Consider the following 72,089-nt stretch of genomic DNA (forward strand, 5'->3'; position numbering starts at 1 on the left):
ACATATGATTTTTATGTTTCGTTTTCTTTCTACAGCGCCAATGATTAATAGATATTGGATACAAGAGGACACACGGAGCTAACTACAGACAAGCACCCATTCCCCATGCGGCAAAAAGTCATCAACGCCGCCATGCACCCCTTGTTCAACATACGTAGGGGACTAGGCATTTAATGTCACATGAATAGGCTGGAAGGCCGCGAGCTGCTGAACGCCACTGTCGAACATGCAGATGTATCCAGGTCCCAAAAGGAAACATCTCGCAACGCTTCGCTCCTTCGATCTCCCCTTATATAAATTCTCACTCAAGATCACTCAGAATCACTCAAGACGTACAACGGAGTCCGAGTGGTCCAAGGAACCTTCACTTTTAGAGCGCAGGGCGTGCCGGGAGTCCAGCTCCTTCTCTGTGACATGCGCCGGTACGTCTGATCAGCCGCAGTGAGCATCAGCGATGCAGTCTGCTAGGACAAATGACTGCGACGGCGTTAAATTAGTCGCTTGATAAACGTCTTCAGCAGGGGCTGTGAATAAGTGACCACCGGTTTGAGCACAGCCCGAAAAGTGTCGTTATCGACACCCAATAAAGTAATCCAGAGCGTTCATGCCACTTCCTCCTTACTGGTGCCAATGAAACCAAGACAGCATGTTAAGCAGGACAGTTGTAGAACGTGCTGACATAGCGTTTCGCTGTAGTATGCCGTCTTTATCCATCTGCGTAGATGTTTATGAATTCGTTTATTTGGAGTACCTTTCCGGAAGCGCTTGCTCATTTATTTAGCTCACTGTTTCCCTGGGCGTAAATAATGCATACATTTGTGTTGCTACATTTGCATACTGTTGTGCTATTTTTAATTTCTTCCCATAAAGTCGTGAGCATTTTTCTATTCTTTGAAACTAAATAGGGGCTTCAGGCTCTGGCCCAGGACAACACTTTTCGGGGGTTATTTTTCAATTATCACCTGACCCGAGCCAATCGCAACTTGTTCTACCCAGCAGGGGCGAAGGGAAAGGAGCAAGGTTTCAAATGCGTTGAGACACGAGACGGAAAGATTTCCACATAGGAGTGAAAGTGTGGCCCATTTTTAAAACTTCATATAGTCATGGCCAATTCGGCTCAATCAATCCTTGCCGACTTTTCACAACTTCAATGTATTTTACAGCCAAAAAAAGTACTAACCTCATCCTACAAGTCAGTATCCACAACATTCGTAAACAGTTGAATCACTTCTGTGCAATATTATTTCCTTTGCAGTCGTCTTTAGAAACCTTAGTACTAAGAGAAATTAATATTTGGTCGCATAGTATTTTGTACTGTTGTATACCTAGTTTTCAGATAATTTCATGCACGCGCGCAACAGCCAAATTGGAGTGTGTGGCTGCATTCGGGGAAAAAAAGAATATCAGGTCAGTAGAATGAAATCTACAATTCTGTCATCGTCGCCATGTAACAATGGGTGGCTCATTCTTGAGCAGCTCTATTTCGCTGTCTCATCTTTGTCATTGGAAGAGAATTTGTGTTTGGTCTAAGATGTCAACACTTGTACTCACCGTACCACTGCATGTTTGAAATATGACTATCTAGATGTGTTATCGAAATGGAGTACTCACAGTACTGTTCATTTACTGCGAATAATTAAAAAGAAATTTCCGCCACCGAGCCTAAAATATTAACCAGTTATTAGCATTTAACGACTGAAAGAATTTCTCAAGACTGTCCCTCTTGGTGAAATGTTTGAACAACTGTTTTAAGTAGGCTGCCATACGGACTTTTGACATTAAGCAGAGCGTTATTTACAAAAAATCGATGTTTGCTGAAATACGGAGAGCAAATAAAGGAAAACAATTGCTCTCGCAAGTAGGCGTCCGCATTCTTGCGGGGAGTTGCGACCGAAGTTTAAGATATGCAGAAACAAAGTTATGCAATGACTAGGCTCCACGAACGCGTACACTCTCGCAAAAAACCTTCCTCTCAAGCTATGATAGCAGACAAACTTGGAGGCTAGTGAATGACCTACGAGGTGAGAGCACTGCCACAATGAAGGATAGATCTATTCTGCGAATTTTTTTCCAGCGATGAAGAGACTATTGTCAAAGAAAAACTGCTTGACAGAACATGACATACAATCTCTTCTTGACTGTTTTAAACCTAGTAAATCTCTTTGAATCGATGAAATCTTAATTGCTACTTCAGGCACAAATTTTCATGTCCTTAAATACTTGTTACTGATGGTTCTTAATTATATTTTGACGAAGAAGACGACGAACTGTGCAGTGGCGCGGGCAGGAGCGCTCGCGCTTGTCCAGCAGCCATTAAATTATCTCATTGCCATCGATCATCGTGTTTCTTTCTTCGGCTGGCCGCCACGTTACATTTGGTGGAGATTCGGGGTATCATCGATATCCTGGTCCGGGGTGCTTCGGCGTCCTGCGTCAGACGTGGTTGTCGGCCGTGAGTTCTTGGCCTGCGTCGCTCGGCCGTGCCCCAGCCTTTCAGACCCGAACCGCCATCGCCGTTGTCCCACCCCGTCCCCTGCCCAGACCACTCAACACGACGAACTGAACCCGAAGCAAGGACCTGACTTATCCTATCGACCCCACCGACCCGAGACGCGGCTTACATCTGAAGACACCCTTCCCCTGCTCAGGTCGTTCGGCACGTCCTGGGGCCTCGATCGTCGGCTCTTGGCGACCTGCGGCCCGGAAGATTCAAGACCAGGAGTCATTCAGCCGTCTCATTCATCGTGGCTGCCAGCACCTCACCCTTTTCTCGTTCCTGTCCAACCATCCTCTTAAGCCCGTAACCACTTCGCGCGACTCTTTGTCACCGATCGGGACGATCGCTTGGTGGCGCCGGGTAGCGTTACGAAGAAGACGACGAACTGTGCAGTGGCACGGGCAGGAGCGCTCGCGCTTGGCCAGCAGCCATTAAATCATCTCATTGCCATCGATCATCGCGTCTTTCTTCGGCTGGCCGCCACGTTACAATATTATTGCAACTACCGGAATACCAGTCCTAATGAAGACTGTCATTTTCATTCCATATTTTGAAAGCGGGGCACGTAATAAGAGTGAAAACTGCGGACCACTCTGAATTTTGCCGGCGGCGTCCAAAATGCTCGAAAAACATTTAATTTAAAGCATGCACGGGTTTCTAGATTAACATGATGAGATTTCTGCTGCCTAGTGCGAAATCGTGCAGGGCAGAGCATCGTTTAAAAGTGTTTTCAATCGCCTACTATCCAATCGCCTACTTCATACCACATCATCTACGAATGCTCTCGTGTGTCAAGCACACCCTCCAACTCAGCACATAACACAGAGGTACGGAAGACTGCTCAGAGCGGCGGGCGTGAGGGGAGTGCAGCTCCTTTTCTGTGAGAGACGCTGGTACGTCGCATGAGCCGGAGTCAGTAGCAGAGCTTCAGCTTGCTAGGTGAAAGAAATTCGACGGCCTTAAGAAAGTGGCATTTAAAATGTCGTCAGCTGGAGCTGTAAATAAAAGTAACCAACACGCAATGTAACAGCAAGAAAACTGTCGTTTACATCCAAACATGTGATCCCTAGCTTTGACACCGCTTTCACTCAAGCAGTGGACTAAGCACGTTAAACAGGGAGACGTGTACAGCATGCCGAGAATGCTGCAGCAAATAGCGTTTTGATTCCTGGAGCGATCCTGCTCATCCATCAGCGCAGCTGTTTGTGAATTCTTTTTTTAGATCACTTTTCGAAAGTATTTCCTCATCTAGGAGCACGCTCTTCCCCTAGGCGTAATTAGTGATTAGAATTTTATTACTACATTTACTAACTGTTCTATAATTTGTATTTTCTTTGGCACAAAATATGGTGCATCTTTCTGTCTTTTTCATTTTATATCTTGATACATTAATTCATCAATACCCTGCATACAATGTAGTGTAATGTCCATAATATCTTTTGAAATAATTAAAAAAATTGTTCTGCGCACAGAGAAACTAATGATACACAAGAGGGTTTTGTGAAGTACCTTTTTATTTCCCAAATACGTGCGACCACCGTTAAATGGATCACCAAAACCCGTGTTGACAAGCCTGAACACGTTGCGTGGGTAATGCGTTGCTGAGGAGAAATATCAAGGAACAAATAACGTAGGCTTGAAGTTGAAAGCGGCAAGGTTTTCGAGGGCGGGCTTTTTGTTGTTTCCGAATTCCATGATGTCCGGCCCCATCTGGCTGTCGCCAAAGCACGAACACATATGTGTTTATACCAAACGGGGCTCCATCCAAAATTCTTGCAGCTCCTGTACGGAGAACGGTGCAAAACAAGAACACATGAGATGCAGCTCGCGTAATCGTGAAAAAAGGAATTGTTTTCAAAAAGCGATGGTTTTTCATTTCTCGCAATAAAAGATGGGAGCATATCCGCTAACTCAACACATGTCAGCTTCTCCGCTGCCAGCTACAATTGTAGGACATGCACTTCTCGACGATAGCTTGCAGCCTGCAGGGTCGACGCAAAGAATCTTCAAGAAAACGCGTCACTTAACACTTCGGTGCTTTTAGCTAGCGTTATACCGATAAGCTGTCGAAAATATCACTGCGATTGTTTTTCATCGTTATGCAATGCACTGCTGACATCTGAAAAATTCGCGCCATGACTGTTCCGTGACGGTTGAGCAGCTCGGCTTACTGAAGGCGGCCACGTTCCGTAACGCACCTCCCCGAGCTTTCGTTTAGAGCAACACCTATCAAGCGCCCGTTCATGTATTTCGGATCAGTACAGTAGCAGTTCCAGCCAGCGTGATCTGAGGGTGGTTGCATTGCAAGGAGTGCATGACAAGAGTAGAGGAATGAGTACCAGCCATGTTCACCGCAAGCCACAAGTTATAAGAATTAGACGGAGACCTCACGCCGATGTGCTTAGCAGCTTAGAATGTTGGTATGGAAGGCGCAAAGGCACCGTTCAAATTACGCCTTTCTAATTGCAGGTTTCGAACTCCGGACTATCAAGTATAGAGCATTCGAGATATCATCACAGTTAATCAATTGGTTTGTTAAGTAACATCTGTTTTTAGATTTCTAGTATCTGAAGACGATCAGCATTAAAGGCTGAAAAGTTTAACGCTATTAAAAAAATTATTCCCGATGACGCAGTTTACATTTCCTTGTGATTTTCTGGATGAGTTTACATGCAATACAGCACGAACAAGGTGCACAGTTTCATAATGCATTTCAGGGCGGCCCACATCATACTTTACGAGTAATGCTGTCGTGGCGAGCAATTTTTCCCGACACATTAAACTGTCAAGGGTGGCGAGTGCTCCTCATAGATGAGCGACAAATGTGGAGGCCCAATGCGGTACGCATCAAATTCGTCATAGCCATCGGGGTACACGAGCGGTTATGCCGTGCATCACTCATTTGAGGGATGACCGGCCCAACCCGCTTACAATAATAATTGGGCAGCTCGAGAAACAAAAAGAAAATAGTGAACGGATGATTACTGCTATACAACGCAGCTCAGGATTGTTTCATTGATTGTCCGTCTGAGCACAACTTTTTGTCATCGCATATATTTTCATAGCCGAGATTCAGCTCAGCGAAGCGATTAGGTGCCAGCTACCGCTTAAACTGTCTAGATATGTGTCTGCTGTCTTCTAAACTCCCACCGGCTGTGATTAAACTGACGATGACTGACATATGATGTAATGAATGCTTTCACAAAGAACGAAAGTTATTTTCGCACTCACAACCACAGCGCTTCTGGCATTCTTGGGGCGTTTCGAAGTTGTTCCTGTTGCCCTGGCAACCACCGTAGATGAACTGCTCGCAGGTCTTCGTGTCTTTGTTGAAGTAGTAACGAGGGAAGTAGCCCATGCAAGGACCAGGATCCTTTGGCTCCTGGCACCTAGTATCAGAGCTTGCTGCGACGGTTGATTACGGAAACGCTGATTAAGAAGGCCTCCGTTGCACGTAAAATTCACTCCATTCTCTATCTATTTTCCTGCACTTTTCAGCAGAGGGCTCTGTTTTGCATTATTTTGTGAGAAAGAAAGGATAAAAGCTTAAGTATCCGAAAGGCAAATTTGTATTTGGAAATCGTCATAAGAACTTCTTGTGTACAAATCGCTGTACTGAACAAAAACTTAATACTGCGATCGACAATGCCCGCCGCATTTGCTAAATTAGTTGCGGTGACGTCGAAGACAGTTTTCTGGACATGAATTCCTGAACATATGTCCCATCAACCTACATTTTCAAACAGCGCTCACAAAGTCCTTTTTGGCCACCGTGTAACTGGTTTCGGTCAATTAACGCGAGAAATCTTTCCTTCATATATACCAGTTTCTAAGCAAAAATGTGCTCTTTGCTGCATTGCCACAAGGACTCCCCCCCCCCCCCCCCTCCATAAAATCGATCTTACTACTAATAAAAATTGGGTTGTGTTGCAGTTGAAGTCCCTATATTAGGCGTAACCAATGGATGGAATTACAACCGCCCATTAGAGCGATTCACCAGATGCACATGTTTCTCCAATATTCCACTCACTGGAGTGCATTGTTGGCGTTGTCTTCACGATGCAATAGGCTAGTGTTAACGCATGTTGACACAATACTTTCTCATTATAGTGTCTGTTCAGCTGTTAGCGATGATGCTTCATGCGAGACGAAAGTAAAGGAAAGAGGTACAGGAGCAGCCAGCCAGCGAAAGAACGGCTACAAGTAATCGCCGAGCTGCGGCACAAAAAAGCTGTTATGGATTGTCGATCGCCTATCTGTCTATTCTGTGCGATGCTTTGGTCTTCACCTAGGTATGAAATTAAGGTACGCGCCACATTACGCTTCCTAATTCCTGGCCCCATGCAGTGGAGGTACCCGGGCAGGCAGCCAGAAGAAAAACCAACGGCACCCTGTATCTTTACCTGAAAAACGCTGCGTTCCCATTACCGATCTAAACCAATGATAACCTCTCCTGTTAATAACTTGGGTAACTTAGCAGATAGCAGGAAAGAAGGTTCTTGCACAGCATTCATGACTATGGTCTACTGAGAGGACATGCGCTCACAAATAATACTACACAAGCAATCTGTACACGAAAAATCGTTCGTTTGTGTTAACTTGTAGCACGGTGTTGTTTAAAATATTTTAGCGACTAGCCGTATTCACACTGCGTTCGCCCAAAATCCCCGACTCCAATCCGTTCATAAATCATCAGAGGTAGCTTTATCCCTCCTCAGGAAAGCTGAAATAAAATACGTTATGCTTACGTTAAGAAACAGTAAGCGTTCAAAGCGTGCAAGCGAATCGGAGACAGTCTCTAGAAACTGCATCAGGAAGTTTCGAAGAAGCAGCATCAACTTAGCAAGTTAAGCGACTGCTCTTCAATGCCGATTTCAGCCCGCCGCATGGAACGCAACTTCCACATCCACAAAAAAAATTTTAGGGACTACGCAACTCACCCAGTGCAGCACCAAGAATCGCAAACAGTACGAGGAACTTCATGGTACGTCCGTCCATAGTGGTAGACGCTAGCCCTGGAACAATCCAATTGACATTGAGGACATGCAATTCGTTCGAAGCTGTTCTTCATTGTTGAAAACAAAATCGGTCTCGTGCGCAGATGTTTTGAGAATTAAACAGCCCAGACCGGTGCTTCCAAAGAGAAGCTTGTGTGAGCACGGATTTCCTAGATCTAGAGATGTTTGTCGCTTCGCGTGCATGTGGTTGAAACTATGGCAGTATCTGGCAAATCGGCGCATGCCACTCTTATTCTCATAGCTATTTCGCGCACGTGCTCGGAATGATCGGATACGAAGTGGATTTATTCTTTTACAACTCTCAATTCATCCCCGACTATTGTAAACTATTGCTCATTTTCGAGACAGTACGACATTAGTTGTCTTCCCATGAAGGATAAATGCTTTTTCTAAGGCTGAAAACAGGACCACTTGGCGTGACATAGCTAACCGGCACAGCGAAGGATAGTGGTGATTTTGTCCTCTCTCTATCATTCTGTATCTTTTCGTTAAATATTTCTAGCGCTGCGTTCCCCCACATTACCTTTAAGCCCTGAGACGTATGCGTTTTCTTGATCTAGACCTGTCGTATTTTTCATATCCTTTCCCGGCAAGGCTTTTTCTACATCCTCGTTAATTACCGATGAGTTATCCCCAACTATGATGTTGCTGCCGCAATGATAGTTCAAATTGTTACAAAAAACATCTGTAGAATTTCTCACATGCCCTATCTTATTCATATTGATAATGACAATGCCCCCTTTGTCTCTTGGTGCGTGTATCTCATTTTTTTCGTAAGCGCAGCCTGCTCTTTACTACTTTAAGCGTCCCTCTGTTCTGCGGAGCATAATTGCTATTTTTTATATATTTCAAGTTACCTTCATTCATCACATTTTAGAATTCTACCAGTTCCAAAGTATCCGCAGGTCTTTGGGGTATAATTCTTGGCTGTTCTTTAACACCTTGTTGTTCTTTACAGAGATACCTTGTTCGCGTGGAAAACTGAAAATTGTCCAGACAAGCTACCCCACCCCGCACTTATATTGTGCACTCCGTTATTTCATTGGTAACATTATCATCTATTGCTTCCACTCCAAAGCCGTCGTAATGGGTTGAAGCATACTATATTATCTGTACATTCATCCGCTTTATTTCATTCGCGCCTTTCCGGCTCTTACACCTGCACATTTTTTCTTTAAGTATTTAATTGCTTGAATTTAAATATAGCTCTCATTTACAATTATTGTACCCTGGGCGATAATCTCCTGCTCCGTGGTCGCCTCCAGTTGCTTTCATTCAACTTTTCAAACATCTGCTCATCATATATAGAAGCAAGCGCTAAGGCTTGTGCCACCATCGACTTTTATCTTTTGATTGGCCTAATTACAATAGCTGAAACATTCTTGTTATTGCTCAAGATATCGTGTATGATACCAGCTCTAAGCTTACCGGTCAGTATTGTGTGTTGTGTTGGGTTTAATGGCGCATAGACAGCTAATGCCATCATGCGCCAAGCGCAACATATATAAAAGTTTTCCGCAGAATTGTATAAAAAATGTGAAAAGTGGTCAGTGGTGTAGATGACCTAAAATGTGGGTTTTACTGCCTAGTGATACCAAACACAAGACATTTTAAAAATGGGCATTAGTGAAAGCTGTACAGAAAGTCGGTAACCTCTTCAGCCATCCTTCCCTGCGCAAGGATGTCGAGACTCCCAACCAATCGATTAAAGACCGCAGCCGTCTCCTCAGGAATGAGAAATTGGATGAGGTGTGATGAAAAAGTCTCTCTTGTTATGAAATGACTATATATTATCTGGTCCACAATTTTTTTAGGAGGTCTGCTCTGTACAAAAACTTAAAAACCTGTGAAATCTGAACTAGTGCATCTTCACCGAAGAGTAATGTTGGGTGGAATGGTATGTGTTCATCGTAAAAACTTCAAAATGCTTTTTCCTCAGTGTTTCGTGTTCTCTGCATGAAAATAAAACATGGTTCATTGTTAGCTCATCTTCGCACAATTCACCTTGGGGCTTCTCTTGTTTTGTCAGAAGGAAACTATGTGTGAGGTGCGTGTGTCCTCTTCGAAGACGGCAGGTAATCACTTCCTTGAAACGTTCTTGGAGGGTGCAGGGCTTCCATTCCCCTAAAACTGATTTTACAATGTGTAGTTTGTTGTTTGCTTCATTGTCCCATGCCGGCTGCCATTTTTTCCTTATTTCACAATGTACAAATTTCAAGCAATCTTTAAAAAAGAAATTTACTTTTTTAATTTGCTTTGCATGAGCCTTCGCAGAGCAGAGGTCTTCGCTCTAGTTTGCCCTAATTTCGACATGACTCGGCACCCTGCAAAGTTTTATATTTTTTCCTTGAGCTATGACTTTTCTTATGTTGTGTATGATGTCACCGAGCATCGGAGTGACTAAATTTTCAGAGTGCAGAGCTGTAAGTAAACTGAGGGTGTCTGTGTAAATAATACGGTTTCTGAGGTTCTCATTTAACATTTTTTTTTACGGCTAGGCATACAGCGTAACACTCGGCTCTGAAAATAGACGCACACTTTAGAAGTCTCAATATTTCCGCTTCATGTCCCCGTGCTATACTGTGCTTCCTACGTAGGCATCCGTTTTTGAACTATCTGTATAAAATTCCGTGAAACCATTGTGTTTTGTCTCGAGTGCTAAAAATTCTTTCAGTATAAGTGGTTGCGGAGTATGCCTTTTGTGAAACTGTGTAAGGGTGAAATCGCATATCACAGGAAAATTGTACCATGGATGCAGTGGATCTCGTCTATGTGCAATGCTAGGTAATGTATCTAGTACGCCGAGATTGTGGCACATCTCTTCAAAGCGCAAGAGTAGTGGTCTGATAGTTTGTGGTTTGTTGTTAAAGAGTGTTCTAGATGGGTACCTTGCAACTATTTTGTTAGAGATATGTTTTGTTAGGGAACGAATTTTAGAATGTATGAGCACGTAAGCATGCTTCTTCTATCAGAAAGAGATGGCTCGTTTGTTTCAACATAAAGACTGCTTATGGGCGACGTCCTGTATGTGCCAGTGGAAACACGCAAACCTAAATTATGCTCTGGATCTAGTCGTTTAAAGTAGGACGGCCTTGCTGAACCATACACTTTGCAACCATAGTCTAAGCAGGAGCGTACCACAGAGCGCTGAATTTGTAGAAGGCACAACCGATCGGAACCGCAGTGTTTTCGTGAGAGGACATTCAGTATGTTCAAAGACTGCGATGCTGTCTTCTTTAGCGCGTTCATGTGAGGCAGGAAACTAAGTTTTTGTCGAACGCTATGCCTAGAAATTTCTGTTTATTTTTTACAGGTAGTTCAGTATTGTTTCTGTCTAATGAGAGATTTGTTTGTAGGCCCGTAGGCCCCGTTTTAGAGAGAGAACTAAGGCCACTGATTTCTGTGGAGAAAAACGGAAGCCATTTCTGTCTGCCCATGTTGCTAGTTTATTTATCGCAAACTGTATTTGTCTTTCGCATGTAGATATGTTGGAGGATGTGCATGCTATCTGCAGATCATCAACATAGACAGAATACATAATGAACCTCGGCATTATTTTCCAAATAGAATTCATTGTTACTACAAAAAGTGTTGTGCTTAAAATACATCCTTGAGGTACTCCATTCTCCTGAATAAAATTCTTTGAAAGGGTTGAGCCTAGGCGCACATGGAATGAACGGTTGCATAAGAAATCTTTTAAGAAATTCAACATTCTGCCTTTGATGCCAAGCTCGGCCAGATCTTGAAGAATTCCGAACCTCCAGATAATGTCATATGCCTTTTCTAAGTCAAAAAAGACAGCAAGACAGTGTTGTTTGTGTATAAAAGCATTCCTGACAGTATTTTCTAGACGAACTAAGTGACATATAGTGGAGCATCCTGTTTTAAGACCACACTGATTGATATCAAGAAGTTCACGAGATGGAAGGACAAAAGTTAACCTGATATTCACGACACTTTCAAAAGCCTTGGCGAGGCAACTGGCAAGAGATATGGGTATATAACTGCTGGGGGAGGTTGGTTCTTTCCCGGGTTTAAGAAATGGTGCAATATGAGCATTTTTCCAGGCTGCGGGTAGTTTCCCTGATACCCACATTTTGTTAAAGAATAGTAGAAGTGCCTCTACGGCAGACTGAGAAAGATAGGCCAGCATTTCATAGTCTAGTTGGTCGGGTCCTGGAGCAGTTTTTTTTTGCCAGCAGAAAGTACTTTATTGATTTCCTTTAAGGTAATTAGTGTATGGTATTTTTCATTAGCACATCCACTTGTTGGGAGTTTTTGTTTTTCGCCATGTTTTTGTATTTTAGGAATGACTGGATGTAATGTGACATGCTAGAAACTGCAGCGAAGTGCTCCCATAATATATCTGCCTGTTCCCTTATATTTGTTTGTGCAGCAGGTGTTGTTAAAAGCGGAACTGTGCACGGCGAGAGCTGCCATTTTATTTCTTATCTGTTCCCACAATTTTTAATGTGATTTGACTGTTTATGGATGACACATAGCTCTGCCATGATGCTTTCTCAGCACTACGATGGACGTACCGAGATTTAGCTCTTGCCTTTTTAAAATTTACTAGGTTCTCGTGTGTGGGGTGCCGGCGAAAAGTACCCCACGGTCTATATTGTCGTTTTTTTGCATCCTTGCAATCTCGTGTCCACCAAAGTTTGATTTTGCCGTACCATTCCCGAAGACATAGGAATAGCCAAGTGTGCGGCAGCTACGATACACTCAGTGAACTTTTGATTTATTTCATCAATTTCAATATCTTCTAAAACAATTTTTTCTAAACTGGAATCTGATCTGAAAAATTTCCAGCCAGCTAAAGGGAGCTTCCAGCGTCGCGGTTTTTTCGCCATGATTTCAGGTGCAGATGTCAGCCTAAATATTACCGGGAGGTGATCGCTACCATATTTGTTGTCTATGACACCCAATTTAAAATCGTTAAAAGCACATGGCGAGCTAAAAGACAAATTTAAACCCCTCATTTTCCCTGACGCTAGAGAGCAGTATGTATTTTTGCCAGAGTTCGTCAAATATTAGTGCTGAGAAAAACACTTTCTATACTTTGACATCTATAATCTCTTTATTCACTTCCCCAGAAATAGGAATGTCAGTTAAAATCCCCAACTAACAGATAAGGCTCTGAGAGTTGTGCTAAAATGTTATCTAACTCTATGTGGGTAACTTTCAGGTGCGGCTCTAGGTATACACTGTTAGTATTTTATATGTAAGCAGAGCGGTTGCTACAGCCTCTGATTTAGTTGTAAGTTTTACTTCACGGGCTGCTATACCGTTCTGCACGATGATAGCTAACCCTCCTGATAGCCTGCTGGCATGCTATCGGTCCTGGCGGATTACTGTATATTTTTTAGTACATTTGTATTGTGGGGACCTAGCTTGGTTTCTTGCAAGCACAGGGCCACAGGAGAGAATGAAGATATTCTTCATGTCGCTGGATTTTTTAAAAGTCCCCACCAATTAGAGTGTATTATGAATGTCATCTTGTGGGTTTAGAAACTCGGTTTAGGTTGGCCCCTTGATTCGGGGCTTTTCTTTTTTTTCGATACAGGGAGTTCTGCCGTACGTGTGACGTGGACGGCACGGAGCTACCCTGGCTCGTCTCCATCACCTCTGAGGAGGTGATGGCCGATCGTGCAGACTGCACGTGGGTATTTGTGGGAGACCTCACCTCGTGGGCAGAGGCCTTGAGGCCCGCTGCCTCGAGAGGCAGCATGACCTGCTTTGGAGGTAGTGGAGCAGTGTTACCTACTTCCACCTGGGTCGAGGATGGCCCTGCTGCAGCCTCACTACGTGAGGCTTGGGCCGGTGCCAGAGGCTGGTGTGATGGATCACCCCGCCGTACGACATCGGCAAAGCTTGTGTGCAGATTGAAAAAAAAATTATTTGCCATTTTAATGCGTGTTCTCGAATCTTTGAAGAAAATATTCTCTTTAGTTTTCAATGTGATGACTTCTTTTTCTGTCATCCACGATGGGCAAGACCTAGAGTAGGCTGGGTGCTCGCCTTCACAGTTACGCAGCGCAATACTTCTTCGCAGTATTCGGAGGTGTGTTCTTTCGAAGCGCATTTTGCGCAGGTTTTGCATCCTCGGCATCTCAAGGAACCATGGTCATATCTTTGGCAATTGAAACATCATCTGGAGTTGGGAATGTATAGACTCACTGCAATCTTTGTGTAGCCCACTTCAGTGGAGTCGGGAAATGTGCAACTAGTGCAATTAAGTATAAGGTGTTTCGTAGGCATCTCTCTGTCATCTTTTCTTATTTTGATTCTTTGTACCTTTGAGACCTGTTGATCGGCGAGGCCTTCCAGCATTTCCTCTTCCGTGAGATCCAGAAAATCAATTTCTGAGATTACACCGCGAACTGTGTTTAGTGACCTGTGGGGTGTGACAGATACATTAATGTCCCCAAATGTCATAATGTCGGAAAGTTTTGGAACTTGAGCTTTATATCGGATCTCAATGAACAAGTCTCTACAAGCTAGTTTGGTCACCTTGACACCGGGGCCCAACGCTTGTTTCAGGCATTTTGCAACGATGAATGGGGATATTTTCCTTGCTGGTTGTTCGGTATCATGACTGTGGACCACGTCGTCTTTCGGAAAGACATCATTTGTTTTTCAAAAAAAAATGTTTGGTTGCCTCGTTCCGCCCTCTCTTGAGAGGGCGATCATTTCGTGAAGGAGAAAGAGCCATGGAATAAGTGTGTTGTTCGGCCGTGGTGACCATGGAGCCCAAAAAGGGGACGGGACAGGAACTTACAAGCAAGTCCTGCCCACGCCAGCTGTACTCCTAAACTATAACGAAATATGACGAAATCCAGGGTAGTTCGTCACACAAGGTCAACCCTGCCGTCAGGAAAATAGGAAAAACCAAGAAGGTAGAAGGAGACAGGAGAGTTGCGAGAAAGAAGATAGGAAGGTGAAAGATTAAGTGGAGAATAGGAAGAGACGACTGCTGATTTCTTCCTTGTCGGATCAGGCCGGAGGTGCCGTCTACAGAAAGCCAAAGTTGTGTGTTGCCTCCGCCGAGGGGCCTTAAAGGTCCAAACTCTTGGCATCGGCTCAACCACCATGATCCCCTTTTCCCCGGACACGGCGATGCCACGCACGGCTAAGCGCAGTTGCTCGGGTCCGTGGTGATGCACTGTTCACTATCATCCCCCTGCGGATGCTCGGGAACCCTTGGTGTCGCCACTCACCAACACCTCAACGCTGCAGACGCTCCCCTGCGGGGTCTTACTGGTCAGTAATCCCAAACATAGTTCTCGTCGGTCCATTAAGCCACGATAGCATAGTACTTGCCCAGCATTTATCTCTGTATATGCTTCATCTGGCGTATTAACCTCACTATTGCCTCACTATTGTCATAATTAATACCCACGAATTCCTCAAACAGCACTTTTTCTAGCCTCTTTTTTGCTTAACGTTGTTAGACTCCGTTTGCGATCTCGAGCTATACGGTTGTGCTGATTCTCAGCACCTTCTGCGTTACATGCCTGATCGCCGCAGTGCACATTTCCTCCGCCTCTACATCATCGCTTTTTCTTAAACACGCTGAAACTATCCTGCAATAAACAGCATTGACTTCCTCTCCAGCCCATGGTTCGTGATGCTGCCTGGCAGAGAGATGTTCACAAACACCACGTTTCTTAGGTTTCCGGCCTGTGCACAACCGATTGAAGTCACCGGTTGTACGCGTACTGCACTGTTACAAGATTTTGCTCCGCGGTCCTAATGGCCATAGTGTCAAGCAGGCTTGAGTTGCAAGTCAGAAGCTCTGCGGCTCCCGCTTACTCGTCTTAATAGCGATTGCTGATGGAATTTCCCACGCTCTTCGCTATGCCCCGTAATTTCTTGTGTGTGCGCTCAATTCCTCCCCAAGAAGACAAACCAAGCAGTCCAATTACTAATATTGTGAAGTACAGTCCACTTATGTTAACCAACTAGGTGGTTTTAAATCCTTTGTTACCAATCTAAATATTTCTAATATTTACGTATAGCGATTTAGGAAATCTGGACATTGCGAAACCACGTCTGGGAAATCAATATACGTGGCCAAGAAAGAACCAAGAATAGTTTACCCTCTAAACCACGTTAAGTGACGGGACGAGAGCTTCAGGCCGCTGAGCACTGTTCAGGTGGTGGGCTTGTTGATGTTTGGAATAGAGCGGGTATCTGTGGCTGGGATTATATACCATCTTCATTTCTAGCATGAAGCAAAGGAATTCAGGTGCGGTAATAATGTGATTAACAGAAAAAGGGGGGGGTGCAGAAGTGGAGTTCAAGCACGTGGACCTAATCTTTTCTCGCATGACGCTCGAAGAGCTCACACGATAGACTTTATGTGAGTTGTTCACTCCGAGTAGAGAGATTTTTTGTGGCAATGTTTATGGTTTATGGGGTTTAACGTGCCAAAGCGACTCAAGCTATGAAGGACGCCATAGTGAAGTGCTCTTAACCTCTTTAACGTGAAGGGTTCCTTAACGTGCACTGACATCGCGCAGTAAACGGGACTCTAGAATTCCGCATCCATCGAAATTCGAAAGCCGCGGCCGGGATCGAACCCGCGTCCTGCGTGTCAGCAGCCGAGCGCCATAAACACTGAGCAACTGCGGTGATTTTATGAGTGTGGTAACAACCGGGACAAGAAAGGGAGATTCAAGCACGTAGAAATAAACCGGTCTTGCATGCCTGGGAAGTCTGATGCAGCTGACACAGATGGATATCCTCTTTTGCGCTGACAGGCAGCCATTTTGAAGATGGTAACAACGCGACAGACTAATAAAGAACGAAGGATGGGAAACACTGTTCTTGCGTACGTTGAACATTCTTGTCACTCTCTATGTTCCCCGTCTCAAAGAATATCCTCATACCGGATGGCAGGTTAACGTCCATGCGAAAATAAACTTAACCATGCAAAATAAACTACTGCAGCAAAAAGGCACAGAGAAAGACGACGACAAAGCGATTGCACAAACATAAAGATGGATGATCCAAAACGGGGAATGCTGGTTGACAGGAGAAGAATTTCAGAGGCTCAAAAAAAAACAGCACTAAAACGGCTTCAGCCCGGGAAATGCAATAAGTAAATAAAGAATAACGAGGTGATTTCAGAAAAGAGTGAATGGCGGCACCAGAAAGCATTGAAAAAGCAGCTGAGGTGCGAAATGTCCCTACTGATCAAACGGAATATCTTGTGTGTACGTGACTTCTGCTCCAGACAGTAATCATTTATTCTTTATTTAGGAGGTCTTTTATCCTAATGAATAGGGTTCTTTGAATTTGCAATAGTGGGATAATTTTTATCTTCTGCTTTTACAAGTGTATAACCAGATTGCAGAATGTTTTGTGTCAGTACACTAAAATTAGGTGAGGCTGATAACTGTAATCGTAAATTTCATTTGTGTTTATCGGGGAGTCATCGCTTTCTCCACTAGTGCTAATGCCCATTCATGATGATGTCCTTCCGAAATATTTTTTTTCTGACTGGAATAGCATTGTAGAACGCGGATAGCATGGAATGAATCATTCTAAGAGTCGAGGCTATGTTAACTATGGAGTTGCAATCGTTGTTCTTGAATCGGTACTGTTTGTCCGCAAGTACTTGCAGTTCTCGGACTTGAGCCGCAAGCAGGAGAATTTTTGCCGAAGGCTTCTTTAGCGAGTTGAACGCAAGCTAGAGTAGCGCTCAGGGCATTGCCCCTGCGGTTAACGTTGCGTCTAGACTTTGAGTTCTACTGCCGCCATTTCACACCAGAAAAGAAATATTCCGCTTGCGCCCTAGCCTCTTGTCAACCCATTGCGGCATATTGAAGTTTCAATACGACAGAATTTACGTTGTCGTTCCATAAAAGAATTTCAGTCTCAGTCACGTAATTGACCGATTGGACAAAATGCGTCACGTGAGATTGCGACGTCATTACAACCTTGCTACCAAAGCAAGTGACAACCTGATTACCGGGTGTATGCTACCCGCCCTTCGTGGCACGTAGCAAGAATAATAATTTAAATTTATTCAATGTAATTGCCACCTGTGAGCCGTGGCACCAAAAATTAGTCTTACAGGAGCTCTAAAAGATCAACGTGGGCCTCAGAAGACATTCCGGTGACTGCATTTGAAAGTCATCTGTCAGTGCACTGGTGCATCGTTTAACGGCTACACAATGCGCCATTAATGGTATACGTACCCCTCGTGACTAATGCACGCGATGCGTCATAAATATGTCCGCCTCTAGGTGCCTTGCTCTCAGCCGCTGCACACTGAACTACCATTTGTGCATGCAAATAGGAGGTGGAAGCCAGAAACTGCACCAGGCTTATCAAATCTAGTTCTTGTGATAGGGTGTTTGCGCCTCTCTTCACCGACATAAGGCTGGACCACAAGGATTTGACGTTGAATACAATCAACATAAAGATGGTTGTTCATCCGTTAAAAATCTGTGTTCGCACGGGGATTCGAGCCACCGAACCAATGTACGCGAAGCTAATGCTCTATCTCTAAACTATCGTTCTTTCCTTAACACGCTTGAAGTGCCCTGAAATAAAAAGCATCCTGTATTTGTGTAGCCCAAAGTACGTCATACTGCATGGCTTGGACATGCTTATAAACCCCACATATAAGAGGATTCCGACCTGTGCATCACCGATGAGAGGCACCGGTCTTATGCGCACTGCAATGTTACAAGTTCTCATTCCCATATTGTCTAGAAGGCTGGAGTTGCAAGTGACCAGCCCCGCGGTCCCCGTTTAGTCCCCAAACACAGTGACTACTGAAGTAATTTACCCACTCTTAGCTCTGCCTCTCTCGTTCTTCGAGACTGCGCGCGATTTCCTCCGAAGAAGGCAAACTATTTAAAATACTAATATTGCGGATTACATTCCCCATATGTTAACCATTCGAGTCACATTAAAGCATTTCTTATTGCCCTTCTAATTACTAATGCTCATATGTAAAGATTTAAAAAATCTGGGCACCGCCAAACATCTGAAAATTCAATGAGCCTGGCAAGGAAAGAAGGAACGATTGCTTCCTTACAAACCTGCACAAGTGATGGGACGAGAGCTTCAGGCCGCTGTTCAATTTTCGGGTGTTCGGCTTGTTACCATCTGGAATAAAACGGGCATTGTTGGCTGGCATTATATACGTTCTTCATGTCTAGGAAAAAGGACCGCGATTTACGTGCGGTAGGAATGTGACAGACCGAAAAGGGGGGGGGGGGGGAGGGTTAGGACGGAGTTCGAGCACGTGGACAAACTATTCTCGCATGGCTTGGGGGCTGTGACAGCTGACTGGAGGTTCATATACGTTCTTCACTCAGAGAAGAGATTTATGTGAGGTAATGACGTGATAGACACGGGAGGAGATGCAGCGGTTCAAGCACGTGTACATGAATAGGTCCCGTATTGCTGCGAAGGTTGCGGCAGCTAACATAAACGGATACCATGGATAAGTCTAGATGTCAGGACGCTCTATTCGAGATGATAACAAGGTAAAACTCTAAAAAAGAACGAATGGTACGACACGTTCTTTTGTCTCTATTGAACAGCCTTGCCACTACCTCAGGGACCGGTCTAAAAAAATATGTTTACACAGGACTTCAGGTTAAAGGCCACGCAAAAATAAATTGAAACAGAGCGAGATGAATTACTGCAGCTGAACTATACAGGGAAAAACGCGGACATGATGACTGTAGAAGTAGAAAGGTAGATACTACAAAACGAGCAAGCTGGCTTGATAGGAGAATTTCAGACGTTAGAAAATAAAGCCGCAAAAGCAGCTGCATCCCCGGGCGTGCATTAAGTAAATGAAGAATAAAGAGGTGAATTCAAACTAGAAAGAATGGCCACAACTGAAAATATTGGGAAAGCAACTGAGGTGCAAATTATCCCCACTTGTCAAGTGCAACGCCTTGTGAGCACGCTATATCTGCATTAGAATCTTATCGAACATCTGAAGTTTTTTTAGTGTTTAATTCTGATAGTTGTGGTTCTATAAACTTGCCGATAAGGAATGACTATCTTCTGCCTTTACAAGCTTAAATCCGAATGCAGAACGTGTCTTATCAGTACACAAAAATTAAGAGATGCTGATTATTAAAATCATTAATTTCTTTTCGGGAGTCATCGCTGTTCCCATTAGAGCTGAAGGCGATTTATAACCTTGTCCTTGCGAAATACTATTTTTGACCAGAACAGCATTCCAGAATGCGGCTTACATTGGATGAAGCGCTCTAAGAGTCGTGGCTTTACGTTAACAGCGAAGTAGAAATCGCTGTGCTTAAAACGGTACTGTTGAACTGCAAGCTTTGGCAGGTCTTAGAACTGAGCGGTGAGCAAGAGCTCCCTGCCAAAGATTTCTTTACCCATTTCAGAGTGCCGCGGAAGGTGCTGTCCCCACAGTTCAAGTTGCATTTCATCTTTCTCCTCTCGTGGCGTCAGTTGACACTACAATACAAATGCTCCGCTCCCACCTGTGGTCACTTCCGAGGTGATTGACTGTATATTGAAGTTTTAATGCTATAACATCTATGCTGTCCTCTCACAGAAAATATCCGACTTCTCGGTCACGTAATTTCCTGATATCGGGAGACGTTAGGTTACCTTGCGACGTCAATCCCAACCTGGCCAGCGTGGCATGTGGTAAACTGGTCACCGGGTGTGAGCTACCTGCCCCCCCGTGGCAAGTGGCAACAAAATAATACAGATTTATTCAATTTATTTACCACCTGCCCACCATTGCGCTGCGTATTTTCCTAATGGAAGCTCGCGAAGAACAGCTTGAGTCTCACAACCCCTCCAGAGCTGCATCAGAAAGAGGTCCACCTCCGGGGCACTGGCGCTTCGTTTAACGGCTGCGGCATGCGCCACTATTGGTATGAGGACCCCCGCGATCTATGAATGCCATTCACAGGATTGTGACGCCCGCAAAGCCACGTGGCCACCATTTCACCGACGAAATGCACCGTCCGATTTGAAAATCTGAGGTCTCCGAACATTTGGAGGTTGGCCAACTTCCCAAAAGTTCAAAGAAGATCAATATTTTGGAAAGAGGTCACCTCAACAAAATTATTTAAGGTGGATTAGGGGAAAGTAGTGGTTCGGGTTAGTCCTCTTATATGATAATCAAAGTGAAGGTAGGATCATTCTGAAGGCGATGATTCATGCATACAATATTCTCTCTGCCTTTCCTCTTCCTCCTCCTCCTCATGCATACTCTATTTGATCAACGTAACCGGTTCCACCCAAAGTTTTGGCGAGAAAATCGCGAAATTAAAATTAGAAACTTATTGTCATCAACATAGCAGGCGACCTAAGTACTATCGATTTTTATTCTAGAAGGATGCGGTTAGAAGGATCCCGAGCATTTTTTGTAAGCGCCCGTTGGGACTAAAGTCACTGTGACACTGCCCAGAAAAGCTACAACGACGCCGCTAAGTGCTGCCAAGAGAACTGGCCCTGTGCACGATTTGTACAAATTGCTCACAAGTGACCCTATAACAAGGCCAATATACACCGCAAGGGCATGACCCACTGCCATGAAAGCCGCCATTGACAGCCACGTAGTTGCCGGTTTTGTTAACACAAAACTCTGTGGTCAGCAGACATTCCTCTTATCATATCTAAAGACTGACGAACTCTTGAGGCGGCCCTCATATCCGCGCAGCAGGAGGCCATGTCATCATACCCACCGAACAATGCAGAGCCTTAGTGACAATAATCGGGAAAACACACCCTACGATCTTCGCAGGGCTGCAAGAGCACTGGTGCAACGTCATTTTAAGCGTGAGTTTTAACCGTGAGCACCGACCACACCTTCGCCTGCGATCGTGATTCACCACAGTCGCTCGTGATGATATCCTTGGAGTCAACACAAACATAGAGCTTAACGCTGCTCCCAGAGTAATTGATGAAGGAAGCGTTCCCACCATGTAAACTGTTCTCTTGGCCTTAGGCGTCGCAGATTTCAAGCGCACTGGAGAGTCTGGGTGCCCGCTGCCAGCCCGCAACCGCCCAGCCAGAGAAAAATGAATGCGTTATGGATAGACACCGCAAATGCGCGGAGCAGCCCGAGAAAATCGAGTGTCTGGTCGGCGCTCTGGCAATCAGCAGGCAGCCCGCAGGCAGCCAGAGGTGGATAACTGAAGAGGTCCATTACAAACCTCCCTCCACAGAACCTGAATAAAACATCAAATCAAACAAACATTCTAAAAGGGACGATGCACTCAATGGCCATACAGCTCCTAATGAGTGGCCGCCTTCATTTATTATTATGTGCTGTAAAACATTTTATTGACGTGTGCAGTTTTCCGCAAGAACATATATAACTGAATTTCACCGACCGAAACATTTTTAGGAAACACCAACGGCAACCCAGTGGGCACACAAACCTCAGAGGTAACCTGACCCACGATAAACCCCGCAAAACATACGCCAGAAAGTTCCTGTTTTCAGCCAATATAAGTGAAATGCAACCACACACACAGCGACAGAACAGTTCAAAGCACGGCGAGTAAACTCATCGCTAACAAAACGTCTGGGCTCTCATAGTGATTCCTGTATTCTTATCTACATTCGTTATTGCCTCTTCTGTCATATTATTACGTGGGAGGGACAGAACGGCCCACCAGCACACGACTTGATCAGAGTGGTGGAGACACTGCAGAGGCCTCACGATAGAAGTCTCCAAACACGTTTCATGGTTATCAAACAGCGCATAATTTACTGACGTTAAAATTTTAATCTCGAATCAGGATTCGCTCATGGTAGACAGGAACACGGAGAGGCGTTCTTGGTCCTTAATGAAAACTACCACGCCTGGAACATATTCCTCTAAAATGAACATAATCACTAAGCGTATTCCTGCCTGGACGTTCTGCGATTATCAGATGTACTCCATCGCAGGTGTTGACCCATGCTCCCTGTCGCTGAATTTTTTCTTTTTATCTGTTTCACTTTTACGTTCGCTCCCGCACATGCTGGTTCTGCTTCGCCCACCACTTCTCTATTTTTTATTTTTACATTACTGTCGTAATGTACCAATTGCTTGATACCAGTGGCTGTTCATTCGCTCCTCTTTTCTGTATCCATCGCCAGGCGTCTGCTTCTGTCCCTGAGCTGCATTTTTATGGTCTGTTCTTTGATAAATAAAGAATAAAAATAAATACTATTACTAAAATATACAGGCTTTATTCATTTACTGATTCTTTCAGCTTCCCAAGGCCGTTACGCTGGTTTCAGCTTCCCTATGTGAGCAGTCACAGGGTTCTTCCAAATGAAAGTGCGGCCCCTTCCCATCCTCCCCGCACCACACCAGGCCCTCAGCTATGCTTGAATCCTGGTTCTGTATAACCGAAGTTAGGTTCCCATATAAGTTTTGTCAATGATGATCGCAAGTGCCGTGGCGAAAGGTAAGTCCATGTGTGGGAGCGTTGGTTAGCAGACTAAAGGTTTCCTTTTGTACCTTGTACAAGTGTTTGCTGTCTAGAAATACAAGTAAATCTAAGTCACTTTATTTTCTAGCAGTTCGTTTCACAGTAGTTTGATTGGTGCTTTGGGGCGGGCTGTGGAATAAAATTTTGCATATGGTTTGTGCTTCGTTTATTTCTACAGCGAACTGGTGTTACAGGGAGGTGGTGTTGGATCAAAATCAGGTGACTGGGCCTTGCGCACTTCTTGGCCCTCGCACCTGGCCCCTTAAGTTTTATTGCGGCACAGAGCGGAGGTCACAAGGGGCGTGGAGCTCCGTCGCCGTGAGAGACGCTAGTAAGTCGCATCAGCCGCAGTCCGCAGCCGAGTTTCAGCATGCTAGGTCAGAGAAATGCCTCTTTATGTCGTTAGTGCCGGGACAAATGGCGTCAGCAGTAGATCTAAAATAAAGTGATTACCAGATAAGCATAGCCAAAAACGTGTCTTCTCTCATGCCCTAGTAATATAATCCACAGTGTAAGTACCGCTTCCTCCATATTACTGCCCATGAAAACCTCATCCTACTGGCGCCCACCATAATTTCTGCAATAAGAGTGCCTCTGTACATTTCAAGTCTTATCAGTGCAGTGAAATAAGTAGACGCTGTTTATAATAATTACGCATTTCTTTTCTGGCCATTTACACTGCGTTATGTCGGTTCCCATAAGGGGTCAAACGTACTGGATTTCCCGTCCTCTCGGTATATTGTTTCTGACGGAAATAGCAATGTGCAATGCATTTTATATTGTATAAATCACCCTGAGACGTGACACACTACATTAACAATGCAGTGGCAGTCACCGTGCTTTAATCGGTACTGTTGCCTTGCAACTAGTGACAGGCCTAGGACGCTAGCCGCGAGCAGGAGCTTGCTGGCGGAAATGTTTTACTGACATAAACGCACGCTAGATTAGGGCTCAGCTTTGTGTCCCTGCTGTTAACGTTTCAATAACGTTACCCACAGAAAGTATGGCGCGATTTTAAATAAGGAAACGAGACTGTGAGGAATATTGACACGATAATTTCGGAAAGAGGGAACGATAGTAAGAAAGGATAGACTTTTTTTCGACCAGATACGCACTTAGATTTATTTTGCCGCTATCCGCCCACAGAAAATATGGCGCGATTAAAAATAAGAAAACAAGACTTCGAAGAATATTGACACGATGCGTTTTATTTATCTTTGCATGTTCTTTGATCGTCGAAGACAAAGCGCGACTTCATCACTTATGTACACTATGTAAAAAGCAAGAAGGCCACTGAGGGGAATTATAATTGAGCACTGCAGAACCTACCAGCTCCAGTATTGCGGTCGGTACTCGTTGCTGTCTTGATAATGGGAGCGGCTCAGAGCGGCAGCAATCTGACAGTCAACGTTCACGTAACATTCTTGTTGCCACCGCAACCGCCGAGGTTTTTTTTTCTTTTGACAAAACATCAGAAGTTTTCGTGGCGTTAGTTGGCCTATATAGAACGTTATTCGAGAATATCGACACTTTCCTGTCAATCTGTGGGAAATCCAAGAAGAAAAAGTCGAAAAAATTGATCAGCACAGTACGCGAGGAAACAGGAGTAGAAACCTGAAGGATATTATTCGCGAAGGAGTAAATAAAAGCTGCGGCGCATGCTGATATCGTCGCCGAAGCATCAAGCCCCGACGCACATAAAGGTCATACACAGACGACTATCTCAGTGGTGGTCCAGCCATTTCAAGTTTCGTAGCAATTTTTGGAGCAGAAAGATATTCATTTTGGGGCACCTTTGTATAAGAACGATAATTCTGGAGCAACCCGTTAGCCGCCCGAACGGAATAAAGGAGTCACCAAGAATAGTTTGTTACTAACGAAATAAGATTCAGCCATGTTCAGCTAGGACGAAAAACAACAAGGTGCTCACAAAAAACCGTGACATTTTATTAATGCGGGCACTGCCTTGCACGCAAGTTCAGTCAAGCATGCTTGGCTAAAAGTCTGAAGGACACGTTCACTTGATCCATTTTTTTCATTTTTGCACTTTCTCAACACATCTTTGAATTTTTGCAAATTCATCAAGCTCGCAAACTGAATCAGAAAGGCTAAAATTAATTTGTCCTTACAAAGCTTGACCTCTTTGGACCTGCTCCAAGCTTTTGTTTTTCAACCCAGAATGTGAGACTTCCCAAGCCCGCTTCAGGTCTTACTAACATGATGCAGCCTTTAAACGCAACGGACGTGATGCGCGAACATGGAGGAAGGAAAACTCGGGTAGGCCCTTGCTACTCACTATACAAGGTGCATTCCAAAACGTGTGGCGGAAATCATGCGCTTTCGCAAGGACTACTGGGAGTCTTTCGCCGACGGCGCAGCCAATAGTAACGCTGGGCGCATGGTTCCAAAAATAGTCGCTTTTCTGTGACCGTGTCTTTTTTTTTGGCGCAGCTAAGGCGCAATATTTATCAACTTACCGCTTTTGGAGCAGGCTGGAGCAGCAAAATGTAAATGAATCAGATTTGTGCAAATGGAGCAGCTGGAGCACCACTGCTATCTAGAAAACTCTTGAGTATGTAGACTCTTCCCCATTGCGGAAGAAACGTGCGTCAAACGGGCTGTTCTGTAAGCCGCGATCGGCCAAACCAGCGGTCGAACAGAAAGGCCCGATGTTGATCTAGCTGGTGAACTGGTCGGTAATCGTTCTGCGGACAGTACGAAACTGAGACGACAATGCTGAGATACGGCAGAGCGCAACAAAAATTATGGTCGATTTCCGTGGTTAGGCCAAATGCGAATTAGATGCTCTAGCAGTTCGGTTTTCACTTCGGTTCCGGTGTTCAGATCCAGTGATCACGGATGCCAGTAGTTCGGATAGTGGTAATGGGTTAATGTGCATGTATGCGGAATTGGTCATTCTCTACATACTTCGATCCCTTGGGTATCCCTACCACTCGTGGCGCAGTGCTGCAGACGTCAAGAGATGCGCCACTGCCCTTCTAAGGCAGGTGCTGGAATCGGTGGGACTTGGGTTACGACCCAAGTTGTTCTTCCCGAGCACCCTCTCATAATTAATTGAGTTGTCGCCTGACACGATGGCTGTGGGCAGGTGGGCAGACTGACACAAAACAGCTTTCCGACAAGCACGCAGGCAGATACACAACGGATAAATGCGGGGAATGGCCACTATAAGTGCTAGCGCACATAAATGTAAACGCTTTGGTGAGTGGATATCATTTATGGGCATGGTGAATGCTCCGAAGGTCTGCGGCCAATCGCTTATTCTAGCGGAGCTGGATAGCTGGGGTGAAAAGATACAGGGCTTTCGCCGGCGCATCTCCAGTCGTCGAAGCTGAGTCGCAGGCGCGGTGCGCGCTGTGAGCTTCACTGAACGAGTGCTAACAGCGCGGAACGGCAAAAAATGACGCATTGAGTGCTTCGCAGTCATGAGCATGGAGTGCAAGAGACAGGAGCCGTAGCAAAAAGGCGCGGCGACACAGGTGGTGAGGCTGGGCGGTGACGCCTGTGTGCACTGGGTAGTAGTAGTTGACAGTGCGATATCCATGGTTGCTGTCTGGTTGGTGCACGTATGGAAACCGCTCTGAGCACCAATGCGACGTAAGTCGCCACGGGCTCGTGAACTCATAATAGAGATGTGTCGCAGCCGCGGGTGGTCTGCCATAGACAAAGAAGCGCAAATTCTTCACGTAGAAGGATGATACGTATACTAGCTTACCGAAACCAAGCAGCGTAACTGGCGTTGAGTCTGCTCGCCTTGATGGCGGCTGCAGAGGTGAGACGAGGAAGCGGCGCGTGAAGTCCAGATAGCTGCGGCTGGATGAACCAGACAGGCACAATAGGAGCGTCCCCACTACGCCGCGGGCGCTGATCGATAGTCTGTAAGACAGGCTAGAGCACTTGATGGGTGAGACGGCACCATAGCTGCATGCGTGCGTCCCTGTAGTCAGGCAGCAATAAAAATTGGGTAGCCCGTCGCGACAATTATTCAAGATGGCCTTAGATGATATGAGCGGCAGCAGCTAGTTGACAACACGTCGGCTCTGCCGGAGTGCCGTGTGTGTTCCACTCTCTGCATGCCCGATATAGTCTTCGCGATGCTTTCGCTAAGGTTGCTGCCACAGGCCTTTGTGCCTTGTATGTGAACGTACTGCGACCATGCCGTGACAAATGACCCCCCCCCCCCCCACACCGATAGACAAATAGCTGCGCGAAGGGTACGTGCCCTGCCCGTGAACCCACATCTGTATCGCCAACAACATCATATTCAGCAGCACCAGGACGCAGCTAGGCAACTGCTGTGCTTTCCAGAAACATCACCCAGACCAAGTTGGTCAACATGAAGGTGCATGCTTTGGATGTGGACCACTCTCCACTCAAGCTGCGAATACCCTCCAACGGTGATCACGTGGAGCTTTAATTACGGTTTACTAAGAATATCACTGCCTGAATTTCCAGGCCGTACTGAGTCTAAAGTCGCGACAACGCAGCCCAGGAAAGCCGCAGAACGCTCAAGAAAGCGCGCAAAAAATACGCCCTGTGCACGATTTGCACAAACTACCAAGATGTCACCGGACATCTAGACCAAGATGAACCGCGAAAGCGACACCCGCTGACCTGGAAGCAGCCGTGGGGTGCAACATGGTTACCAGTTTCCTTGACACAGAAACAGATTAGTGAGTGTTCAGCAAAAATTCCGCTAACTCAAGCAACTGACAAGCACTTGGAACGGCCCTCAAACCCGCACTTCAGGAGGTCAGCCCGTCAAACCCAAACCAAAATGCATCGCATTAGCGACGATGAACGGGGGCCAGCATCCGATGCCGTTGGTAGGGCTCCAAGAGTTCTCGCGCTATAAGGTGCGACTTTGACGATGAACAATGAACATTTGTTCATCTACGGACGAGGTTGATCACTGCCTCTTACAATAATATCCTTGCGCTCAACGCAAACCTGGAACATGGAGCTGCTCTCAGCTCAGTTGCAGAAGGGGGCGTCCCAACCATGCGTACTGTCATCGTCACCGTAGGTCTGAATAGCATCAGAAGGATAAAAGAGGGGAGCACTCTGTTACTCCTACAATAAAGGATTGGCATCGCCACAACCAACGTCCGTTGGTGTAATGTACAAGCTGAGCTAATGACGCCAAATTTTAGGGAACAACACTTCAAGAGAGGTACAGCGATTGCTTTTCTCCACAAAATAACCGACATTGCGTGCTATTGTCGATAATGCTTTAAGTGCTATTGGCACCTTCAGTGCCTATGGCGAAGATGATGGTCAATAGATTGGAGCTCTTCTGTCTTGAGTTTCACTGAGAGCAGCGTCAAGCTCCACGTTTGTGCTGAGTGGAAGGATATCATCGCGATAGGCTGTGATCAACCACGATCATAGATGAACAAGTGCTCGGAGCTGACCGTGAAAGTCGAACTGTATCGCGCGAGCACTGTTGTAGCCCTACGAATGGTCTTGGTTGCGCGGGGCCTTTTATCGGCTCTAATGCGGGGCATCGCCCTGTGGGCGTAATGAGATGGCTTTCGGCAGAGCGGATTTTAGGGCTGTCCCAAGGGTTAGTCAATTTCTTGGGGTGGAATTCGCATTGTCTCCGGATCACTCCGTAATCTGCTCCTTTCTCTACGAAACTGGCAACAAAGTGGCCGTCAATGGCTGGTTCCTGCTCAGCGCGTCGCCTCCGCCGGTGCATGTTGGTCCAGAAGACGGATTCTAGTTCAGCAGGTTCGGCACTCCGAAGGCATTTATTATGAATCAGGGTAACTGGAGATGGAAGGGGGCTGTTGAAGAGCACGGCTGTCGTTCTGGAGGACAGCGAAGGAAAGTAGCAGGTCGTCACGGCCAAGGTATATTTCCGAGGGAATAAACGGTACAGGTGTGGCGGATTGGTGGCGTGGTGAGGCGCCCAAGAGGAATAAAAGGACGGAGGAGTTTACAGGAAATTCGGCATCGTCAGAAAGATGTAATTTTGCCTGGTACTCAGGAGATGGTTCGGCCTAGGAGGCGGTTTGTGAGCGTTGGTATAACGCCTCATGCAATGCACGCTGTGAGCTCCTCGACTTGCTGGGCGTTAGCAGTGAGAAGGCAAATTCCAGAAAATGCCGTCAAATCGCTGGTGAGTCCTCGGCAGGATTTCCCGTCCATAATTCACACAGCAGCCCTGGTGTCCACCTCCGACAAAAACATCAATTACGACGTTTGTGGGCGACATCGGAATCCTTGCAGGTTTCGCAGAGGGCGCGGCTTTTGCCTTGGCAACTGCGCTCACTAGTTTTCCGCGTCGAGAGGGCTGGCACGACGGCGTATGAGGGAGCTGGAACGGTGCAGTGGGGACGGCGACCGGCAAAAGGTGTCAGCCTGGCGGTCGGTTGAGAAGGCGGGAGGCATTAGGTGAGCTTGCAGGCGCTTTAGCTGCGCGTAGGACCGTACGCAGATGGAGGGAATACGCCAGCAGGCGATGAAGGCCGACTGCGACGGTGACGAGCTACATGTCCGGTGTTGCCGCAAGCAAAGCAAGCGGTGCTTTTGTCGCGAGTGAGCGACGGAAGAGCGTAGTGAGGGGCTGCCGGCGCGAAGCGAGGCGACGGTTGTGGCACGGGAGCCCAATACGAGAAAAGAGGCCGGAGTGCCGAAAGCGGCGGAGCTTGAGTGGCGTATTGGAAAGGGCTAAAGGGATGGGACTGTGGTCTCCCCAGAACGGAGCCGTACGTAACAGGGGCAACAAAAGCTTGTTGAGGAGGAGGTTGAAACGCCTCCGCAACCTGAGCTTGTATCGTCTGCTTTAGGGTGGGAACCAGCGCTGGTGTTGGGTCCCGAACTCCATGGGCGAGTGCAGTTGACGTGCGACCTCTTTCCGGACGAATTGCAGTATATTGCATCAGCTGCGGCCCCCCTGCAACCACTGTATCAGCGTATAGAACATCGGCCTGCCGTACATTGCGGCGAGTGAGGACACGTTGTTGTGGAGCACCTCTTATTTCTAGCAGAAGCTGATGACGGTGGCCAGTGTCCAGCTACTCAGCCAGAGGCACTTTGAAGCCATCCTCATCGATCCCTTCATGATATTCTTTACCTTCTCAGCCCCCGGCATTTGAGCGTTTATGCGCTTGCGGACATCCACCATATCCTCAATGTAGCTGTCGAATGACTCGCCCGGCTGCTGGGCCTGCTCTCGCAGTGCTGTTCACTGCATAGCCTGCCCACCACAGGACGGCCAGATGCCCCAGTGAAGCTTTTCGGGAACGTGACCATGTTGTAATATCCGCTTCGGGGCTGCGGATCCACAGGTTTGTGTCGTCAGTGAGGTAAACGGTGACGTTGTTTAGTTCCATGGTATCGACCCTGCCCCTGGGTTTGCTGATCCGCTTGTAGGAAGCCAGCGAGTCCTCGACGTCAGAGTCGCTGAATTCATTAGTGCAACTTCTGTAAGCAGTTTAATGAGAGGGAAAGAACGACCCAACACGACGCGACTTTATCGGCGCCGTGCAAAGAAAAGCCACACCAAAAAAAAATTGTGGGTCACATTTTAATCTACCAGATAACAATGTTAGCAGACGTAAAATATTTATTCTGGAATTACACACTACACTGGCTGCATGCAGATAGTGCAGAGAGATTCCTGATCCTCATGCTTAAACTATGGCCTGACCGCCGCGTGGTACAATTTCAAGGAAAACATATAGTCTAAAAATATCGGTGCAGGCATGGCGTGATGGCAAGTTATTGAGCGTAGTCAGTGTAGTGTATTTTAGCGCACCTGCGGACGCCACGTTTTCATCCGCCGGATTGCATTCTTTTTTTCTTAACGTTCGGCTTTGCACGTGCTGTTTTCGCTTAACCCGGTTATCTGCGCATTTTTTATTTTCAAATACCTGTCACAATGAACCGCCTGCTTTGTGTCACTGTCTGTTCTGTCTTTCTCTCTTTGTTTATTGCTCCATCGCAAGTGACTCTGTTCGGCTTTTGTTTCGTGCTTCTAATCAAAATGAAAGCAAATGTGTTTGTTCCTTCGTTATGCCATATGTCATTTCATTCCTTTGCAAGTTCCGTTTTCAGTTGTTTTTTTATGAATTTTGTAGTTATCAGCAGTTTTTCTTCTTCCTCTCCTGTATCTTGCTGTCACTTCCTTCCCCAGCTGATCTGCTTTTTCATTGCAGGCATTCCCACTGTGTCTTTTGACATAGGTTGAGAATATTTGATATCAGTAGAGTCTTTGCAGCTTTTTGTCGACTATGTGAATAATACGTTTCGTGTTGCGCGGATCCTTTATGGCTTTAAGTGCCCACAAGCTATCAGTAAAGATTTGAAATTTGTAACCGTCACATTTAGTTTCGATAAAATGTATTGCTTTATTTATGGTTGTTTCTTCTTCAAAGTTAGTGGAATATTTCAGCAGTTTGTAATGTTTTTACGCTACTATTTTGTTTCCTTTGTTTAAAGCTACGGAACCTGCTCCGACGTTTTCGTTATTTTTTATCTGTCTGTATATATTTTGTAACCAGAATCCATGTCCTCTTTCGTGCACTCGAGGAGAAAAGACAAAGATTTATGCGAGGTGACGGTGTGATAGACAGGGAGAAGGGCACAGGAGTTAAAGCAGGTCGACTTAAAACAGGTCTCGCAAGCTGGACAGATTCCGGCAACTGACGCGAACAGATATTTCTGGACAAGTGAGGGGAGGAGGACTTGAGGCCGCTCATCACATTTTGTGAGATGGCCTTATACTTGTCACTGAAAGAGAGATGGGGGGAGCTTAAGCACGTGGACTAAAAGAGGTCTCGCATGGCTGGGAAGACAGCGACAAGTGACACAGACATTCTGGTTTTCGTAGGTTCGCAGGCAATAAGTTTCAAACCGATAAGAGCTCAAAACGCTAAAAAAAAACGAACGTAACGACGCATGTCAATAGAGAGTTTTAGAATTGGGGACCCAAGACTGTGGGGCCCCAAGACGCGTTGCGTAGTTGCTCTTGGGTTTAGAGGAGCAGCAGAGTTAGAAAATTGGGTCAAACGCAGACAGCGTTGCGTCGAGCGCTCGTTACGCCACAGTGGTGAATATAAGAAGGTGCTTGAAAGCAACAACAAAAAACGCTTTTCTTGCAAGTGAAAACGAAGAGAATGCATTTTTGACCAAGAAGAGCTAACAATAAAATCTGAAACGTAATAGTTTTGTTAGTACTACAAATTAAGTAAACTATTTTAAGTCAAGCGAAGCCAATCGCAGCCAAGTGCTCTTAAATGATGTTTTTTTTTGGGTGATTCACTTCAAAACTGCGAATTCGCCAGTGTAAAATTTCAAACATCAGTCGAAGGACGCCAGGTTTGCTCTGCGATCATCTGCTGTACGCTGATTTGAGTTGGGCTGACATCGAAGATCTATTTCTGCCGTTGCCAGAAGCGATTTACCGACGACATGGCCGGCGGCAGTATACGTCTCGCAAAGGATGGCCCAACGTCGCAAGCATTTAAGACGAAGTCTTTCGGAGAATGTTCCGTTTTAAGAAGCAAAACATTGATGAATTGTCATCTGCTCTCTTAATTCCCGATACGATTGAGAGCATTCAGGGAGTGGAAGTATCCGGCAAAGAATCTCTCCTGATTGCCCTCCGGCGACTTGCATATCCTAATAGGTGGTGCGACTTAGAAGATGTTTTCGGACGACATACCTCCGTGATGTCCAGCATAGTCGCCTCTGTCTTCGGCCACATTGAGACTACCTTCGGTCACCTCCTGTCGCTGACAAATCTGCAAGATTTCGGACAACTTGTGGCCACAGCTTCACATCCTGAAAAGGGTTCGTTGCGAGCACTTCTCGCAAGATATAGATGTCGGCTTCTGCGGTGTAGTGGGAGCGCGCGTACGTAGCTCTCGGAGCAGTCATGTTTACAGCCCGAGAGATAACGGCTTTGGATGGCTGCGGCTCGAACGGCTCTCCTGGCTATCTCGCGATTTCTCGTCACTCGCGAGGGTGACCCAAGGCGGCTTTGGGGCCCACGCTAGTTTTCGATTTTTGGGTCTTGGGCTAACGCGAACGCAAGAGCCCAAGACTGGCTTGGGTTCCGCGCATGCGCACTTGCGGCCGGTAATTCTCTTGGGGCCCCAAGCCGCTTGGGCCCCCAATTCTAACTCTCTAATAACTACATGGCCACACCTGAAAATTATGTTCAGGACGCCGGGTAGACCATGCGAAAGTACATTGAAACCGCGCGAGGCAAATTACAGCAGCAAAATATTACAGGGAAATATGGGATCAGAACGATTACAGAAATAGAAAAATGAATGAGAAAGAGTGAAGAACTCAGTTCGATAGAAGAAAAAATCAAAATGGTGTGAAAAATAAATGAGTGGCAGTCTATCATTGCTTAATATGAAATAATCTGCCAAAGAAGTTTTTTGCAGGTCGACACCACCGCCACGTACTTGAAGGCGCCACTCAGGTGTCCACTGGCGAAGGGAGCTAGTTATCAGGGTGTTCAACTTTTTCTTCGTCAATGCTAATCTCCCCAATGTACGCCGGAGGCCTATGCTCAACTGCCGCGTTTCTGCAGCAATGTTGTCAGCGCCAACGCATATTGTTGTGTTGCCACGTTTCTCCCACAACGTTCACGCCAACGCATGCAGCGCACATATCTTTGTCACTGATGCCACATAGCTTAAAGCGCGAATTTTTATGGTAGTATTGGTTAATGAAAAAGACCACGTGCAGTGCACAGCGTTACACTTTAACACTATCTGCACCTAACTCTGGCCAATCCCCCACCGTGGGTATGTGCCATCGCTTCAAAAGCAATAACAGAAACACGAGACGTGATCGGCTGCAGCGATAGCCTAGTGCTCTCGCGGAGCGGCAAGCGAAGCTTAAATATTTGCGCCACCGTAGGTTTGCCGCTGGTTTCTGCTACCGTTGAAAGCATTCCCCATTGTTTTTTTATGGTAGTCTTAACTGCTCGCTACGAGCGATGGAAAAACTAAAAGAGATTTTGCTACACATCGGAAGAATGAACGACTACCTTCCAAAATTACATAAAAGTACATTACAAATTTCCAATACTTAAAATGTTTTCCGAGAATGTTGGACAGGATTCTGGAAGTCATCGCTGTTCCCATTAATAGTTGTCCTCTCCGTCCGATATATGGTTTTCGCCTAGTACAGAATTTTACAGTGCCGCTAAAATTGAATGAACCGCTTTGAGAGCCGAGACATCACGTTAACGATTGAGTGGCAGTGTCTTTCCTTTAAACGGCACAGTCGCCCCTTTTTACCTGAGTCGCCAGCACGAGACTGGTGCCGCATGTTTCTATACCCAGGTCGGCGTACGCTACAGTAGCGCTGAGGTTCGTGTCTGAGCGGTAAAGACTTTATTAAATTCACCTGCTAATCCAGTCCCAATGCCTACTACAGAACAAAATTCAACTCCTTGAATACTATTGTACTGAAAATTAAAAAAAAAAGTTGTGTTGTGTTGCGTTGGGTGTTATGGCACATAGGCAACTAAGGCCATCATGCGCCAAGCTCGAGGTATAGGAGAAATTTCTAGATAATTTATAGAAATGTGAAAATTGTGGGTGGTGCAGAGAGCTTAAATAGTTAGAATTACCTCATGATGATGAAGGAAAAAGATTCTAGAAATGGGTACTATTAAAAACTTTAAAGGGGGTCGGGTAACCTTAGCGGCCATCCTTGCCAGGGCAAAGATCTCGAGGCTCTCAACCAATCAAATAAAGACCTCACCCTTTTTATCAGGAATGAGAAATGGCTGAGGCATATCAGGCGAAGTATTGGTTCGTGATTTACATACCTTTAAGAAAACCAGCTTGTGTTAAAAATCTAAAAACGCAAGCCATATCCACCAATGCATTATCACTCAAGAGCAGTTCTGGATGAAAAGAGATGCATTGGTTATAAAACGGAGAAAAACACTTTTTCCGTAGCTTTTCCGGTCTAGAACATGAAATTAAAATGTGATTGACTGTAAGTTCATCTCCGCATATAGAAACTGGTTTGTCTCCTCTCTTTAGCAGAAAGTTGTGCGCATGTGTGTGACCTATCCAGAGATGGCAGGTCATGTCATCCTTGAAACGCTTCTGCTGCACACATGACTTCCATTCACCTAGGACTGGTTTTATTAACTGTAGTTTGCTATTTAGTTCGTTGTTCCAAGTGGACTACCATTTTCCTTGCATTACTATGTAGTAAGTTCATGCAATCTCTATAGGGCATATTTACGTTTTTAATTCGCTTGTCACAAGCTTGAGCAGCGCAGAAATCTGCTCTTTTATTGCCTTTTATGCCGACATGACTTGGTACCCAGCAGTCTTAAGTTTTGTGTTTGAGCTATGGCTGTTGCAATGTTGTGTATGAGCTCGCCAAGCAGCGTGGCTATTCCATTTCTAGAATAAAAGGATGTGAGAACACATAGCGAGTGTGTGTAAATAATACTGTTGGCGAGGTTCTCATTAAATATTTTTTATATGGCTGCACAAATGGCGTAACATTCCGCAGTGAAGATGGAAGCGTACTGTGCAAGTCTTACTATTTTATTCCTGTTTCCAAGTACAACTGCGCTTCCAACGTATGCATCTGTTTTTGAACCGTTAGTATAAAAAGCTGCGAAAGTACTGTACTTTTCCTCAAGTATGAGGAATTCTTGTATTATATGTAGTTTCGGAATTTGTTTCTTACGGAACTGTGTAAGAGTGAAATCACATATTTCAGGAAAACTGTGCCATGGAGGCAGTGGACCTCGCCTTCGGGCAATGTTTTTGCAATATGTCTAGCATGCCGAGGTTCCGGCCCATCTCTTCAAATCGCAAGAGGAGTGGCCGAGTAGCTGGCGGCTTGATGTTGAAGTGTTCAAGAAAGGCACTTTGTAGCGATAGGGTAACATAGATGGTTATGCAGTGAACTGATTTTTAGAATGTATTGTAATAAGAATACAGCACACTACTATTACAGCACACACAGCACACCACAGCACACCACAGAAATAAGAGCACAGCACAGTAATAAGCAGAGCGTCACGAACTACCAGCGGAACAGACCAGGCACAGATCAGAGACCGCGTTCAGTCCAGAGCACGCACGAGCGACCGAGCGTTCGGCGCTCGAGCTTCACAGTGTTCGGCGCTTCTCCTCGTCTTCTTCGTTGAGCGCCAGCCTCTCAAGATTCTAAAACCCGTGTCCAGTCTTACAATTCCCCCCGGGCGAAAGGGCGCCATCCTGGCGGCCTAGGGCGATGTGACGACGGCGGGGTCGTAGTAAGGTTTGAGGCGGTTCCCGGTTGATGTGCTGGGAAGAGGGCCGTAGAGGTCGATGCCAACACGCTCTAAGGGCTGTACTGGGCAAGGCAGCGGCTGCATAGGAGCAGCGGGTCGGCGAGGTGGATGTTTTCGTCGCTGGAATGCGGTGCAGGACTGAACGAACAGGCGGACGTAACGGGCCATCCCACGCCAGTAGTACCGCTGTCGTACACGGGTGAAAGTCTTCAAGAATCCGGTATGGGCTCACTGGGGATCATCGCGGTAGGAAGAGCAAATGAAGGAGCGCAGATGTGTCGGAATGACGAGAAGCCACTTACGACCATCCGGGAGATAGTTGCGGCGGTAAAGGAGCTCGTCTCGGGTGGCGAAATGGTGGGACTGACGACGGAGAGCACGGGAAGGAGGTCGAGACAATTGGCCAGATAGGAGATCAAAAAGGCAAGTGATCCACGGGTCTTTGCGCTGCTCGGGAGCCATATCAGCGAACTCAAACTTCAAAGAAGGCAGGACGGATATACAAGGCGCTGGCTCAGATGGTACAGGGGAACGTGAGAGGGCGTCAGAATCGGCATGTTTGCGGCCGGAACGACAGATAACGCGAATGTCGTACTCTTGGAGTCGCAGAGCCCATCGCGCCAGTCGACCAGAGGGATATTTCAAAGAGGACAGCCAGCAGAGGGCGTGGTGATCGGTGACAACGTCAAAAGGGCGCCCGTACAGGTAGGGGTGAAATTTGACGATCGCCTAAAGGATGGCTAAACACTCCTTCTCGGTGACAGAATAGTTGGCTTCAGCTTTTGTGAGTGTCCGGCTAGCGTAAGCGACAACGTATTCGTAAAAGCCTTGCTCGCGTTGAGCGAGTACTGCACCGAGGCCGATGCCGCTGGCTTCGGTGTGGAGTTCCGTCGGAGAACGAGGGTCGAAGTGACGCAGAATTGGTGGAGTGGGGAGGAGGCGACGGAGTGTCGTAAACGCTTCATCACAGGCTGGTGACCAGGCCGAAAGGTCCTGGCTGGAAAGGAGCTTGTTCAGGGGGTTGACGTTAGTGGTTAAATTGCGGGCAAAGCGGCGGAAGTAGTAGCAGAGGCCGACGAAGCTGAGGAGGTCTTTTACAGAAGTGGGCTTTGGAAATTCGGCCGCAGCTCGCAACTTGGCCGGATCTGGGAGAACGCCGCCATCCTTCGACACATGTCCGAGAATGGTGAGCTGCCGAGCTCCGAAGCGGCACTTTTTCAAATTAAGTTGGAGGCCAGCGTCGGCCAGGCAGTGAAGAACAGTCTCGAGGCGGTGGAGGTGAGACGGAAAGTCCGGGGAAAAGATTACAACGTCGTCTAGATAACAAAGGCATGTGTGCCATTTGAGCCCTCGGAGTATGTTGTCCATCATGCGCTCGAATGAGGCGGGTGCATTGCAGAGGCCGAAGGGCATGACATTAAATGCTTAGAGCCCGTCGGGTGTGACGAATGCTGTTTTTGGGCGATCGGCCTCCGCCATCGGCACCTGCCAGTAACCGGAGCGCAAGTCCAATGAAGAAAAGAACTCGGAGCCCTGCAGGCAGTAAGGGCATCGCCGATACGGGGGAGAGGGTAAACGTCCTTGCGTGTAGTCGTATTCAGACGACGGTAGTCCACGCAGAAACGGATGGAACTGTCTTTTTTCTTGACCAGAACCACTGGCGATGCCCACGGCCTGTGCGATGGTTGTATCACGTGACGCTGGAGTATATCGGTCACCTGGGCGTCAATGATGCTGCGCTCAGCGGCTGACAGGTGGTACGGACGTTGGCGCAAAGGGGCATGGGTTCCAGTGTCAATACAGTGGGTAACGGTGGTGGTGCGGCCCAAGCAAGGTTGCTGGTAGTCAAACGAAGCTTGAAAACGCTGCAGAACGGCTACAAGCTGGTCTCGTTGGGTAGACGTCAGGGTGGCGTCGACAGAACGGTGAAAAATATCTACAGACGACTGATTCCTGATGGGAACAGGCGTAATGGCGCTGACGTGAAGGCCGGCCGCGCTATCGACGAGGGGTATGTGGAGGCGGGATCGAGAACGGCAACGCTACCAAGCGCATCGTAAAGAGGGGGTATAAGTCACAGTTGCATCTGAGAGCGCAGCACAAGAAAGAGGCTCCAGCACTGAAGAGAAAGGTGGAACGTCTGTGTCTTCTGAGAAGACCACAGTAGCGGCAGCAGCACCGGTTACATCCAAGGGGGCGTCACTGTAGGGCGACAAGTCAAGCTGAGCACGAGCGCAGTCAATAACGGCGTGATGTGAGGAGAGGAAGTCCCAACCAAGGATAACGTCGTGAGAGGAGCGGGCGAGGACGATGAACTCGATTGTGAAGGTAACGTTCCCGATGAGCAGTCGGGCGGTGCAGGCGGCTGACTGTCGAACGTTCTGAGCGCTGGCCGTGCGGAGAGAAACGGGAGGAAGGGGCGTCGTCACGTTTTTGAGTCCGCGACAGAGGGTGTGACTGAGAACCGAAACGGCTGCGCAGGTGTCAACAAGTGCTTCGACGGCGACTCCTTCAACGAAAACGGTAATAATATTGGCAGACGCAGAAACAGGTCTTGAGTGAGCCGCTGGTGACGCAGTTCTTGCCTTCGGAACTGCGGTGGTTAGTTTTCCGCGTGGACGGCGGGTTGGCGACGGAGCATTGGAGAACGGGAACGACGGCCAGGAGACGGCGAGTGGTGGGTGCGGGGATAGTAACTAGGAGAAGAAAAATCCGGAGGCGGCAAGTGTGACGAAGGCGAGGACGACGGCGAAAGGTCGTAGGTCGGCTCACGCCTATAATCGTAAGGACGGTGGTCACGACTGCGACACAAACGAGCCACGTGACCAGCGACGCCACAGGCGTAGCAAATAGGGCGGTTTTCTTGTGTGCGCCAGGGGTTGAGTGGCTGCGGCTGTGATCGGGGGCGGGCAACCGGACGGTAAGGTGGGATTGCAGGTCGCTGGTGATCTAACTGCCGGGTAGGTGGCCTGTAGACAGGGGCAGCAGGTGAGGGCCGCGACCGCACCACGGCATCGGCATACGTCAGAGGAGCCGCGATCAGGGGTGGCTGAGAAGGAGGTGACAGGACTTCAGCGACCTGCTCCTCGATAACACGCTGTAGGTTTGGAGTGAGCGACAGCGCAGGCGTAGGCGGGCAGGTAGACAAAGATAGCTGGCGTGCGACTTCCTCACGTACAAACTGCTGGATGCTCTGGAGGAGCGACTGTTGGTCCAGAGCACCGTCCCCTGGGAGATCCAAGCTGCAAAGTGCGGCCTCCTGAAAGCCTGCACGCAGGCTAGAAAGGCGCTGTTTGCGCAGCTCATCGAAGCTTTGGCAGTAGCCGATGACACCGGAGACAGTCTGGGGATCTTTGGCGACGAGCATCTGGAAGGCATCATCCCCAATGCCTTTCATAATGAGTCTGATTTTGTCGATCTAGCTCATAGAAGGGTTGACATGCTTGCAGAGGTCGACGACATCTTCTATATAACTGGTGAAGTTTTCACCGGTTAGCTGGGCCCGACTTCGCAAACGTTGCTCGGCGCGAAGCTTTCGCACTGCGGGACGGCCAAAGACTTCTGTCAGACTGGTTTTTAGAGCTGCCCAGCTTGAGATGTCAGCCTCGTGATTTCGAAACCAGAGATTGGCTACGTCGCTCAGATAAAAGATAACGTTGGTGAGCTTGACGCTATCGTCCCAATTGTTGTATGCGTTTACGCGTTCATAGGAGGCCAACCAATCCTCCACATCCGTGTCTTCTGTGCCGATGAAGATGGTCGGGTCACGCTGCCGCGCGGCGCCGCAACAGAAGACAGCCGACGGAAGCGGTGAAGCGGTTTGGGTGACGGTCTCAGGCATTGCAGAGGTGGTAGTCAATGCGCGGGTGCGAAGCTCCAGGGCGAGGGATCGTTGGCACCTCCACCACTTGTAATAAGAACACAGCACACTAGTAATACAGCACACACAGCACGGAAATAAGAGCACAGCACAGTAATAAGCACAGCGTCACGAACAACCAGCGGAACCGTCCAGGCACAGATCAGAGAACGCGTTCAGTCCAGAGCACGCACGAGCGAGCGAGCGTTCGGCGGTCGAGCTTCGGAGTGTTCGGCGGTCGAGCTTCGGAGTGTTCGGCGCTCGAGCTTCGCAGTGTTCGGCGCTTATCGTCGTCTTCTTCGTTGAGCGCTAGCCTCTAAAGATTCTAAAGCCCGTGTCCAGTCTTACAGTATGAGTATATGTGCATGGCTTTTTCGATCTGTAAGCGATGGTTCATTGGTTTCTACATGGAGACCATTTATTGGCGATGTCCTGTATGCGCAAGTGGAGAGACGCAAACCTAAATTATGTACTGGATCTAGCTGTTTCAGGTACGATGGTTTCGCTGACCCATACACTATACATAAGTAATCCAGGGTAGAGCGTACTACCGCGCGGTATATTTGCAAGAGACATGTCCTATCGACTCCCCGGTGTTTTCTCGACAGAACTTTGAGTATGTTCAAGGATCGAGAAACCTTTTTCAGCGCATTTATGTGGGGCAAAAAAGCGAGCTTTCTGTGAAATGTTACATATAAAAATTTATGTTCTTTTTTCACGGGTAAGTCTATTTCGTTCAGGTGCAGGGTGGGATCTATCTGCATGCCTCGTCTGAGTGAGCAAAGAATGGCCACCGATTTCTGTGCAGAAAAACGGAAGACATTTCGGTCTGCCCATGTTGCCAGTTTTTTATTGTTAGCTGTAGCTGTCGTTCACATGTTGACGTATTCGAGGATGTGCAAGCTATCTGGAGCTCATCTACATAGACAGAATACATAACGGACCTCGGGATTATCTTCCTAATAGAATTCATTCTTACAATAAAGAGTGTTTTGCGCAAAATACATCCTCGAGGTACTCCGTTTTTTTGGATAAAATTCCTTGAAAGGGTTGAGCCTAGGCGGACATGAAATGTACGGTTACACAAAAAGTTTTTAAGGCAGTTGAACATCCTGCCACGGATGCCCAGTTCAGCCAGGTGCTGAATAATCCCAAACCTTTACGTTCTGTCATATCCCTTCTCTAACTCGAAGAAGAGAGCGCGAAAGTGCTGTCTCTGTATAAAAGCCTCTCGAACAATGTTTTCAAGACGAACCAGGTGGTCGGTGGTGGAGAAAGCCTTTTTAAAACCGCATTGATGGACATCCAGAAGCTCCCGGTCTTCTAACACGAATGATAGTCTGGTAGTCAATACACTTTCAAAGGAGTTCGCTAGACAGCTAGTCTTAGCTATGGGCCTATAGCTGCTAGGAAAGGTAGAGGGTTTTCCGGGTTTTAATAATTAAACAATAATGGCCATCTTCCAGGCTTAGGGAAGTTTCGCCGATACCGAAACTTTGTTAAAAATTTTAAAAGTACCTCCACAGCTGGTTCAGAGAGATTAGCTAACATTTGATGATGTATTTCATATGGGCCAGGTGCAGTTTGCGTAGCAACGAACAGTACTTTATTAATTTATTTAATTGTAAGTAAGTTATTATAGGGTTCATTTGTACCACCACTTGTCGGCAGTCTTTGTCTTTCAGCTGTGTTTTTGAATTTGAGGAATGATTCTGTGTAGTGAGATGAGCTGGAAACTGCAGAAAAATATTCACCCAAGATATCTGCCTGTTCTTCTAAACTTGTCTGTATGCCAGGAATTGAGAGAAACGGAAATGTGAATGGGGAGTAGCTGCCATTGATCTTTTTTACCATCTCCCACATTTGTTTTGACATAACTGAGCTGTTTATTGACGACACGTAGCCTTGCCATGAAGTTTTTTCTGCATAAAGGCGAATATATCAAGCTTTTGCTCTGAACTTTTCGAACTTTATGAAATTCTCCTGCGTTGGATACCAACGGAAACTTCCCCAAGTTTAGTTTTGTTTCTTTTTTGCATCTCTGCATTCCTGTGTATACCAAACTTTGTGATTCTGCTTTACTACTCCAGATGACCGAGGAATTGCTAGGCGGGCAGCGGTCAATACACAGTTTGTGATAGCTTCATTCAGTTCGTGTATGCTGAGCTCATCCGAAACAATTTTATCTAAGCTGGCCGTTTCTCTAAAAAGTGCCCAGTTGGCTAAATGTAACTTCCATCGTCGTGGTTTCGTAGGGGTGACTCGCGGTAGGGATGTTAGGCTTATTAATACAAGGAGGTGATCGCTTTCATACGGGTTATCGATGACATCCAATTTAAAATCCCAAAAGAGAGAGGGTGAACTAAAGGACAAATCTATGGAACTCATTTTTCGCGTGCTCGGAGAGCAGTATATATTTTTGCCGGTGTTTAGGAGGCAAACATTATTACTTAGAATAAAATTATTCTAAAATATGACCTCTTGCATCAAGATGTGGACTTCCCCAAAAACCGGAGTGGGAATTAAAATCACAAACTAGCAGATATGGCTCTGGTAGCTGTTCTAAAACGGATTCTAAATCATGAAGTGTTACTGTTAGGTGTGGCTCAAGATACATGGTACATACTGTGAGTGTTTTAAAATGAAGGATGGTGACTCTGATGGCTTCGTATTTGGTTTTAAGTTTAATCTCGTGGGTTGCTACACCATTCTGGATGACAATAGCAACACATCCAAACAGTTTGCTTGCTTGCTCTCGGTCACACCGAATAACATTCTACTTTTTTAAAATATCTTTTCTGTTTTGGACCTAACTTGGTCTCCTGTAAGCATAAAAGCCACCGAGGACATTCAGTTTAAAAGCTCTTTTATGTCACCGTAGTTATTCATTAGTCCTCGGCAGATCCACTGTATAAAGAACGCCCTGTTTGACGAGTGTAGTTAAATCTTAGGTTACGGGTTTTGGGGGTGCCCAGACTGGGGTCTTTATTCTTTTTCGCTCCAGGGAGTTGTGCCTCTGCTGCAGCAAAGGCGAGTTTTGTGTTATGTCCATAGCATCAATAGAGGCTCTGGAATTCCGCGGTCAACCCTCTGGTGTACGGTTTGTGGGCTTCTCCCGACTGGGGGAAGCCTTGCGAGCGGCAGACTAAGGGGCCGGCGGGCCCTTGTTCAGAGGTGGCAGGGCAGCCTTCGCTGCGTCTGCCGGGGGTGGGGGTGGGCCTGCCTCAGGCTTTGCCTGGGCAGTGGCCGAAGCCTGGTGTGGTGTGCCACCCCTGCACACCACATCAGCGAAATCTGTTTTTGCTGTGAACTGGAAGGCTGAGGGGAGTCTTTTTCTTCTTTCTGATAAGATATGTTTTTCCTTGTGTTTATTGTTATTATTTCTTTCTCTCTCTTCTAGGTTGGGCACGACCTCGAGTACGCGGCGTGATCCCCTTCGCAATTCGCGCAATGCGGTGAAGCATTGCAGTCCACGAATTCATGATAGTTTGACGAACATTTGGTACATGTTTGGCGGCCACGACAGCCTTGTGAGCCATGGCCAAATCTTTGGCACTTGAAGCAGCGCCTGGGAATTTGAATGTAGAGTCTTATAATTATTTTAAGATACCCTACTTGTATAGGTTCGGGAAGTTGGCTGGATGCAAACGTCAGAACAATGTGTTTTGTTAGTATTTCCTTGTCCTATTTTCGGATTTTGATACGATGGACTTCGGTGACGTTCTAGTCTTTCAACTCCCCAACATCTCTTCTTCAGAAAGCTTCAGTAAATCGTGCTCAGATATTACTCCTTTCACTTTGTTTAGTGATCGATGTGTAGTAATGAATACAATGTCTCCACCGGACGCTATGGTTGGGAGCTTGGAATATTGCACTTTGTCTCGACTTTGGAGGAGTAGGTCGCCGCTGGCTAGCTTCGTCATCTTGTAGCCAAGGCCCAGGGCATCAGTCGGAGATTTTGATACTGTGAATGGGGACATTGTCCTCGCTGGAAGATTAGGATCTTCACTATGTACGATATGGTACCTAGGGAAAACTTTTTTCTGCAGAAACTGCGTAGTGGTATCGGTCCGAAAAAACAGGATCTATAAAAAAAATTATTTTTCGGCTGCGGTGGCAGCCACCCACCACGAAGTCCAACAAGGGGACGGGGCAGGAGGTGGCAAGCAAGGCCTGCTCGCGTCAGCTGTAGACCGCAACTATAACCGAATATGACGCAACACAGGGTAGTTCGTCACACAAGGTTAACCCTCGCCAACAGGAAAAAAAGAAAAACCAAGAAGCGAGTAGGGGATAGGAGAGTTGTGAGAGAGAAGATAGGAAAGTGAAAGATGGAGGGGAGGATAGGAAAAGGCGACTGCCGATTTCCGCAGGTCGGGTCAGGCCGGAGGTGCTGTCTACAGGAAGCTGGTGCCAAAGTGGTGTGCTGCCTCCGCCGAGGGGCCTGAAAGGTCCAAACGCTCAGCACTGGCTCAACCACCAGGAACCCCTTTTCCCCGGACACGGGGATGCCACGCACGACGAGGCGTGGGTGCTTGGGTCCATGGTGATGCACTATTCACCACCATCCCCATGAGGGATGTCCCTGCGGATGCTCGGGAACCCGTGGTGTCGCCACTCAGCAACGCCTCCAAGTTGCAGATGCCCCCCTACGGCGAAAAAAATTAAGTGTAAAGCCAATTTTTACTAGAAAATCCAAGTCCAATAGCTGTAATTTTTTGTTGATTTTTTTATTCGGACCAGATAATTTATGAGATTTCGCTTGCCGTCTTCCGACACACAATAAGCTATGCATCACTTTAAACGTGAAAGCGCGCTTTCAGCAATTTGGCACGAGGGATTTTATTTGTTTTTGCATGTTTTGATTTCTTTGATTCTGCGAAGCCTGAACGCGTCATCAGCACCTTTGCGTTTAGGGTACGGGGAACGCAACCAGAGCGTTGCGGACTATTGTAATTACCCACTGCAGTTTCTACCAGGTTTGAGATTTCGCTTAGAGCTCTAGTCGTCTGGTCTCGAGCATTCGTTGCTAATTTTAAATTACGAGCCAATAAGAGTGGCCAGCATTCAGACTGTCAGTGACCACGTAGTGGACATGGCTGTCATCGCCACCACTGCATTTCGTTTCATTTTAGGCAAAAGCTCGTCCAAATAAACGGTTGTATATTGTGACGCAGGACTACCTGTCTCCTTCTGGAGCGCCTGACATAAGCACTAGGAGATGTACCTGCCATGACCCGGAAGGCACAGAGTACCGTTTTATTCATCAGCATTAGGTCTTCAACAGCACCAGCTCCTGTTCCAGGCACGCATCGAAAATGAACGGCACCGTTATTATGGACGGCGGGGAAATATGTTGTCTCGGCCGGCGTCCTAGCCCAGCACAGTTTGGAACGTAATCAGGCTAAAGCAGCGGATGAATTCACACCAGGTCGTCCTCCATATAGACGTCCCTGGACGCCAGGGCATGAATCTGACCGTCCGATACATGCCTCCGCAACCGACCCCTATACGACATTTCCAGGACTACAATCTGAAAGATAATAGTCGCCAGATAGGCAATGAAAGCTGTAGAAAAATGCTGAAAACGTTGCCGAAGCCACAAGCACCGACGCACATAGACGTCGTCTTCACACACCTCCAATCAAACAGCGAAGACTGGTCACACAGACAAGCCGCGAAGTGGAACCCGGAAGGCTCCTGGAATCTTAACAGCCCTCCCGGGAAGAAAGCGCCCTACTTTTTTTTTCATTAAACAAAGTTTATTTGTCCTCCTCCCCACAGTTATCGAAGCCGGCATAAGACGCGATCAGCGGCGGCCGCCAGCTGACAACACCTCGGCTCATCCTTAGTGCACCGGGCGTTTCTTTATGCGCGTGCCCGACAAGTAGTTTTCTTTTCGATGCCAAGAAGTGAGGTAGCGTTAAAGATCCCACCCACCAAGGCCAGAAATTTCCAAAAAAAGCAAATGAAAAGTTGAACGACGATTAACCTAGCATAAAGATTACATTGCGATAGCATGAGATGTCCCTCGCTCGCAAGTAGTCCGTTATTATAGATCGGGGTGAGTTCTTATACAAATACTGCCGCAGAAGTGGAGTGGATAAGCAAACCGCGACTGCCCGGCCAGGTGCCTGCTTCAAACACTGGCCAGAGTGGGGCTTGCGAGACCACGGTTGCCCTTCTCGAGCTCCCGTAAGGCAAATTAGTGCACATAGGGTTCTTCGGAAAGCCATCTCTCGACCTGTGAGCTTTTACGCAAGACCAGGGTTTGCCGGCAGCAATTGGATCGACTATATTCGAGTTAATTTCATTGTCGTCTGCAATTTCGGGCGGGTTCCTCACAGCCCTGTGGTCCATCTGCACACCATATGAGGCGGCATTTTTTTAGGGGGCTTAACGGCTCAAAGGGGCTTAGGCTATGAGGGAGGCCGTAGTGGAGGCCTCTGGATAATTTCCACCGCCTGGGGTTCTTCAACGTGCATGACATCGCACACTACACGGGCCTCTAGCATTTCGCCTCCATCGAAATGCGACCGCCGCGTTTTGGATCGAACCAGGGTTTTTTTGGTTAAGCAGCCGAACGCCATAACCACTGAGCCACCGCGGCGGCTCCAATCAAGAAAATTATCAGGCCGGCTTTTGTAAAGATACTCTACAATACATCATATTCACCTATCAATCATATGACAGAGAAATGAGCAGAATAGAATCAATCCCTATATGTAGCCTATAAAGATTAAGGAGAAAGCATTTGGCATAGCCGAAACCTTATCGCTCATGCAGACATCACAGAACCAAGCTGTAGAAGAGAATTGTGTAAAAATACTGGAAGATATCTGGAACAGCTGTACAGTTATCATAGTCCTGCATATTGACAGTAATAGACTTCCAGTAGGGAAGGCGTATCAGGCAGGAAGACATGATTTTTCTAATGTTATTAGGCGCTTCTATAAAAGTGGTGTTTAGGGGCCTCAATCGGAAACAGCAAGGGATAGCACTTCATGAAGAATATTTTAGTAATGTACAATTCACTGTTGACATTGACTTCCTAAGTAACTCATGCTCGGAAGGAAGCGCCAATTTGGTAGACAGGCGCCGGAAGTAGCTATGGAATAAGTCTACATAGGGCAGGCAGTGACCGCTAACATGGATTACGGGTGTGAAATAAGTAGAACAATAGGGATGGGGTATAGCGCATTTGGCTGTTACTCTCAGGTCATGAATGACAGTTTACCGACATGCCTCAAGATAAATGTATAGAACAGCCGTACCTTACCGGTAATCAGCTGTGGGGCAGAAATTTGGAGGCTAATGAAAAGGGATCGACTTAACGACCACACAGCGAACTATGGAAAGAAAAATATTAAGAGTAACTTCGCGAAAAAGGAGGAGCCGAGTTGTTCTAGGAACCACAGCGGTTAATGACACTATAGCCAAAATAAAGAAGACGTGGGCTTGGTCAGGACATAAAATTTGAAGGCAGGGTAAAAGGTGGTCGCTAATATCAATGTACTGGAGTCCATGAGAAGGCAACCGTAGCAGCGGATGCCGGAAAGTTAGATGGGATGATAAGATTAAGAACTTTGCCGGGAGTAGGTGGCTGCGGCTGGCACAGCAAAAGGTTGGATATATGTTGCAGCAGCGAGTCATGTTTATCATTATATGTGAACTAATGATGACTAAGCGAACAATGATTATGACATTACGACTACCATAACTCAGCAAAATGAAAAGTAATTGCTAGAAGCTGAACTGCAGATTCCTACAATTGATTCCGTGAAAATAATGAGGAAAAGAAGAGAAGATAGTTGAGGAGAGGAGCATCATAAAGTAAACATAAACCACAATGTGAATAAAAGTTGCCAAATGTCTTTGATATGTTCCTCGTTGACAGATAAGAGTTGAAAAGACGAATGCTTTCGCATTTCCTCTTCATCAGACCAACTGGTCACCACTAAATGTTCCATGCTACGCAATACGTAGCACAGAGGGCTCTGAATTTGTCCCGATCACGCGCTTAACCTGTTATCATGCTTAACATTCTTGTCGGCGTTTAATCGCTCTTGATTCAAAGGGTCCCTGCTGGCCTTAAGTTGGGCACGCCCGAATGCGGCTGACATTTTTATCTTACTGCTATCGCCGTGAATAAGCTCACGTTGGCAAAACAGTTTCCATGTTTGACTCAAATCACATGCCTCCTTTATGGAATGCTTTCCCTATTCCGTATCAAGATACATAACTAAAACCACTCCACGGACATTTTTACGGAAGCACCAACGGCAATACAGCAGGAAAAGGAACCTGAGAGGTACTCTCGCGAAGGATAAACACCGGAAAATATACGCCAGCATGCTCCTGTTCTCAACCGATATGTAGAACATGACGCCGCTTACACAACGACAATACAGTTCAAAGCTCGGAGAGTAAATTCAACTTTTGCGAAAAGTCACTGCTCTCGGAGTGGTTCGTCTAATGTTACCTGCACCCATTATTACCCTTTCTGTCATAAATATTACATGAGAGGGACAGGACGAGCCTACAGGCATCAGCACTTAATCAGCACTGTTCAGACGCAGCAAAAGCCAAAAAAAGTAATCTCTAAATACATTTTATGTTTATCAAACAGCTAATAATTGATTGAGCTTAAAATATCCATTCTCGAATCAGGCTTCACACTTAATAGGCAGAAAATACTGAGAGGCCTTTCTGATGCTATCTGAAAATAACAACAGGAACGGTAGTATAGCGGCCGTATCTCCGCCGGTGAAAGATAAGCCTGCAAGACTAACCACGAAGCCATATTCACGAAGGGGGTTGTGCATGTATTCAATCCCCATGTCCTGTGAGAAAGTACACATCTGGAAGAATGGACAATGCTTTAGTGAACGCTTCAGGACACACAGCAATACACTGCGATTGGGCACAGGAAGCAACCTGGCATTGCAGGAGAACGACTGTAGCAAATATTCGCCTTTTTGCACCGCACAATCATTATTGGGAAGGAAAGTCCGGGCACGAGAGAGAACTGCTGGAAGCATTTCTAATAAAAAACGATGAGCGGTCTTGCATAAGCGCACTGTCTGTCCTTATCACGTAGACAGTGCGTGGCGACTGCGTTCACAATGTGAGCGGGCAGCGGGCAAGCTTACGCGTTATGATTCGCATGCTGCCGTGTCTCTGCCGACTCTTTAATCGGGGATGGGATGAGGACTGGATATTTTTTTCGTATGCATGTGTGCCTGCGCAATAAAATGGCTTTAAATGTGTGGATCAGCCAAAAATAGATTTGTTGTAAGTTTGGCGACAGTGTGCGCATGTTTTCTTTTGGTCCTGTGGCTTGGTTTTCGCCGGTTTCTTCCTAGAACGTATTCCTACAAAGAGAACTTATCATCTATGAGTATATTCTGGCGCAGACGTGCAGCGATCAAGGGGTACTCCACACTTGACACTTGCGGAATATTCCACCCCATTTGTTGACCTTATGCTCTCCGTCGTCGCTTTTCTCTTTCTTCTTATCTACTTTACTCTTAGGCTCGCCTCCGCATGGGCTGTTTTCGCTTCACCCACCGCCTGTGTATTTTTTTTTATTTGTAAATTCCTCTCATGATGAAACCCCTGTTTTGATGTCGGTGACTATTCTTTCTCTTTTCTTGCCCTCTTAATCTCCACTTGTCTGTGTTTGGTTAGGCAGCTACTTTTTTTCTCGTCTTTTCTTTCAGGTTACCGCGGCCATTACCACCGTCTACGCCTTACCTGTGTCAGCAATCGCAGGGTTGTTTCAGGTGCAAGTCCGGCACCTTCCCACACTCAACGCAAAACACCAAGCCCTCCAACTTCGCTTTCAACGCGGTCCCATATACTCGAAGAGAGTCTTCCATAATCCCTGCCACTAATGACCGCACTTGACGCGGCGAAAGATGTACAATCACCAGAGTGTTGCTTTGAAGGCTGACGTTGTCCTACCGTCTCTTGTTCGAGCGTGGGCTGTCTAAAAACATATGTATACGTATGTTATGAAGGCATAAGGCTTACTTGCCTTATTGAGCAAGAACCCGTCTTTGTGTGTTAACACTGACCTCATGCAGGCGGTCAGCACGTGGGATTGTAACCTGTTGCGGATCCTGGTGGTGTAGGGGGGCGACTGTCTTCACGAAGTTAGCGCGCAGATCAGAAGGGGTGCAGCAGCGTCGTGGCGGGGGCTACGTAGAGCCATGCGGAAGTAGAATTGCCAGCTGTGTGGCATCGGGTTACATCACGCCGCAAACCGCGGCGACTGCGTTCACGAAGTCGGTGCGCGGGCTTACGACTTCTCACACATAAGCAGTCTTAAGTGCCTATGCCCACTTTTTAACTTGACAGCAATTGATTTGACAAGTTTGCTTCGTGCTTTGCTAACTTTTATATTTGAATTGTTTCTTTTTTACAATAAACAGGTGCTTTAGGGACCAGACACAAGATGTCAAACAAAGACATAGCCATACCCTACGCGACAAAACCGCAAAAACGTAACCATGCTCCCCTTGTGCAACAAACGCAGAGAACTAGGTGCTTTATAATATATCATCTGAGGATGTACCTCTCTGTCAAGTAAACTCCTAAACACTGCACTTGAAAAAGAGGTTTGGAAAATTGCTGCGACCAGCTGGAAGCTTGAGTTCCATCAACAGGTTATTGCTAGCACCGGCCGTAGAAAGGACTCACGTGTTCCATAAGGGTCACCTCTCAATCCTCCACCACGTTCTCCACCCTTCCAAAATATATTTGTTGAACCAATTAAGCAGAGATACAAGGCTGCCCGAACGCTCCTTTAGCGTCCGTAGCCGCTTCGTCTTCTTCGAGGATCACAGCTGAGGCTAGGCTGTTAGTGATTTTTCTGCCCGTTAAGCGTCGGTGCTGGGGTGGTGTTCCAACAGAACCAGGCGACTAGGCCGTGCGCATTTCTTCCGGCCTTGGCCTCTTCACTTACATTGCGGCACAGTCGGGAGGACGCGGGAGGCGTGCAGCTCTTTCGCCGCGACAAGACTCGTACTTTGCATCAGCATGTCAGCAGCCGATTTTCAGCATGCTAGTTAAGAGAAATGACTTTTCTTTCCTTCATTGGAGTGAAAAATGACGTCATCAAGGGCTGTAAATAGAAGTTATCACCGGCACTAGCACTGCCAGAAACCTGCCTTTGCTGATGCCCAATAACATAGTCCGCGGAGTAAATACCACTGCCTCCTTACTGGTGCACATGAAATCAACAGAGGTCCAACAGGGTAATGTGTAGGTATAAAATCACTCAAGTAGCTATACGTGAATTATTTTTCCTCGGACTGAACCATCTTTAAAGCATTCACTCATCGATTTAGACTATTTTTTCCACAGGCGCAATTATCGCTTCCAGTTTTCATACCCATTTACATGCTTTTGTACTCTTTCATTTTCTTTCCCATAAATTGCTGTGAATCTTCTTATTTTTCATTTCTCTGTCTCTGCTTTACTTAATCATTAATACCCCGATGATACACCCAAATAGCCCCATAAGACATTCTGAAATATATAAATAAACTAGCGGCTTTACGTACACAGATAACCATTTATAAAAAGACCGGGTTATGTAAAGCCCTATTTTATTTTCAAGAGACGTCCGTCGAATAGTTTACGAGATCAGTGACACACGTTAAGACAAGTGTCAATTAGTTGCGCGCGTAATGCGCTGCTGGTGAGAGGTATTAAGGAAAAAATAATGTTCACTTGACGTTGAAAGTAGAAAGTCTTTGGTGGTTGCTCTTTTTGTTGTTTGGAATTTCGATGATCCGTGTCCCAGTCTGGCTGTCGCGAAAGCACGGACACCTGGGTGCTTCATACGAAACGGGGGCTCCCATTCAGCATCCTTGGTGCTCCTGTAGGCAAACAAGGCAAAACGAGAGGTGTTTCAAAGCAGCTCACGGAAAGGTCAAAAACGACATTTTAAAATCTACCGAAGCCTTCTTACGATCAGCACAGCAAAGACGGGGGATTATCAGGTAACTTAACACGCGTTATCATGTTCCGCGCTGCCAAATAGAATTGCAGCCTAAGACGTTGCATACATTGCTTCTAGCCTTTAATGTGGACGTAAAGAATTTCCGCGCACAAATCTTCCAGTTGCAACGAGGCTTCCCATGAGCTGGTTCGAAGTCTCTACCACCGAGCAGCTCCATAAGGGCTTTACCTCGATAACCACGGAAGAGAAAAGCGACTAATATATTATCAATAAGTAACTCAGCACTACAGGCAACACCGCAAGCAACTTCCCCCGCCCAGTGTGAAGCTTAACAATCAGCAAGCCGGGACGTGGACACTTCAAACAGGCGTCTACCCGCACCCAATACTAATTAAACATATTATCCCGAAAATTTCGGATGACGAATGTAAAAAATATGAAGCGAGAGGGATCCTCGATTATATTATTTTGGAGCGCACACAATCCCCACGCAGGGCAAATAAAATACGTAGTAGAGACGCCTGGGAGACCTTGCTGCGTAGCCCAGTCCATGACCACCAGCTCCTCGCTGTCCGGCTGGCTGAAGAGGCCGCCGGGATTCAAGGAATCGAGGCAAGCATCTAACGCGGCGCTCTGTCTACTCCAATCCCTCCTGGCCCTCATCTCTCGACTGAGAGGGAGAGCCGGAGGGTAGGAAGAGGTCGTCTTTTTCTGTTGAACAATAAACCCTTTCACTCACTCACTCGCAAAACACACCCATGATAATCCCGCGCCATTTTGCTAGGTGCTACCGAATAGACTACGAGAACAGCACTGCGATATTGCTCGCTACATAGCACTGCGAACATGTAAGAATTTTCGAGCCATAGCTGTTCCGTGATAATTGAGCACGTTGGCTTACGTAGGCCGTCCACAAGACATCAAACTGCCTCCACAGTTTTCTTTTACAGCGACAGGTGTTAAGCAGCGGCACCATGGTTTCGCTGCGCAGTGATAGTGGTTGAAACCGGTTCAAACTGAAGGTAGTTTCTCCTGGAACCACGCCGAGGGTGGTTGTCATAGAATTACTAGAGCGGAGGAATGCGTAACCGCAGATGGCTACCACCGGAACATTCCGCAGTGTGGTTACAGTGGAAGGAGGACGCTATGGCGTAGCCGCCACGGTGGCTGAGTGGTTATGGCGCTCGGCTGCTGGCCCAAAAGACGCGGGTTCGATCCGGCCGCGGCGGTCGAATTTCTATCGAAGAGAAATTCTACAGGCCCGTGTACCGTGCCATGTTAAAGAACCCCAGGTGGTCGAAACTTCCGGAGCCCTTCACTGCGGCGTCCTACATAGCCTGAGTCACTTTGGGACGTTAAACCCTCAGAAACCAAACGAAACTGGAGGACGCTATGGCAGGAGCATAGGAAAACGCAATCAGAAGATGGTTACTGAAGAAGGACGAAGATATAGCGAGAGAGTAGGAATGAGTAACGTCTGGAGCTAAGTTATCGTGGGAGCAGCACAGAATAGCGAGAGCACACGAATGTGAAGGCGCAGGGTGCTGACCACGGGGACCATCCGTATATTGGTTACCGTGAAAGGAAGAGCATAGCGAGATTGGTCAATTAAACAATCAGAGGGCGGTTACCGTGGAAAGATAAGGATATGGCGAGAGCGTATTGAGACGCAACCAAAGGGCAGTTGCCACGGGAGCCCGCCGGGTCGTTGTTAATGTGAAAGAAGCAGAGCTACCATAGGAGGAGGAGCGTATGGCGAGTGCGATGAGCAAGCAACCAGAGGGCGACCGTAACGGAAGCCAAACGGAGAGGGGTTACCGTGCAAGTATATAGGGTGCAGAGTATGGCGACAGGACACAAATGCGTGGTCAGAAGGTGGTAACCGTGGAAGCAGAAGTGTAGGCCGAGAGCCTAAGAAAGCGCAAATGGGGGGCTGTTGCCACGGGAACCGCGTGGATGGTAGTTAACACGGAACTAGAATGAGTAGAAGTACCGAGTGCGAGAAACGAGCAACCTGAGGGTGGCTGCCACGGAAACCATTCAAAGAGTAGTTACGGTAACGGCAGGAAGCAGAGTATGGTGAAAGGGGAAGTAGACGTGTATGCTGAGGGTCTAAAAAACCATTAAATTGGGTTGGTTGCCAAAGAACAACCAAAAAGGTACTAAATGTCGAAAGAAGAGCACATCGTTGCTGTTGGAGGAGCGTATGTCGAGTGCGAGGGATCAGAAACCGGAGGGTGGCTGCCCCGGGAACCACCAGAATACAGAAGGAAATTGAAACTGTTAAGTGTCACCTTCAAAAGTTACATTTATGCGCTTCCGGGCGGCCCGGGTAATATGCCACAGCAATCGTGCTTTGCACTCTGAGGAGCCAACTGGACAGGCTTTGTTTCATTAGTGTCGTCACGTAGCTCCCAAGCGAGTCTCTCAGCTCTACTGTGGTGGTGTCCTGGTCACAAAAACAGATGATACAGTTATTGAGTTTACAAATAACTACGTCTCTCTTTCTGCTGCCACTGTGCTCATCTATAAACTGCCGTGGCCTCTAGTGTGACGTCAGCGAGCCGTGGACCAGGATTAGCTGCCTAGCTGAAAGAGGCGCCGACTACAAAAGGAACCGCGCCTCACAGCTGATCCGTCACTTGGCAGCAGCGGCTGTGCCAACCGGTTCACTAAATCTGCGCATCTTATACACAGGACAACACCGCTTTTCCCGGTGGCTTTGGGCCTGCATCTTCGGCGGATCACCGTTGCAAGTGCCGCATCTCTTCGACTGTCGCACGTTTCGCCGCTCTTCTTAAACTGCCGTGGCCTCCAGTGTGACTTCAGCGAGCCGTGGGCCAGGATTGGCTGTCTAGCTGAAGAGGCGCCGACTCCAACAGTTATTTGGCAGCAGCGGCTGTGCCGACCGGTTCACTAAATCTGCGCATCTAATACACAGGACATCACCGCCTTTCCCGGTGGCTTTGGGCGTGCATCTTCGGCGGATCACCGTTGCAAGTGCCGCATCTCTTCGACTATCGCACGTTTCGCCGCTCATCTATAAACTGCCGTGGCCTCCAGTGTGACGTCCGCGAGCCGTGGTGCAGGATTTGCTACCTAGCTGAAAGAGGCGCCGGCTACAAAAGGAACTGCGCCTCACAGCTGTTCGTGACTAGGCGGCAGCGGCTGTGCCAACCGGTTCACTAAATCTGCGCATCTAATACACAGGACATCACCGCCTTTCCCGGTGGCTTTGGGCCTGCATCTTCGACGGATCACCGTTGCAAGTGCCGCATCTCTTCGACTATCGCACGTTTCGCCACTCATCTATAAACTGCCGTGGCCTCCAGTGTGACGTCAGCGACCTGTGGACCAGGACTGGCTACCTAGCTGAGAGAGGCGCCGACTACAGCAGGAACTGCGCCTCACAGCTGATCATCACTTGGAAGCAGCGGCTGTACCGACCGATTCACTAAATCTGCGCATCTTTTACACAGGTGTGTGCAACATTTGTAGCCAATTTTTAATTTTTTCCCTGCCGCTGCTGCCAAGCTCTTGTACAAGTGTTTGCTGAACTGCTAAAAGTGTTTGCTGAACTGCTAATTTCAAATGCCTTCTGCAGAGACAAAACTATTAAAAGATTTTAAACAGGAAATGCGAGATATGCGCAGTGCACTAGAGAAAGAGCTTCGAAAGCAATTTAAATACCTAAAAAAATTCGTAGATTTCTTTATTGGACAGTTTGATGCTATGCATGAGCGCTGTGCAAAATTAAAAAAGAAAAACTCAGCGCTAAAGAAAGAAAATGCCGCACTATCACAGGAATGCAAAGTACTGAAACAACAACTTTCTGTCCTTGATGACCGGGTGACAAACCAAGAACAGTACTCAAGGAACCGGAACATTTAGATTAAAGGCGTTCCAGTCAGCGACGACGAGAAACTACCTTCAATCTTGAGCAAACTAGGAGACGTCATAAGTGAACCCATTTCTGATTCCGATATAGACATGTGCGATCGTGTACCAAGGAAAGACAAAGGATGCCCTAACATTGCATTTCCGTCTCGTGCGAAACGGGAAGCGGTGATTGAAAAAGCCAAGAAAAATCAAATTTTAACCTCAGATTTTGGTTACCGGAGTGCTGATGGTTCAAGTTCTCCCCCGGTGTTTATTAATGAACACCTTTGCACCGCCTTGAAAAAATTTCTTTGGCAAATTGTTGAGCGAAAGAAGTAAAAAAAAAGGAAGTATTCGTGAACAAAGGGCGCAAAATTTTCTCGCGCAAAACTAACAGTTCGAATGTACTGCGCATATCTTGCGTTGCGGACATTGATAAGATGAAATGAGGATCTAGGAATCCGAGCATTTTGTCAACCGCCATTCACATCGATGGCTGATAACTCGCTGAACCCTGTGGATGTTACTAAAATTTATCATAAAAAGCCGTGCACATCTGCCTCTTAAACACTCAGTCAGCACGCAATACGTATGATGAGTTGTGTGCCTTGTTTTCATGTTTGGCTTTCCATTTGATGTTATTATGCTTTGTGAATCATGGTACTTAATCGAACAAGAAGTAATACAGATCCCGGGTTACACAATACACTACTTAAATTGCTCAGTCAAGAACGGTGGAGGAGTACTTTTCATGGCCAGAGAAAGTTTTGAGAGTGATAAAATGGACGACCTTTCGGCGATAATACCGGACTTTCAAATTTTGACTCTCATTCATAACAAAAGCAAATTTTATGTGTTATATCGCCCTCCAGGCGGGAACGTGGCAACGTTTTTTACATATATGGAAAACTTCTTATCCTGGATAAATGAAAACAGTTATGAAGTCGTCTTGGGCGGCAATATAAATATTAACATGTTGAACGAAACGCAGCTACGTACTGATCACTCTACTATTGGAAGCTAATGCATGTTTTAACACAATTACCACTCCAACTAGCATTAGCAACTATTGTGAAAGTTTGCACGATGTTTTCATTACGAACATTGAATGTCGAACCATTAAACTCCCGAGCACTCGGCGCTTATATTAGCGATCATTTGCCAGTATTTATTCTCTTGCAATCGTATGTTTCGGGTAAACAGCCGAAGCAGTGTCCCCCTTTGACTATTCAAGATACTAATCCAGCTACATTTGAGGAGTTCCGCACAAAAATATCAAAAATAAATTAGCTGGAGGAGTACAATCAGTCTGACGTAGATGTCGCGTATCAGTCATTTCTGTGCCTTTTCAAAAAGGCTTACTCGCAATATTTTCACACTAAAACACTGAAGCCTGAAAAAGCTAGAAAACCTTGGATAACCAGTGCACTTCTGAAACTAATCAAACCAAAAGATACCCTAATCAAACGTTTTTTGGACACAACAGACACGTACCATCTACCCGAATTTTAAAAAATTCGCAATAAGTTAACTGCTACTCTAAGACAAGCCAAGAAAGATTCCCTTCATAGGTTGTTTAATCCTGAAGCTATAAAGCGAACGGATATCACGTGGCGAAACCTTAGCACAGTGCTTAACATTAGACGTCAGCATTCGGAAGGCGTACGATAATTGATTTTTAATGGGGAACTTTCATCAGGCATGCCTTTAGCAAACGCTTTTAATAATTATTTTGTGTTCCTTGTGAATAGTTTGCACGATCCACGATCCGCAGAGTACCTCAATTCCAGAAATTGTGACAGTGCTTCTCTTCATCCAACTAACGCCGAAGAAACGTTCTCCGCTCTGCGAAACAGTAAAAGCTGCGATATTGATGACCTACAAATACGCCCCGTAAAACACGTTTCTGATCTGATATGCCCACTTATTGAGCATATGCATAATTTGTGCTTTGTAAACGGTATATTTCTTAAGCGCATGCAAATCGCAAAGGTTACAGTGCTCTTCAAAGCCGGTGATAAAAGAAAACCTGTCTAACTACCGACCAATACCCATTTGCCTGTATTTTCAAAATGCCTAGAAAAATTAATAACACTGAGAAGAGCACTTTCTGCGAAAAACACAATATTATTACTGATTTTCAGTTCGGTTATCGAAAGGGTCGCTCGACAGAGTTAGCTCTACAAACACAAAAGGAACTAATACTACAAGCATTAGAGCGAAATTTAGTGACACTAGGCGTTTTCATCGGTTTTTCAAAGGCCTTTGACACAATCACATCACTCTGCTGCCAAAACTTGAAATTTACTGTTCCAGGGGCCCATTCCTTGGCTTAATCAAAAGCTATCTGCAGTTCAGGTGTCAGAGGATTTCAATAAATAACTGTATTTCAGACAACTTACCCATTGTTTCTGGTGTACCTCAAGGAAGCGTTCTTGGACTTTTGTTATTTAATAATTACGTTAACGACATAATAAATATTGGCACCACTGCTCAATTCATCGCGCTTATGACACTAGTCTCTCTTTTACTTTACTTCTGGTTGTGCAAGGGACCTGTTGGCTCTTGCGAACGCTGCTTTAAGTGAATTTAATCGATGGATTTCATTGAACTGACTGTCTATAAATAAAAACAAGACAAAGGGATTTCAACCTAAAATTAAAAATGTCCACATTGACGGCCATTTCCAAATGGGTTCCTTGATTATCAACCTTGTACCATGAATTAAATGCCTCGAGGTCGTATTTAAAAAAAAAACCTATTTTTCAATCTTTATACAGACTCAGTTGCTAACAAAGTCGCTCGTGTTGTGGAAATACTAGCGAAACTTCGATTTTTTCTTTCCCTGAGTGTGAAAAAACTGCTTTATAACTCTCTGTTCCTGTCCCATCTGAATTACTGCCATTTAGTTGGGGAAACACCACGATGTCTAACATCCCAAAACTTTTTCTATTGCAGAAGAAACCAGTGCGCGCTGTCGCCAATTCTTCATATGACGCACATATGCAGCCTCTTTTCAGCGGCCTTAACTTACAACCGGTCACCTCTATATATTGTAGTATTTTCCTCAAATGTTTCACTACTGCCAAAAAAACAAAACAAAAAATTATTTGAGCATTTCTCTCTATTGGCAATGAATTCTAACATTTACAACACACGTCACAGAGAAACATGGTACGTTCCTAAAGCGCGCACTAACTACGGTCACCAAATGTTACGCCACACACTGCCATCTTTGTTAAACTCATTAGAAACTCAATAGACACCTCTTTCCTTTGCTGTGGTATATACTGACTACGTGGATGCTTAACCAATTTTCTTTTCTTGTAAATAACTTATTATTTAGTGACTTGAATTACTTTAGGGCTGTATTATTTGTATCTTTTTATACCATACGCTTGCTGTAATTTAATTCCTTGCAGTATTCTATCGTTGATTTTTTTTACCCGTATGTATTTACGTTATAGAATGTTGACTAATGCTTATTTTTCGTTTATCCATTATTGTACCTCTTTGTTCTCTCTATTGTGTACAATGCAATTTCTGTAGGGGGCCAAGCCGAATTCATTCGGCTTGGCCCCTTACAGAAATGGCACTATACACTCATTCATTTGGCTTTTTGTCTATAGTCCCGTTATCTGTACATGTATAGATGCCAATAAACTTGAATTAAGGTTGATGTTCACGGAGCGCGCTAGCTGTCTACGATTTTACCCTGCTTTCTGAGGATGAGTGCGGGGCAATAAGTGATCCTTTAACCTTGGGTCCATTGAAAGAGCTAATTGACCGATTGCCACTTTCGAAAGCCCCAGGGCCTGACTACCTACCAGAGGAATTTTTTAAGACATTAAAATCTGCTTTAGCCCCTGTCCTTCTGCATGACTTTCATACCAGTATTGATGTGGGAGTTTTTCCATTGTCATTTACCAGAAGTCATATTGTCTTAATACCAAAAAACTGATGATCAGGAAAAGTACGATTTGTAGATGTTACAGACCTGTAACGCTTTATAATTTTGTTCTCTAAGATTTTCGCTAAAGTACTCTGATATGGCCTATATCTTGCAGTGTCTACTTTCATTTGACCTCATCGAATATGTGGCTTGAGGGGACGGACAGCAGAGTCTAATTTACGTGCTGCACGCACGGTGTTGCAGTATTGTAGTGACACTATGAACTAGCACTACTGCAAACTGACCCGGCAAACGCACTCGATCGAGTGCGCCATTCGTTTCTTTTTCTCTTTTAAATCGCGTCAATGCTGGTTCAATTCTTTCTTTTGGGATACGCCTTTGTTAGAAAACTGTTTCACGTGCTTGAGTGCAAATGACTGTCTCTCGCAACCAGTCGGCATTCAGTCCTCTATGAAACGAAATGCCCACAGTCCCCGCTCCTGTTCGCACTATCTTGTAGCACTTTGCATAAGTGTTATTAACAGTAGAGCCATCAGTGGTTTCCGTGTTATGGGTCACGGTCTGAAGGTATTAGCTTATGCAGGCGACCTCGCGTTTTTCTGCACTGATAAGCCAATTATTCATGAGATTATTCGGTTAACGCGGGAGTTTTGGTTCAGTGTCAGCCTGTCAGGAGCTCGAATTAATCCTTCTAGGAGTTGTGGCCTCTCGGTTTGGAATATGCGATCGACACCTGCTGAGTATTCTGTTATACAATAGATATGTGGGCCACCCAAGTACCTTGGCGTCCCATTGAACACCTAAATGTAAAGCGCACATTACTGGAAAGACCGTGCGCCAACACTTCAGCGCTATTCCATGACTTTTGTCGTCCATAGTGTCTCGATTCATGTCAGTACGACCGCGTGTTATCTGTTTCTCGCCACTAAAATTTGTTATATACGCCACATTATTCTTTGCAGAAGACTCTATATCCAGCGTTTTAACAGAGTTTTCACCACTTTTATATTGGATTCGTCTTTTGAATCTATGAGGCGTGATAAGCTTTCCCGGCCAGTAAGGGCTGGCGGCCTTGGTTTAGTCTACTTGTATGCCCGACATATAGTTTCAAGTTTCATGTTTTTCTGCGACGATACACACCCAATAGTGCGTGCATTCATGCAAAACGATTTAGTTTGTTTGATTGAACCTCGTCGTGTCCACTAATGCTTCTGATCACCCGTTTTTGTTGGGCTTAAAGGATGAGTTGTATTTCACTCTCCGTTTCCCGCTTTCTAGTTTCAATGTCTCAATCCTCGGTTCCTGTTTTCAGTGTCGAAGAAACGGTTGTACAATGATTAAATCTGTATGCTCTTCCCTCGGCCCGTGTACCGATATATGTATTTTGGTTTACGGGGAGATGACGTACTGAAAAGAGTACGTAAATGCTCCTCTCGCTGTGTATCAACATTTTTCTATAAGCTCTATAGCGAGACATTGCCCATTAAAACCTGGTTAGAGGTTAGAGAAAAAGGAAGCGTTTGTGTCTTTGGTAAATTGACGCCTTTCTGATGCTTCAGGAATATGGGGTATTGTTTCACAAATTGCAAAATGCAATCCTCTTCTGGCATATCTTGCAAAGTACATTGAAAAAAAAAAAGAAAATTTGACAACGCATTTTGTACGATATCTCTCTGCACTGCCATTTTCTGATGAACCGTTACACATGTTGAACCCTTACACATGTTTTTTCTGATCACCGCAGCTGTGGCTTAATGGCTTGAGCATCTGCCTCGCATGCGGGAGGTGCGGGGTTCGATCCCCAGTGCCGCCGGGTACCCACCAGTGATACACTGGGTACAAGCTTCCCCTGGCCTGGTGCTTTGCTTATTCAGACTTAAATGCTTGGGAAATGGCTCGGTGACCCCACCATGAGAAATCGCAAATCGAAATCGCGTGGGACCTGTTGGGTTAGGTGAACGACTAAATGTGGAGGCCCATTATGCCTGCGCACCTAGTTTGTCAGAGCCCACCTCGTCCACGAGCGCTTGTGTGTCGCTTCATTCCAAGTATTCAATTTGATGTGTTACAATAGCTTGATCACACCACCCTGAAATTGCCTCTTTTCCCGCGGTAAGCACACAGCTTACCATTTGCTTCTTACCCTCAGAATTGTAGACACTAACGTAGCGAAGTTTCAAACCCAATGTGAACGTCTCGCTGCAGCTTCCCGGCAGCTCACCTCCTCGCCTCTGATTTATATACTGTAACAGTGTGTCTCCCCCTCGTTCGACAAGGAACGAGCCTGAGCTACACTGGGGAAAGCACGTCTAATATAAAGGTTATCGTCAAGACCAAACTGCGAATAGAACTCACGTCCGTCGCGCCGCAGTTTGGGAATTAACGGCGCTTTCACCTCCTTCTAATCCCAACGCCACCAGCAGAAAGAGGACAACCAGCAGGCTGCACGCAAGCAGCCCCACGCCAATCAGCAACGTCACCATCCGGCCCTCTCCCCAGGGGAAGACGGATCTTGGTCGTCGGGTGTCGGTGTATACCGTCTTCCCACTTGCCTCGTTGGTGCTGCGGCTGGTCAGGCCACTGTAGGGTCTTCCAGCGCCGGACGCGTTACCACCAGAGTTAAGTGGTCCAGCGGCACCTGTCACGTTTAATCCGGAGTGGCAGACGGCCCAGCCATTGACATACGAATTCTTGCGCTATAAAACCAACAATAAAAATTCTTGAGCTGTTGACCTATTGGCAGCGCCGATTTAGATTACAAAAAGTGTACGGTAGGAAACTGTGATGACGATGAGCGTTGAGAGTTTTTAAATAATAATAATTTTAATTTATTGCAAAAAACCGCTATGGCACAGTAAGGTTGATGGTTTAGGGGTGTTTAACGTCCCAAACACACTCAGGCTATGAGGGACGCCGTATTGAAGGGCGCCTAAAATTTAGATCACGTGATGTTCTTCAACGCGCACTGATATCGCATAGCACACGGGCCTCCATAAATTCGCCTCCATCGAAATGCGATCGCCGCAGCGGGGATCGAGCCCGCGTCTTACGGGTCAGTAGCCGAGCACAATAACCAGTTAGCAACCGCGGCGGCTCCCATGGCAGAATTTGTTTTTGTCTACACATGGTGGGGTGAAATACCAATTTTCTAAATATGTCAACAGAGGGAAGCGCTTTTTAACTGGGGAACCAACTCGTTGCTCCGACCAAATGGCGGCGGTATGCTTCAGATAAAGGCTGCCAAGCAACACCTTAAGCCTTGCCAAGTGTTTCAGTGATATTGATTCCTGCGCTCGCTCATTCAGATACAAAAGCGCCCTACATGCAATATTAATGACGCTAAATTCGCCTGAAAGAAAGAAATCAGTCCAATGCATAGCAGGCTTACAGAAGCTCGAGTAGATTCGCAAGTACGGAACTGCGCACAAGGCGCCATTAAGGGTTAACAAAATTGTTACCACTATCCCTGCTCACTGCCAGCATCGCGAAACGTCAAAACATTGCTTCGATCGGAATTAGAATTCTCATTAAGGACAGTATTAACCGCAGCTGCAGATACGTACTTTTAGAAACGCGTCTGAATGCAGTCAGAGAGATACCAAGATCGCCTCTTCTTCGTATCGTACTAAGTACAGCGCTAAAATATTACTCATAGAGCTGCTTAATCATGACGCAAACAATCAATGAGCGAAAGATTCAATGACCGCCGCGCGGACACAGAAAAAAGCGTCCCAAAGGCAGTTTCGGAACATTTTAATAAACGTAGCCGCCGCGGTGGTTCAGTGGTCACTGGTTGCAATGCTCGACTGCTGACCTGAAGACGCGGGTCAATACCGCCCGCGGCGGTCGCAGTTCGATGAAGGCGAAATTCTAGAAGCCCGTGTACGGTGCGATGCGAGTGTACGTTAAAAATTCCCAGGCAGTCAAAATTATTCGGAGCCCTTCACTACTGCATTCCTCAAAGGTGAGTCGCTTTGGGACGTTAAACCCCATACAACAACAACATCTTAATCAGCAGGGTCATAACTTCGATTAACTGAAATTAATTCTCCTGTGAGGCTTCAAATCTCCAAGAGGCAGAAATCACAGAGGCATTTCTAATCCGGAAATTTAAAACTTTACGACAACAGAGGATGAGCATCGGCAAAGGAAACTTATTAGACCTCTAAGGTATATTCCAGCACTCACGTAATGCTTTATTTACAAGTGCCTTGCACCTGGCCACAGATACATGATGCTACAAGAGAAGGTTCACGCTCCCATTCCCAGCACTCTTCCCATATGACACCCTCACCGATACTTCCTCCACGGAGCGAAGGCCCTATTTAACCCCGGCCAATCTTGCACGTTCTGCCCTGACCAAGACAAGTGCTCTCTGTCGAAACGCTGGATAAGCGCACTGAGGCTCCCCCTTAGCCCTTGTTATCTTTGTCTTGTTTGTCAGGAATCCCACTTTGCTTCCCATTCTCTACCATATGACCTTATTAGAGCCATTGCCACTTCGTTCCCGTCTTTCACCCTGGTTTTGTTTTTGGACATTTTTTTTTACTTCCTCCGATGCTTATGCGGTCCCGAAAGTTGTTCAGGCAACGACGCAGTCACCAATGTTAGAAAGCACCTTGTGACACACTGGACCCAACTTTGAGGAAATTACTTCCCAAGCTAAGTGTTCTTCCTTTCTCTCCCGTTTTTTTCTTTCTTTACAGTTTTTAAAACTCTTCGGAGCTTTGAAACCGAGAGAAGCATTCAATTGGCACCGAATAAAAACTTTTTTTTCAAGAGTTAGGCTCAAATGAACACACAACACTTGTCTCGTCACCCATGGGGTTTACCCTCACACTTTAGCATTGGATCTAACCGCTCCGACATTTAAGCCAGATTGCATTCGTGACTCCTTCGCTGTACTGTCTTCTTCGAGAACTGGGCACAGCGCCCCTTAACGCACCTGGTTGCGGCTGCGGACGAATCGATGCAGCGACGGCTTCCTTCACGCCGGATTCGTTGGGCGCGTTTTGTTTCACACCTCCCACGTAGTCTGTTTCTGTGTCTGTCCCAGCGCAGACTGTGGGCCGCGGTCGCTGGTCGGTCGATGCACGTCGGCATCCACAGAAGGCAGACTTCGCTGTGTGGGAAAAAAGGAACAATTGTTTTCCCGTGCATTACATTTTTTCCTATCGCTTCCACTTCTTTGCGCCGCAAACGAAAACAGCAGATCGAGGCCAGCAACATACCAGTTGTGGAGTCGAGATCTGGACGGAGGGTTGCAGGAAAAAAAATAAACTCGGGAGGTAATCCTCACGTGACAGTTTTGACTCTCAGTTAAAAAAAAAAAAACTTAGGGAGAGAATCGACCCCTCATGATAGGTGACGGCGTGTTAAATTAGCAAGGGTTGGGTCTCGAGGGGGCCGATTCTGTTGTTCCCAGGCAAAGAAAGAAGGCAGGAAAAAGTTTCACTGGAGCTCGGCTTACGGAGGCCGGCCGAATGACATAACGCTCCTTGCCGAATGTTCTTTCCTCCATGTACTGTGGAATGAATAGATGAGATGATTTTTAAGTGCGTAGGGTAACCAAAACTAAATCTGAAGCGGGAAACGAGACCACCTCGATCTTCGCTGAAAAAGGGAAATGCAATACAAGTGAAGCACAGCATGCAACAGACCTGACACATCGAGTTTAATAACCGTAGAAAATTGATGCGGGACACAACACTGATAATGGCAGAACGGGCATCATGAAGGTGTTCATGCTCATTTCAATGATGCTTAAGTCGAGGCTCGCAATGCTTTCCTACACAAGCGTAAAAAGTTGATTGCGTCACATTTATTCCCAGCTGCGCAATTTCATTGCCCTTTAGAGGAATTACTGAATTATTCACGTTGGAAGACAACAAAGCGCTGTTCAATTTAACATAAAAAGCAGACTTTCAGGGACTTTCGACCCGCATGGGCACCATATTGAAGAAAGTAAGCCTGCTATAGGGCATTCGGTGCATCCTTGTTTCTTCACTTTGATCATTGTTCAAGGAGTGCCTTCGTTGCATATTTGATCCGAAAATACTCGTAGAATGTTTAACACGCTTCCACAAAAATTGAGTTTCCAAGAAAAGATCTTTACAAACGACCGGGATTGGGAAAATTGAACCAAACGAGGCTTAAACGCTATCGTCGATCGCTCTACAGCTCTTACAAAAGCGAACAGGCAGACTGACGGGTCGAAGTTCGCGTGTTCCATAATCATACTCGCCTACGGAGTTGCGACACTCCGATGTAGCGGTAGCCTTCCGCGGCAGAGCATCCCTGGAGACAGGGAATAGCCGGATCATCAGAGGCTTCGTCCGCGAGGGTGCCGGCTTCCTCACAGCGCTGGTGGTCGCGACAAGCTGGACAGAATAACCGGAAAGAATAAAACATCTGGAGGGAGGAATTCTTGCCTACCAGACATAACTAATGCATTTAACTATGATTCGAACCAGTAACCACCACTACTGCACACAGTCTCAGTAAAACTCTAAAAGTAGTGGAAAAACGTTATTATGGGATAATTAGGCGAGCGAGACAGTCGAATACTTCCGTCAATTTGTGGCCCCTTGATGTTCATAAACAGCAAGATAGATGGCGCAAGGATACCAGCTGCACTGTTTCAAATGGCTGACATAACTGGAGCGCGCAGCATTAAAAAAATTTCGCCAATAAAAAGTATCTGTACATTACTTTGCTTGATCTAAATTAACACCAGCCCCCAAAAGTAGAAAGTGAACAAGCATTAAAGCGGCGACCCCAGTGTGGTTTAGGCCACCGCAGTTCCATGCGTAGCTGCCAATTTGCTGCGGGAAGTATCACTTTTATTTTGCGACACACTTCAGGAGGAGTGGCATAGTGAAACAGAAGGCAACACGGAATCGTTAGCGCCTGTTAGAATCAGACGGAAGTGGTACATGGAGGGTACAGGTTCTTTTTAGCAGCACAGTGGCACTGCCCTTTCAACCTAGCACTGCATACTTCAGACGAGTATCTGTGCCGCAGCAGTTCTCTTGTAAGAGAATAGTTGAGAAAAAAATGCAAAACCTGATGGTGCAAGGACATATGGTTTGGTTCATGCGGGTTTAACGTCCAAAAGCCACTCAGGCTATGAGAGACGCCGTAGTGAAGGGTCCGGGAATATCGACCACCGGGGGATCTTTAACGTGCACTGACATAGCACAGAACACGGGCTTCTTGACTTCCACCTCCAACGAATTTTGACCGCCGCGGCCGGGATCGAACCCGCGTCTTTCGGTTACAGTCAGGCATTTCCTTCCCGGGGGTTAGTTATAATTGTTATCTTTTTCGCATTTATTGAAAGCACGTCATGCAAAATACAAAGCAGGCAACCATCGCGCAACAATATGGCGGTCAGATCGCGTCACGGCCGCAGTAGCGAGACAATCCTGTTGTTTTGAAAATCCGGTAATGACCCCTGCATCAGGGGTGGCGGAACGGACTTCTGTCACCGCCCCTCGACGCACCTATCAGAGTCGGAGGGTGCGCTGTCTCCTTCCCACCTCCCTTTGCTCAGGGTCTTTTGGCCCCGCGAGCACCGCTCAGTTGGAGCTATTATTTTCGAGCCTCCCAACAATATGGCAGTTGCAGAGATACAGGGCTGCCTCGTAGCAGACTCCTGCCGCCCGCCAAACCTCATAGCCGTTACGGTTTATAGTAGCCGCACAGACACCACAGTCTTCAATATAGAAAGTTATGAAATCCCTATAACAGAGAGAGGCAAGCAGGGAGACGCGATCTCTTCCGTACTGTTCACCGCATGTTTACAGGAGGTATTCAGAGTTCTAGGTTGGGAAGAATTGAGGAGAACACTTAACGAAGAATGCGTAGGCAATTTCTGATTCGCTCATGATACTGCACCCCCCAATAACTCATGGGATGAATTCAGAAGCATGATCGATTACCCAGACTGGCAAAGCAAAGCGGTGGGTCTAAAAATAATATCCAGAAAACATGTTCAAGAGTCTCAGAACAACAGTTTAGGATGCGCAGCGAAGCGTTGGAAGGGATAAGGGCATACATCTACTCAGGCCACGTAGTGAACACAGACTCGGATCATGATAGTGAAATGACTTGGATAATAAGAATGGGGTGAATGGCATTTGACAGGTAATCTCATATCATGATTGGCAGTTTTCCAGTCTTCCTCAAGAGGAATGTATACAACAACAGCATATTACTGGTACACATATACGTGATAGAAACATGGAGCTAACAAAAAGGTTTCAACTCAAATTGAGGAGAGCTAACAGAACTAAGGAGAATGACAGGTGTTAAGGAACAAGAAGAGGGCAAAGTTATTGAGAAAACAAACGCGGGTTAGTGACATCCCAGTCAAAATCAAGAGGAAAAAATGGGCTTTGCGAGGGCATGTAATGCGAAGACAAGATAACCGATGGTCGTTAAGGGTAATAGAATTGATTCAAAGAGAAGGCAAGCGTAGCAGGGGGGAAAGTCAGGCGGGCGCATGACATTAGGGAGTGTTCGGTTATACGGTGGCAGCAGCTGGCACAGGACAGGCTATAGTGGAGAGATTGGAGAAGCCTTTGTCCTGCAGAGGGCGATTTAGGCTTATAAGCGTGATGATTAAGATGGTCCTTTTTTTTTTTTGCTTCACACTAATTTTTGCTCATACAAGACGCGTCATGTTGGGTTGCGCGGTGGTTAAGAAAACTTCGCTTGTGTACCGTTGATTAGATAAGGATAGACTAAGTATTTTAGTTTCGCGAATGAAACTGCTCTATTTCCATTGATGGCAGCCAATAATACTGTCAGATATTTCACTCAGGAAGATACCCAGAATTTGGAAAGCACTTGCAAAATAGTGCTAACTTCCAACAGCCTGGCACCGAAGTCTATGCTACTTTTTTTCGTAAAGAAAAGAAAGTGAATCCGGGCAGCAAACTTTAAGCGAACATTTTTTCGGCATATGCGGTAGCCTCCGTAGCCACCAAACTGAAGCCCCGCAACAAGTTTGCGCCATGATGGCGTTAATGCTAATGTGGCTCAATCCGGTACACTGTGCCTTAAGGAGGAACTGAAGAACACTAATATTTTTGTTTGTTTGCTCAAACTCCAGCGCAATTCTCTTTCGGTGCTTTACATGGACTGCGCTCAGCCTCCCCTGCTTCTCGAGTTAAACAGTGCGGTCAGCGTTCCTTGCTGCTATCCCTGTTTGAGGCGCCTTCGCACTCGTCCGCTCTTCGCGACGTGTTTCTGCCGCCTTCCCACTTTCGTCAAAGCCACCGTTGGTGACGTACAGGTGTGTCCTACCTATAGCCCTTGTCTCGCACAGGTAAATTCCACGGCCCCGGTGGCAGCCTGACAGCGCGCATTTGGGAGCGCATACTGAACTAATGAAAGATGAGGACGACGACAATTTACATCGCGCAGCGATGGCTCGAAGCTGCTCTGTTTACGCCTCCACTGTTTCGAATCCCTCCTGAGATGACAAGCAACACAACTTATTTCGTGTGGCCTGGAAACAAACCTTTATATCTCACCGTGTGTGACCAGGTGACTGTATTCGCCCCGCTCGCATCCAGCACGTTCGGCGGCAGCGTCGTTGCAGCCGAAGTGCTTGGACCCAGCTGACTGTGGACGCTGAAACCAGCCACTACGCCCTCCTTGGAAGGAGCGGTGGGTTTCTCCTCGGACCACTTGGATCCCCCCGCCTGTATCGGCTCAAGGTTGACTGGCGGCGCCGTGGCACGACCAGCGCGAGCCACAGGTCCGCCAGACGTTTCACGAAAAGAGCGACTCCGGAAGCCAGTCTTCAAACGGGCTGCTCCCGGCCGGTCTCTTCCGGGAGCTGTGGCCGCTCTCATGTTGGCTGCAGAATTCGAACTCGCTGCATCCAGCAAAGAGAACCGTACCGTTCCGCACAAGCTGAAGACAATAGTCTTCTCATGATAAAGTGAACGTCACTGGGAATAGAGTTTGTTGCAAACGCCTAAACAAGAAAAGCAACAGTGTCGACACCAAAGTTACTAGATTACATAATTTAGTAGCGTTAGTGGCAGAAAGACGATAGAACTAGAGTGCGCTAAACATTTCGAGAACTTTTTTTATATTCAGCTAGGTAGTTTTACCGAACTCGATTCGTTGACAGAAAATACGTAGTAGCATACGGCTATCACGCAGCGCTATAAAGATTCCAAAAGATGGCTCAGAACCAAAGCAGACATATGCGCTTTAGCGTATATGAGCGCAAATATGCTCCTAAAGGGAGGATAGTGGAGGCATGCAGCTCAGAGAAGTAGTTCGCGAAGTTTAGTAAAACATTATTAATACTAAATGCTGAAATGGCCGCAACATGGTTTGCTCTATTGGGCTTTCATATCCGAAAGCGATTGGGGCTATCAGAGACGCTGAACCACAACATGCGTTGGACAGGTGGCTAAAAGGTGCATCCTCATGAAAATGACTGCACCCTATGCAGATGTGATTCTTATGAAAAATATATTGGCAGGCCTCGGAATAAAGCAAGCAAGCCGGAACACTAAATAAAGAAATGCTCACAAGGAACTGCGTACGGAGCTCGGAAGCTATAATGCCTGGCATAAGCTGTACATACGTATACGCATGCATGAGCTGCTTGTGCGAAACTAAATTATACAGACTACGAACCAGCCTGCCTCACGACGCGTAGCATATTCACAAATGGTCTGACGCAACAAGGATAATTTGCAAAAGACACAATCGCGCAATAACAGTGCGTCTTACCTGGCAGCTGACCGAATACCCCAGCGAAGGCAGCTGGCTTAACCTCTTCTTCACTGTCATAACTGTCACTAGCAGAAAAAGAAATGTGCAGACCACATGGCTCCAGTAGAGGGATGTCAGTGGTGGTGACAGCAGGAAGCGCTTTTGCTGAGAAACCTACGATTGCGGAAAAAAGTGAAGAAGCAGAGAAGAACGAATAACTATTTTTTTATTACTCATGACATCTCATCTTTTTCTACTTTGCCATAGGGTTCCGAATCCAATATCACCTGTTACGCTGGACCGCCTGGAGGCGTAGAGATAACTTGAGGCTTTAAAAATTAATGCATTACAGAAAACACGGTTCAAAGCCACTTACGAGTTCAAGACGAAGAATGACGTTGTTCCGCAGCCCACACGGGTTCCTTCATCACAGTGTGGCAGAGAAGAGTGGGTTAAATTTATGGCGCAATCGCTGCGTGTAGATTAATAGCACGCTTTCTTCCTACGGGCGCTCTGTTGCATCAGGAGGTGAGGAGCCTAGCATGGGATTCAATGAGCTTGTGATAAAAATGCGAAAGAAAGCAACTCTCAGTGAAACAAAAAAAAGCCAAAAAATTGTAAAATTTTAGAGGAAATTGATCACGTAATCGTTTTATTGAAGAGATAACTTTACATGATGTAGAAGAAACAAACGCATGCCCCTGCGATCTACAGCGACCGGTAATGTAGAGAATCTTCTTAGAGCTGCTAGTTTTTCAATTCCATGACGTGGCACTTGATTGTTGTGTAGCGACAAGACGTAGCACGTTCATTACGCGTAGGTGTAGGACTGCTGAACACTCTGGAGGTAAACTTGAACGTAATACGTACTTTTGGAAGTATAACGCGAGACTCGGGTCATTATACTAGAGCCCTTCGGATGACATGGAGAGGACGTGTGTTCTATTCCGTCACTAACCGAGGTTCTTTTTGCTAATACTTCGAAATTATTTCGTATCAAAAAGGTTCCACGAGTTATTTCTTCTCCGATGAGCACTAAAATAAAAACGTAACGCATTTTTGTGCTTTCTGTGGTTCTGTAGACTGTTGGCCTCTTTCGTATGTGAAGATATGAGGCAATTTGGGCTTTGTAGCGAAAGCTACACTAGGCTAGTCAGCAGCGCATTTCAGGTGGTCCGCGCTAGTCACTTCTGCGGAGGTACCGTATCCATGGCAACGAGTCGCAGGTGTCCGCCCCGCGCCGTCGCCTCCCCGGTCTCCGCGCAGCGCCGCGCGTGGCGTCACTACTTAGTAATGCACCTCACAGCGCATGCGCAGTGCTCTTAGCGGCTGCGCCGCGGCGGAGGTTAGAAGCCGCGGAGTACCCGCTCGCCTTGGAAGAAGGCGCAATGGAAGAACACGCGGCTGGTGGAAGGTGAACACACTTGGCGAGACGTTCTTGACGTACC

The 72,089-nt window shown here is 46.5% G+C and overlaps 2 protein-coding genes across 2 annotated transcripts; both read right to left on the reverse strand.

Moving 5' to 3' along the window:
* Nucleotides 1-3,993: 3,993 nt before the first annotated feature.
* On the reverse strand, nt 3,994-18,731 carry LOC144132627 (tauPI-stichotoxin-Hcr2d-like). The gene is made up of 4 exons (XM_077665158.1): nt 18,579-18,731; nt 7,438-7,512; nt 5,729-5,902; nt 3,994-4,279 (listed from the first exon to the last, which is right to left on the reverse strand). Coding segments are annotated over exons 2-4 (234 nt in total). The 5' UTR covers nt 7,496-7,512; nt 18,579-18,731; the 3' UTR covers nt 3,994-4,277.
* A 33,019-nt stretch (nt 18,732-51,750) lies between these two features.
* On the reverse strand, nt 51,751-70,719 carry LOC144132625 (uncharacterized). The gene is made up of 6 exons (XM_077665156.1): nt 70,660-70,719; nt 69,438-69,784; nt 66,140-66,275; nt 64,841-65,017; nt 62,251-62,533; nt 51,751-52,020 (listed from the first exon to the last, which is right to left on the reverse strand). The coding sequence occupies exons 2-6, from the start codon at nt 69,759-69,761 to the stop codon at nt 51,810-51,812; spliced, it is 1,131 nt and encodes a 376-aa protein (XP_077521282.1). The 5' UTR covers nt 69,762-69,784; nt 70,660-70,719; the 3' UTR covers nt 51,751-51,809.
* Between the last annotated feature and the right edge of the window lie 1,370 nt (nt 70,720-72,089).

Source organism: Amblyomma americanum, chromosome 5 (genome assembly GCF_052857255.1).
Source record: "Amblyomma americanum isolate KBUSLIRL-KWMA chromosome 5, ASM5285725v1, whole genome shotgun sequence".
NCBI lineage: Eukaryota > Metazoa > Arthropoda > Arachnida > Ixodida > Ixodidae > Amblyomma > Amblyomma americanum.

Excerpts from the sequence above, each read along its gene's own strand:
- LOC144132625 (XM_077665156.1), bottom strand. The coding sequence starts at position 69,761 with ATGAGAGCGGCCACAGCTCCCGGAAGAGACCGGCCGGGAGCAGCCCGT. Across the intron at positions 66,276-69,437 it reads CAGTCACCTGGTCACACACG|CTTGTCGCGACCACCAGCGC; the intron begins GTGAGATATAAA and ends TATTCTGTCCAG. Across the intron at positions 62,534-64,840 it reads TCGTCCGCAGCCGCAACCAG|GTGCCGCTGGACCACTTAAC; the intron begins GTGCGTTAAGGG and ends TAAACGTGACAG.
- LOC144132627 (XM_077665158.1), bottom strand. The coding sequence starts at position 7,495 with ATGGACGGACGTACCATGAAGTTCCTCGTACTGTTTGCGATTCTTGGT. Across the intron at positions 5,903-7,437 it reads GATTCTTGGTGCTGCACTGG|CAAGCTCTGATACTAGGTGC; the intron begins GTGAGTTGCGTA and ends CAACCGTCGCAG.